The sequence below is a fragment of the Scyliorhinus canicula genome, unplaced genomic scaffold (genome assembly GCF_902713615.1).
Source record: "Scyliorhinus canicula unplaced genomic scaffold, sScyCan1.1, whole genome shotgun sequence".
Lineage (NCBI taxonomy): Eukaryota > Metazoa > Chordata > Chondrichthyes > Carcharhiniformes > Scyliorhinidae > Scyliorhinus > Scyliorhinus canicula.
Genome location: NW_024055490.1, coordinates 351543 through 415788, shown reverse-complemented (window position 1 = coordinate 415788; position 64246 = coordinate 351543). Strand labels below are relative to the sequence as shown.

The window sequence follows — 64246 nt, the reverse complement described above, 5'->3', positions numbered from 1 at the left end:
TTTTCATCGTAGAGGAATTCTCTGATGCGGATGCATTGTGATTATGTCTCCGTTTTCATGGCTGAAAGGTTGTAGAGGTTGCAGCCTGACCGAGTGTGCTAGTGGATTTGATCCATATCTTCAGCAAAGGTCAGCAGCTTGAAGCGGAAGGTCCCGAATAGAGTTGGGTCAATGACACGGTCCTCTTTCACTCAATTATTCACTTAGAATCTGTCGGAAGTGGAATCATCAATCTGGACAATGCAGTGCATTTTGCCATGGAAGAAGTGAATGAGACAGGGGAGCTTTGACAGACAGCCAATTATCCCCAAATCTTATAGTCCCTGCTCTGCTGATGGTGTTGAATGTTTGTTGAGATTGATGAAAGCAAGTTGAAGGGGTAGACTAGTGGTAAAGGGAGCAGATCACGCCCAGAGTAAATCTTGCGACACAAACACCACACCGTGCTTCCAGCTACATTCAGCCTGCAAGCAGATGAAGTGTTTGAAGTGTGAAGCTAGCAAAGGCCTTCCCAGTGCTGCTATGAGTGAGATATGTCAATAGTTGCTGCAGTTTCCTCTGTCCACTTTGTTTTCAGATATTGGTTATGATTTTGCATCTTCAATCTCCTGTGGGATGGTTTATATCTTCCATCAGAGAAGGAGCAGGCCACGAATGTTCAGAAACATAGTAATTATATTCATCAATCTTCATTCAATTATGAATATAAATAATTGAATTCACCAATTATCGTCGTTTCACAAAAATTAGTACAGTTTTAAATTAAGTTATATGGTGCGGGTGTCGCTAGCTAGGCCATGATTTATTGTCCATCCCTAATTGTCTTTCACAAAGTGGTGGTGTGCTACCTATTTGAACCTCCGCAGTCACGCTGGTGTCGGTACACCGACGGTGCTGTTAGGGAGGGAGTTCTAGTCATTTGAACCAGCGACACCGAAGATTCTGCGATATATTTCCAAGTCAGGATAGTGAGTGATTTGGAGGGGAATTTCCAGGTGGTGACCTTCCCATGTGTCAGCTGCCCTTTCCTTCTAGAAGGTAATGGGCCTGGGTTTAGAAGGCGTTTCAAAGGAGACTTGATGGGTTTCTGCGGTTGGATGGTACATTATTGTCATTGTTCTTCGGTTGTGGATGGAACTTTGCCTCGCACATCTCCTCTAAACTTTGCCCCACGGACCTTAAACCTATGCTGCCTGATGACAGACCTCTCCACTCTGGAAATGCATTCCTGCCCATCCATTCTATCCATGTCCCTCATAAGAGTGTTTGCACATAGGATGACAATCAAGCGGGCTGCTTTGGCCTGGGTGGTGTCAAACTTCTTCAATGTTGTCGGAGCTGCACCCAGCCAGGCAACTGGAGAGTATTCAATTACACTCCTGACTGGTGCCTTGTAGATGGTGAACAGGCTTTGGGAGTCAGGAGTGAGTTACTCGCCGCAGGCTTCTTAGGCCCTGACCAGATCATGTCGCCTCAGTATTTATATGGTCAGTCCAGAACAGCTTCTGGTCAATGGTAACCCCAGGGTGCTGATAGTTGGGGATTGAGCGATAGCAATATCATTGAATGTCAAGTAGAGTTTGTTAGATTCTATTTTGCTGGAGATGGTAATTCTTTAGGACTTCCGTGGCGAATGTCACCAATTGTCACAATTCACAAAGTTAAATAATTATATTAATCAATTATGATCAACTCACAACATGCATAGTTCCATTCACCAATTATTTTCGGCATTTGGTTTTACAAAATGTAAATGCAATTCATTTAAGGGAGGTGGTTTTGAGACCAGGAAGAGATCAGCCATGATGATTGAATGGCGGATCAGGCTCGAAGTTCTGAATTTCCGACTTCTGCTCCTAATTCCTATGTTCCTATAATTTATTGAGATTAAACTTCATTCAGATAGCATTGACCATTCTGTCACCAACAAGTAACATCTGCATCAGAATTCAATGTGAAATGGAATTAAACCGCACCGAGGTTAATATGCAGCTACCCAGCAGCCTCTGCGCTGTATTGGTCAGTAATCACCTCATCGTCAAACAGAATCGCCGGACTGGAGTGTGAGATAATTTTTGAAGTGTCGGTAAAAATTAAAATACCTGTACCTTATGTGACGTTAATGAATCCTTAAATCCCGATTTGTTATTACACTGTTTTGGAAAGTAATTCAACGTTTAGGGGCAGCAGGGTCGCATGGTGGTTAGCATAAATGCTTCGCAGCTCCAGGGTCCCAGGGTCCCAGGTTCGATTCCCGGCTGGGTCACTGTCTGTGTGGAGTCTGCACGTCCTCCCCGTGTGTGCGTGGGTTTCCTCCGGGTGCTCCGGTTTCCTCCCACAGTCCAAAGATGTGCGGGTTAGGTGGATTGGCCATGCTAAATTGCCCGTAGTGTCCTAATAAAAGTAAAGTTAAGGGGGGGGGGGGTTATGGGTATAGGGTGGATACGTGGGTTTGAGTAGGGTGATCATGGCTCGGCACAACATTGAGGGCCAAAGGGCCTGTTCTGTGCTGTACTGTTCTATGTTCTATGTCTGCAGCTGTCCACTGAGTTTTACAGGATTTCTGTTTTCAGTCTGGTGTCTTCATTAATTTGGGTTGGGACATCTGGAGTGAATTATTGTACATGAAATGACCACATGCACACAATATTCCATCCGTCCATCCCCACTGTAATCATGTTCCCGCTTTCTGTCTTTGAGGTGAAGATTCACCATCAGCGGAGAAGAATTACCAGGACCGCAGGAATATCTCCAGTTTCCTCTTAGTGACATCCAGCTCGTCAGTTCCCGATAGTCTGGGGATGGAACTCACCCAGAAGAGCTGGAACCACCGAATTTATTAGACTGACACAAATTATGAAGGACCTGCTTTAATTTATCAAGCGCAAAATTAAGAATGTAGAACAACATCTTTCAGACCATCTATCCATGCATCCATCAACCACATTCATTACTTCCTTAATAAAAAATATTCAGGCAGCCAAGCAACATCCATCCCTCCATAAACATAGTCATCCCTTTATCTTTTGGCAGGTGGTGGTGTAGTATTAATGTTATTGTACCAGTAATCCAAAGGCCCAGGCTAATTCTGTGGGGACTCAGGTACAAATCCCACTATGGTCAGTGGTGGAGTTTGAATTCAATTAATAAATCTGGAATACATACTAATGGTGACCATGAAATCCCCTCTGCATCATTAATGAAGGAAATCTGACATCCCTCCCTGGTCTCACCTACATGTGGCTCCAGTCAGACAGCAACATGTCTGACTCTTCAGTTCCTTCTGAGCTGGCCCACTCAGTTCAACAGCAATTAGGGACAGGGAACACATGGTGGTCTTGCCAGTGAGTCCCACATTCCATGGAAGAATAAAGGGAAAAAAACATGAATGCACATGTTTATCTATTACAAAATGTATCCCCTGTCTGACAGTCTGATTGTATTTCTATCCATCATCACAATGTTATGAGGTGTGGGAGAGATCCTCCAGCCGGTTAGTGTTGTTAAGAGAGGCTAGAAAATCTGGATAACTCTCCTTTCCTTAGAGATGGGAACAGTTCAAATAAGTTCGCAATTTTAAACATAAAAAGATCTCCAGTACTGTTGCTGGGTAGATTTGTTTATAAATAGTCCTCATTGATAATGTTAAGAGTTTGAAGTTGGCTTGCAGCCAAGCGGTCAGTACTGAGCCAACAGATCTCTGAAAAAAAATACAGATGCTTCCTGTAAACAACATTGAACATTCGAGCCTCCCTGACTGCAGGCGGCTGGATTGCTGCCAAATACTGTGTGGGGCAGATTAACCTGAATATGAATGGACACAATGGGATTTATTCATTCAAACAATAAATGTTTAGTCGCACATGAACTAAACGTTTTAAATGGTGATGCATGCAAAGAAATATATTCACTGAATGTTTTGTTCACTCTGAGATTAAACATGATCGGAAAATAGTAGCCTGACCAGATGCTATATAATTTATATTAGTTCTGAGTAAAGGTCACTCTAGCTATTAAAGTCCGTTTGTTAAGAACCTAATGAAGTGAGAGTGAGTGGTATTGATGGACCCAACCCATAAGTTCAATAAGATGACTCCAATTACAAAAAATAAAATAAAATAAATTAAAAGTAAATAAACTGCATTGAACTCGCGGGGAATCCAGGAATATTCTCCGAGTTGTTGATCTCCTTTAAACGGAGTCGTCTCTTATACCCGATTAACACCGTGTTCTGTACAGTTTAATTTGTCTGGATTTCAATAATTTAACAGTCCCTCTTATTGCTGCCAACGAGTGGAGAAATGACCAGTTCATGGCCTGCTTTAGTGGAGAATAAAACATTTATTCTTCTGATATTGCTTAATCTGCCGCAAAGTCCTGATGTCCTGTGTTCCCAACACCAGTGAATGTTAGACAGCCGGTGGTCAGTAAAATTAGCGGCAATGATTTGGATGCTGAAGGATAACTTTGCTGATCACCGTGTCTGTTCTGATTCATTAACTTCTCTGTCAAAAGCTGGTATGAATTATATGTTTCTCTGTCAGCTCACTGCTGAATTATCAGGCAAGCGGCTTCTTTACCGTTAATGTTCACAGGACTGTCTGAGGCTCAGGGGCAGTTCGAGAAATACCAGGAGAAACATTGTGTAATGTGAGGAGTTTCTATTTATCTACAGATCCACATTGTACAGTGATAGCCATCCGCACTGGAAATTGAATCACTTTGTTCATCCCCGCATTTAGTTACATTTCCTCTGATAAATGATACTTTATTGCTCTAATGGGATAGAGACCGAGAGTGTTGCAAATCAGACTGACAGACGATTTATTCCCTGACAATATAATTTAAACTGTTTAGGTTCAGCCCCTGATATTGGAGTGTGGAAATAAAGAGACTGAATTTACAATGGATTAGGTTTTTATTACCAGGTGGGCAAATATAATTTCGCCATTAGGATTAGGAGAGACATTACAAATAATCCATTCAGACAAACAAATATCCCGATACAGATAAATGTTTATTTTAATAATAACCTATAGTAAATCTCTGTGTCCATTCTGTTGGGGGTGTGGAAGGTGGGACGTGGATCCAGGCGCCGCCTCCACCAGGGAATCAACAGGCGGCGCCTGGAAAGCCGCCCCCTTCTGCCGGGTATTTAAATGCCGCTCACTGGGACCCGAATCCAACAGTCCGGGAGCTGGTTTGTTCACTGAGTTCCTGACACAACCACTTCCCCCAAATGACCAGAAGGATGAGGTGGGCCATTTCTCTCAGTTTGTTGCTGACTTTCTTATCCCGTGAGTAGTTTTTATTGTCCAAGTCTCTCACTGTTACTGTCTCAGTGTTAGTCTCTCTCTGGAATGTTCCAGAGTCACCAATCATTTCACCAGCATTAATCCTCGGGCTTTTTGATATATTTTTACAGGTGTCCAGTCGGATGTTGTGTTGACTCAGCCAGAGGCAGAGACCGGGCGTCCCGGAGGCTCCCTGACACTGACCTGTAAAACCAGCGGCTTCGATCTTGGCAGCTACTACATACACTGGGTCCGCCAGGTTCCCGGACAGGGGCTGGAGTGGTTGGCTGCCTACTATAGTTCATCCTATAAGTACTACGCCTCAGCGATTCAGGGCCGATTCACTGCGTCCAAAGACCTTTCAAACAGCATCGTCTCTTTGGCCATGACGAACCTGAAGACCGAAGACACCGCCATCTATTACTGTGCAGGATACCACAGCGAGAGGAACCAGGGCTGGACCCGCACAAGAACAGCTCGAGACGAAATTCAACAAAGTCCATCATAACCTGAAGGTCAGTGCTTGTTTTAAATGTAATATTAATATCAGTGAACCAGAGCCAAGCTGTTCCCTACAAAATTAGTCTGGAGAAAATGTAATCGTAAAATTTAAGAAACTAACGTACTTAATATAGAACATAGAACATAGAACAGTACAGCACAGAACAGGCCCTTCGGCCCTCGATGTTGTGCCGAGCAATGATCTCCCTACTCAAACCCTATACCCTATCCACCCTATACCCGTAACCCTTAACCTTACTTTTAGGACACTACGGGCAATTTAGCATGGCCAATCCACCTAACCCGCACATCTTTGGACTGTGAGACTTTATTTGTGTTTATCTTCTCTGATAACAGTTTTAGCAATTACAGGTCTGGATATAATGTTATTTTCAATATGTCTCGAACACGGAGGAGACCTTTGTCCATTGTGTTTTGTGAAATGTTGCATGAATTCTAAACGTGATCAGAATTACGCATCTATTTGAAGTGAATATTGATCAGCAGGATTGAACAGAGTGAGTGCAGTTTTTGTGCGGGTGTCTGTCACTGTGACTACAGTGGGTCACAGTGCTGTGCACAGCGACATCCTCATACAAAAACCTCAGTGATAGAGTTTGTTCAAATTGGTGATCAGCACCACAGCAGATTGTGAAAGAAAACGCAACTTAAATCAAATAATAGGTGAAAGTACCATTGCTGTAAAAAAAACATTAAAATCTTCATTTCATTAGTATTATTGATCATATTATATCAGGGGTATTAAAAGTATCCCAACTCCTTTTACGATTAGAACAACCAGTCTAGGTTGAAATATCTCACTTGTTCACTGCTGGGCGATTCGGAATCACGTTTTTGAGTGAACACTGAAATTAAACCTCTGTATTTTACAGTTAACAGTCTGCCGCAGTATTTGACACGCGGTGTCTCACTGTGATAACTGTGGCACAGCAGTTACTGTCAATACAAAAAGCCCCTCAGCACTAATTAACTGAAGCTGGGTCAGTGCTCGCGTTTATAATCCAACTTTATTCACAGTGAAGCATTATTTATGTTCAAATCTGTCGAATGACATATTTCGATATTGATAATTATGCGATAATCATCCAATAATCAGTAGAAATTTTGAATGACATGCGCATGTGTTACTCTGTGATATATGAAACATTCGGGTCATTTGTGAAGTGTGAGCGATATCCACAATATAATTATAATCACAGGAAGATCCATCGTGACTTTACTTTGCCTCTGGTTTGAGTAATAGTGGATTTCTGTCTATTTTGTGCAGGTGCGGTTATTGTATGGAGCTGCCCAGGGAATGTAACATTGTGGCGCCTTCGGCTACTGGGGACAAGGCACCATGGTGACGGTGACTGCAGGTAAGAACCATTCAATTATTTACTAACTGTTTTACTTTAGTCGTTGTTTCATATTTTGTCAGTTTTAAAAATTAATTCGTTCACTGAAATGTGGTTTGGTGGATTCTGTATTGAGATGTTTTGCAATGTTTCATATGATTCTACTGAAAAATGTTATAGAACTAAGCGATTTTTTGACAAAAAGATGCTGCTGAGGGATACAGTCCCTGGTTGTTGTAGTGTGGTGTTTATTTTCTGAGGATACAGTGTGTTGGGTTACTTTAAATACCTAAAAGTTGTTATTAAACAGTTTGGCGTTTCTGCAGTGTCTAATCCAGGTTGCATCTGATGGCTTTAGATTTTATCACCTGATACAACATCTACTGATACTGTTTGAAATATTACACAATATTAATTAAATGTGGCAAAGTTCCAATCTTGATTTATTGAACATAATCTACGTGCTCAAAATGCCGGTGGCAATGTTACATATTTCTGTTTAATTTAATATTGTAATGAATTCGTTTGGTGATGAGCTGATTGGCTGTATATTTTATCGAGGTTTTGCTGCAATGTTGCAATTGGTTCTGTTGAATGTTTTTGTCGAAGTGACTTGCTTCTCCATAAAATGAGTTCCAGCCGCTAAATGATGTGATTTGATGTTTTCCTGCTGTGGAGATTGTGTGTCTGGGTGACATTGAATCTTTAAAAATTGTGAAAAGATTTGGCGTTTCTGCATTGTTCCTGCATTGTTCCTGCATTGTCCCTGCATTGTTTCTGCATTGTTTTTGCATTGTTTAAACTCGGTGACATTGAGCTAGCGTTTTCTCGTTGAATGCCAACAGTCTAAGCGTTTGAATGTTTTGAAGTAAGACTGTAGACAGACAATCGGCTGGTTTTGGGAATTAAGAAAAAAATTAAGATATAAAGATAGAACAAGTTTTGAATTTTAGTTGATAATTACAGAATAACCCACGGTTTACAACAATCATTCAGAACATATTTCAGAAACTGTTGATTAACAATTTTGAAAATTGGAGGGTCAATTGGTGCAATTTAAACAAATCAAATGCGGTCATATAACATATCAACCAAAGATGTTTTTATATTAATATCATTAATCATCAATAACCTTTCACAATTCAGCTGCAATTTGCGCACTATTAACATGGCCGGAAAAGTTTATAGGTTGGGAACATTTCTTGATTCACTTAAATCGGAATTTTACATTGCAGTTGGGCAATATATGGATCCAGTTATAATATTCTTACAGTGCGACGCAACTATATAATTCATTCAATTCTATGTGTAGTTGGATAGCAAGATAATTGGCATTAATCTGATCATGTGGAAGTGGCTGACGTTCAAGGAATTGTTCATATGGTTCGACTTGAATTGTCGGATGGTTAACTGCATTTGGCGAGTGATTGAAAAGTAACGGCTTGAAATTCAAATAGATAAATTTAATCACAGAAGATAAAAATTAGCTGGACAATAAGTAATAACATCTTGTCTCAATTTCTGTGCTGTACATAGGATAGAATTATAGGAAACAGAAATGGCAAAATAGAAGAATAGATTTGATCTGAGCCTTGGTTAATCCTTCTTAAATATTAAATTTAACAGAAAATCTCGACTTAACTTGCACATTATATTTGAGTGCTGCAGAGGATCTGGATGAATTGTTTTCACTGTGGTTTACGCTGATTATTTCGGATCTCCTTTAATGAAGCATTATTTTAATAATTAAATTGCTTGGATTGTCTGAATCATTCAATCTAGGAAACATCTTTATTGATCCCAAACTGCCAGGGGCATTATTTATTTATCTATGTAGTTTCGCGCGGGAGTCCTGCTTTAACAAGCAGATGATGTTACATGTCCCGATCGCAGTTACTGCGATGTCAACCTGATTAAAAATATTTAAAATACTCCACTCATAAGTTGATCATGTGAATTACACTCTGAGAATAAATGGAATTTAAGATTTATAAACATGCTCTGAAATGTGCATATTGAACATTTTTGTAGGTTAAAAGAGTGTAGTTGGAGTAAAGGTAAAATATTCAATTAAAAGTAATAATATTCTTTATTATTGTCACAAGTAGGCTTGAATTAACACTGCAATGAAGTTACTGTGAAAATCCCCTAGACGCCACACTCCAGCGTCTGTTCGGGCACACAGAGTGTTCACCTAACATGTCTGAATACTTCCACCCAGAAATTCAACATTGTTTTCTTTAACACTGCTTAAGATTGAATTAAATTATTTAGCAAAGTTCCAGGCAGAAACAAGTTTGAATTATTTATTGTTTTAATATTGAGTACACATCACCTCATGGAAGAACTAACTGACAATTAACAATAAATTACAATATAATACTACTGCTAATTAATTAAATATTAATGACCTCCGACAATTGATTTTCAGACTGTTGCGCAAAATATCAAAGCTGTCAAAGAATTTGAAATTGTATCAAAAATGTTTTTTGCAAAGAATACGTTTCTTTACTCGGATGTTTCACCTCGATTATGTTGTTGATCAAGTTTAATTAAGAAATTAGATACATCCGGCAATCGGTTTTCAATGTGAATGTTTCCCAGTTTTTTAAAAATTCTCACCATGTCCCTGAAACTCTGTTACTCCTCTCAATCTGTAATATTTGATGCGCTCATTTTCAGCAAAATTCTGTTTTGCCCAAATTTCGAAATTTGAGAAAGAAAGGGACAAATAGTTGAGGGAGTTTTCAGATGATGATCAATTAATTTCGAAGAAGTTAGAGAATTATTGTTGTGGTCAATTCTGCTACTGATCAATCGGAATCAAACAATTTGAATGCATTTCGCAGATTGAACAGATCTATCTGCTGGGAACCCGATTGTTGCACCGTTTGTGTTTGTTCAGTTTCTGTGCGCGGGGTCATTGTGTTGGGACCAGGAATCTTCCTGACTGGTTGTAAACCTTCTGCTTCGTTCTCCTGTATTTCCCAGTGAAATTTGATTTCTTTAAAAGGCTTATATCTGTGAGAAATGTGAATCTTTAACTTGATGTTTGATATGGTGCCACAGATATTGCTCTCTCACACCCACACACAAACACATTGTCAAACACACACAGGTTCTTTCCCCCTCCTCCTCCCCCCCCCCCCCCCCCCCCCACCCTCATCTGTCTGCCTCTCTCTCTCTTACTCACACACAAACAATGTCAAAAATCTTTCTCTCCCCCACACACAGGCTCTTTCTCTCGCTCCCACACACACACTCTCTCTCAAACACGCAATGTCTTTCACAAAACCGTTCTCTCCCACACACAAACACACAGACACGTTGCTAAACACATATGGGCTCTCTTTCTCTTTCTCTGTCTGTCACACATACACACTCAAACACATGCTGTCTTTCACAAGATATTTCTCTCCCAAACACGCACTTACACACACATTATCAAACACACACAGTCTCTCTCTCCCTCTCTCTGTCTCTTCCCCCGCCCTCTCTCTCTTTCTCCCTTTCTCTCTCTCCCTCCCCCTCTGTCTGGCACACTCAACCACAGTTTTTCACAAAATCGTTATATCCCCACACGGAGACACCGACACACAAACACATTGTTAAACGCACGTTGTCTTTCTTTCTCTCTCTCTCACTCCCTCCCTCTCTCTCTCTCTTTCACTCTCTAAACCCCCTCTTTCTCTATCTGTTTATCTCTCTCTGACACACTCAAACATACAGTTTTTCACAAAATCCTTCTCTGCACACACCCACACACAAATACACTGCAAAAAACACAGTCTCTTTCTCTCTCTGTCTCCCTCTCTCTCTCCCTCACTCCCACACACACACAGTCTCACTCTCTCTCTCCCTCATACCCCCCCCCCACACACACAGTCTCTTTCTCTGTCTCTCTTTCTCTGTCTCTCTTTCTCTGTCTCTCTCTCTCTCCCTCATCCCCACACACATGCACACAGTCTCTCTCTCTCTCTCTCTCTCCCTCATACCCCCCCCCCCCCCCCCCCACACACACACAGTCTCTTTCTCTCTCTCTCTTTCTCTGTCTCTCTCTCTCCCTCATATCCCCCCCCCCCCCACACACACACACAGACTCTCTCTCTCTATCTCTGTCTCTGTCTCTCTCCCTCTCCCTCATACCCACATGCACACAGTCTCTCTCTCTGAATCTCTCTCCCCCTCATACCCCCCGCCACACACACACACAGTCTCTCTCTCTCTCTTTCTCTCTCTTCCTGTCTCTCTCCCTCTCCCTCATACCCACACACACGCGCGCACAGTCTCTCTCTCTGTCTCTCTCTCTCCCTCACCCCCCCCCACACACACACACAGTCTCTCTCTCTTTCTCTGTCTCTCTCTCTCCCTCATACCCCCCCCCCCCCCCCACACACAGACACACAGTCTCTCTCTCTCTCTTTCTCTGTCTCTCTCTCTCTCCCTCATAACCCCCCCCCCCCCCCCACGCACACACAATGTCTATCTCTTTCTCTGCCTCTCTCTCCCTCATATCCACACACACACCGTCTCTCTCTCGCTCCCTTTCTCTCTCTCACACACACACACGCCATTCACTCAAACACACATTGCTTTTCACAAAGTCATTCTCTCACACACACCTACACACACATCCATTCTCAAACACTCACAGGCTCTTTCTCTCGCACAAACACATCCACACTGTCTTCCAAAAAATCTTTCCCTCTCTCACATTCGCACAAAGACAAACATACTCTCTGACACACACCAACACACACAGGAACAAGAGCCCTCTCACACACATTCTCTCTAGCAGACAGAACCAACCCTCACCCAGCCTCACTCACCCACCCTCACCCAGCCTCACTCACCCACCCTCACTCACCCACCCTCACTAACCAACCCTCACCCAGCCACACTCACCCACCCTCACTAACCAACCCTCACCCAGCCTCACTCACCCACCCTCACTAACCAACCCTCACCCAGCCTCACTCACCCACCCTCACTAACCAACCCTCACTAACCAACCCTCACCCAGCCTCACTCACCCACCCTCACTAACCAACCCTCACCCACCCTCACTAACCAACCCTCACCCAGCCTCACTCACCCAGCCGCACTCACCCACCCTCACTAACCAACCCTCACTAACCAACCCTCACCCAGCCTCACTCACCCACCCTCACTAACCAACCCTCACCCACCCTCACTAACCGACCCTCACCCAGCCTCACTCACCCAACCGCACTCACCCACCCTCACCCAGCCTCACTCACCCACCCTCACCCGGCCTCACTCACCCACCCTCACTCACCCACCCTCACCCAGCCTCACTCACCCACCCTCACTAACCAACCCCGACCCAGCCTCACTCACCCACCCTCACTAACCAACCCTCACCCAGCCTCACTCACCCACCCTCACTAACCAACCCTCACCCAGCCTCACTCACCCACCCTCACTAACCAACCCTCACCCAGCCTCACTCACCCACCCTCACTAACCAACCCTCACCCAGCCTCACTCACCCTCCCTCACTAACCAACCCCTACCCAGCCTCACACACCCACCCTCACTAACCAACCCTCACCCAGCCTCACTCACCCACCCTCACTAACCAACCCTCACCCAGCCTCACTCACCCACCCTCACTAACCAACCCTCACCCAGCCTCACTCACCCACCCTCACTAACCAACCCTCACCCAGCCTCACTCACCCTCCCTCACTAACCAACCCCTACCCAGCCTCACTCACCCACCCTCACTAACCAACCCTCACGCAGTCTCACACACCCACCCTCACTAACCAACCCTCACCCAGCCTCACTCACCCACCCTCACTAACCAACCCTCACCCAGCTTCACTCACCCACCCTCACCCAGCCTCACTCACCCACCCTCACTAACCAACCCTCACCCACCCTCACACACCAACCCTCACCCAGCCTCACTCACCCACCCTCACTAACCAACCCTCACCCAGTCTCACTCACCCACCCTCACTAACCAACCCTCGCCCAGCCACACTCACCCACCCTCACTAACCAGCCCTCACCCACCCTCACACACCAACCCTCACCCAGTCTCACTCACCCACCCTCACTAACCAACCCTCACCCAGCCTCACTCACCCACCCTCGCTAACCAACCCTCACCCAGCCTCACTCACCCACCCTCACTAACCAACCTTCACCCAGCCTCACTCACCCACCCTCACTCACCAACCCTCACCCATCCTCACTCACCCACCCTCACTAACCAACCCTCACCCATCCTCACTAACCAACCCTCACCCAGCCTCACTCACCCACCCTCACTAACCAACCCTCACCCAGCCTCACTCACCCACCCTCACTAACCAACCCTCACCCAGCCTCACTCACCCACCATCACTAACCAACCCTCACCCAGCCTCACTCACCCACCCTCACACAGCCTCACCCACCCACCCTCACTAACCAACCCTCACCCAGTCTCACTCACCCACCCGCACTAACTAACCCTCACCCAGCCTCACTCACCCACCCTCACTAACCAACCCTCACCCAGCCTCACACACCCACCCTCACTAACCAACCCTCACCCAGCCTCGCTCACCCACCCTCACCCAGCTTCACACACCCACCCTCACTAACCAACCCTCACCCACCCTCACTAACCAACCCTCACCCACCCTCACACACCAACCCTCACCCAGCCTCACTCACCCACCCTCACTAACCAACCCTCACCCAGCCTCACTCACCCACCCTCACTAACCAACCCTCACCCAGCCTCACTCACCCACCCTCACTAACCAACCCTCACCCACCCTCACTCACCCAACCTCACTAACCAACCCTCACCCAGCCTCACTCACCCACCCTCACTAACTAACCCTCACCCAGCCTCACTCACCCACCCTCACTAACCAACGCTCACCCACCCTCACTAACCAACCCTCACCCAGCCTCACTCACCCACCCTCACTAACCAACGCTCACCCAGCCTCACTCACCCACCCTCACTAACCAACCCTCACTCAGCCTCACTCACCCACCCTCAACCAGCCCTCACCCACCCTCACTCACCAACCCTCACCCAGCCTCACTCACCCACGCTCACTGGCCAACCCTCACCCACCCTCACTCACCCACCCTCACCCAGCCTCACTCACCCACCCTCACTAACCAACCCCGACCCAGCCTCACTCACCCACCCTCACTAACCAACCCTCACCCAGCCTCACTCACCCACCCTCACTAACCAACCCTCACCCAGCCTCACTCACCCACCCTCACTAACCAACCCTCACCCAGCCTCACTCACCCACCCTCTCTAACCAACCCTCACCCAGCCTCACTCACCCTCCCTCACTAACCAACCCCTACCCAGCCTCACTCACCCACCCTCACTAACCAACCCTCACCCAGTCTCACATACCCACCCTCACTAACCAACCCTCACCCAGCCTCACTCACCCACCCTCACTTACCAACCCTCACCCAGTCTCACACACCCACCCTCACTAACCAACACTCACCCAGCCTCACTCACCCACACTCAATCACCACACTCACTCACCAACTCTCACTCACACTCACTCACACTTACTCACCAACCCTCACCCACCCTCATTCACTCTCACTCACTCGCCCACCCTCACCCACACTCACATTCACTCACCCACACTCAACCACCCCACTCACTCACGCTCACTCACCAGCCCTCACCCACCATCACTCATTCATCCCCACTCACCCTCACTCACCCTCATTGACTCTCACTCACTCACCCACCCTACCCACACTCACACTCACTCACTGACACTCACTCACCCACACTCAACTACCCCACTCACACTCACTCACCCTCACTCACCAACCCTCACTCACCCTCACTCACCAACCCTCTCCCACCCTCACTCACTCACACTCATTCACCCACACTGAATCACCCACTCACACTCATTCACCCCCACTCACCCTCACTCACCAACCTTCACGCACCCTCATTCACTCTCACTCACTCACCCACCCTACCCACACTCACTCACACTCACTGACCCTCACTCACCAACCTCACTGACACTCACTCACACACACTCAACTACCCCACTCACCCTCACTCACCAACCCTCACTCACCCTCACTCACCAACCATCTCCCACCCTCACTCACTCGCACTCATTCACCCACACTGAATCACCCACTCACACTCATTTACCCCCACTCACCCTCACTCACCAACCCTCACGCACCCCCATTCACTCTCACTCACTCACCCACCCTACCCACACTCACTCATACTCACTGACCCTTACTCACCAACCCTCACTGACACTCGCTCACCCATACTCAACTACCCCACTCACACTCACTCACCCTCACTCACCAACCCTCACTCACACTCACTCACCAGTCCTCACTTACTCACACTCACTTATTCACTCTCTCCACACAACTTAATTCACTCCCCTCACTCAACCAGTCTCACACACCCACCCTCGCTCACTTTTCATAACTCACCCACCCTCACTCACCCACACTCATTCACCCTCACTCATCCACCCTCATTTACTCAACCCCATTTCCCCGCCCTCACTGAGCCTCACCTTCATTCACCTACCTTCACTCACTCAGTAGGCCTCATTCACACATGCTCACTCACACACTGTCACTCACTCTCCATCACTCATCCACCCTCCATTACTCACGCAGCCACATTCATGAAGCTCAGCTCACCCAAACTCTCACTCAACACCAAACCGCCCACCCATGTATTTACATGATGTGGAGATGCCGGCGTTGGACTGGGGGAGCTCAGTAAGAAGTCTGACAACACTAGATTAAAGTCCAACAGGTTTGTTTCAAACACGAGCTTTCAGAGCGCAGCTCCTTCCTCAGGTGAGTGAAAAGGTAGGTTCCAGAAATATATACAGACAGAAATCTATATGCATGTTTCTGGAACATACCTCTTCATTCGGGCAGCACGGTAGAATGGTGGTTAGCATAAATGCTTCACAGCTCCAGGGTCCCAGGTTCGATTCCCGGCTGGGTCACTGTCTGTGCGGAGTCTGCACGTCCTCCCCGTGTGTGCGTGGGTTTCCTCCGGGTGCTCCGGTTTCCTCCCACAGTCCAAAGATGTGTGGGTTAGGTGGATTGGCCATGCCCGTAGTGACCTAAAAAGTAATGTTAAGGGGGGGTTGTTGGGTTACAGGTATAGGGTGGATACGTGGGTTTGAGTAGGGTGATCATTGCTCGGCACAACATCGAGGGCCGAAGGGCCTGTTCTGTGCTGTACTGTTCTATGTTCTATTCATCTGAGGAAGGAGCTGTGCTCCGAAAGCTAGTGTTTGAAACAAACCTGATATACTTTAACCTGGTGTTGTGAGACTTCTCACTGAGCTCATTTATTTTCAAGCACCACCGTCGCCCATACATCCTCCCTCACTCACCAATGCATCCTCACTCATTTTTAATCACACACCCCTCCTCATGCTCCACACTCATACGCGCCCACCATTGTTAATGCACGCACATTGACATACCCAGCCACCCTCTTCTCACTCCAGCCCTAAATCACACCCCTGCTCGCTCACCCTCATTCACTTGTCCCCTTGCTTACTAAATGGGCGGGAGTTAGTCTGCAACAAGAGAGGAACAGAGAATTGGAGCGAGGAGCGAGAGCGAGTGGTGGCCGAACGTCGGGGCCTGGCAAGGGAGCAGTAAGACCTAGGAGAAAGAGAAGACAGCTGGAGGAAAGCGTCAGGGTCGGGGGCTGGGAGAATTGTAAAGAGGACGTGGGAAAATATAGAGGGAGAGGAAAAATGACAAAGAGCCATGGAATAGCACAGAGAACCCTGGAAAAAGCAGAGAGCTGGGGAAAACTGCGGGGAGCCAGGGTAAAGGTAGAGAGCTGGGGGAAAGCACAGGGAGCCTGGGAAAGGGCAGAGAGCTGGGGGAAAGCACAGGGAGACTGGGAAAAGGTAGAGAGCTGGGGAAAAGCACAGGGAGCCTGGGAAAAGGTAGAAAATTGGGGAAAAGCACAGGAAGCCTGGGAAATGACAGAGAGCTGGGGAAAAGCACAGGGATCCTGGGGAAAGGTAGAGAGCTGGGGGGAAGTGCGGGGAGCCTGGGAAACGTTAGAGAGCTGGGGAAAAACACAGGGAGCCTGGGAAAAGGTTGAGAGTTGGGGAAAAGCACAGGGAGACTGGGAAAAGGTTGAGAGTTGGGGAAAAGCACAGGGAGCCTGGGAAAAATTTGAGAACTGAAGGAAAGCAAAAGGAGTCCGGAAAAGGCAGGAAGCGGGGGTGGGAAATTACAGGGATCCTGGGAAACGTTAGAGAGGTGGGGGGAAAGCACAGTGTCTGGGAAAAGGTAGAGAGCTGGGGAAAAGCACAGGAAGACTGGGAAAGGGCAGAGAGTTGGGGGAAAGCACAGGGATCCTGGGAAACGTTAGAGAGCTGGGGGAAAGCACAGTGTCTGGGAAAAGGTAGAGAGCTGGGGAAAAGCACGTGGAGACTGGGAAAAGGCAGAGAGCCTGGGGAAAGCACAGGGAGGCTGGGAAAAGGCAGGAAGCCGGGGGGAAGCATAGGTAGGCTGGGAAAAGGCAGAGAGCCGGGGGGAAACACCAGGAGACTGGGAAATGGCAGAGAGCTGGGGAATAGGACAGAGAGCCTGGGAAAAGTTTGAGAGCCGGATGAAAGCAAAAGAATTCCGGAAAAGGCAGGAAGCGGGGCGAAAGCACAGAGCGCCTGGGAAAAGGTAGTGAGATTGGGGAAAAGCGCTGGGAGCCTGGGAAAAGGTAGTGAACTTGGGAAAAGTGCAGGGAGCCTGGGAAAAGGTAGACAGCTTGGGGAAAGCACAGGGAGCCTGGGAAAAGGTAGAAAATTGGGGAAAAGCACAGGAAGCGTGGGAAAAGGTAGAGAGCTGGGGATAGGCACAAGGATCCTGGGAAAAGGCAGAGAGTTGGGGGAAAGCACAGGGAGCCTGGGAAAAGGTAGAAAATTGGGGGAAAGCACAGGAAGCGTGGGAAAAGGTAGAGAGCTGGGGAAAGGCACAAGGATCCCTGGGAAAAGGCAGAGAGCCGGGGGAAAGCACAGGGAGACTGGGAAAAGGTAGAGAAGTGGGGAAAAGTGCAGGGAGCCTGGGAAAAGGTAGCGAGCTTGGGGGAAAGCGCAGGGAGCCTGGGAAAGGTAGAGAAATGGGGAAAGGTGCAGGGAGCCTGGGAAACGGTAGAGACGGGGAAGGGGGTGGGGGGCGGGAGGGGGAAGCGCAGGGAGCCTGGGAAAGAATAGAGAGTTGGGGGAAAGCACAGGAAGCTTGGGAAAAGGTAGAGAGCTGGGGAAAGGCACGAAGGATCCTGGGAAAAGGAAGAGAGTTGGGGGAAAGCACATGGAGCCTGGGAAAAGGCAGAGAGCCGGGGGAAAGCACAAGGAGACTGGGAAAAGGCAGAGAGCCGGGGGAAAGCATAGGGAGAATGGGAAAAGGTAGAGAAGTGGGGAAAAGCACAGGGACCTTGGGCAAAGGCCGAGAGCTGGGGAAAAGTGCAGGGAGCCTGGGAAAAGGTAGAGACCGTGGGGGTGGGGGGGGGGGGAAGCGCAGGGAGCCTGGGAAAGAATAGAGAGTTGGGGGAAAACACAGGAAGCTTGGGAAAATGTAGAGAGCTGGGTGGAAGCACCGGGAGCCTGGGAAAAGGTAGAGAGCTGGGGGAAATCACCGGGAGCCTGGGAAAAGGTAGAGAGCTGGGGAATAGGACAGAGAGCCTGGGAAAAGTTCGAGAGCTGGGGAATAGGACAGGGAGCCTGGGAAAAGTTTGAGAGTTGGAAGAAAGCAAAAGATGCCCGGAAAAGGCAGGAAGCGGGGCGGCAGCACAGGGAGCCTGGGAAAAGGTAGATGGGGGTGGGGGGGGGGGGGGGGGGGGGGGGGGGGGGGGGGGAGCGCAGGGAGCCTGGGAAAGAATAGAGAGATGGGGGAAAGCACAGGAAGCTTGGGAAAAGGTAGAGAGCTGGGGAAAAGCACATGGATCCTGGGAAAAGGTAGTGAGCTGGGGGAAATCACAGGGAGACCTGGAAAAGGTAGAGAGCTGGGGAAAAGCACAGGGAGCCTGGGAAAAGGTAGAGAGTTGGGGAAAAGCACAGGGAGACTGGGAAAAGGCAGAGAGCCGGGGGAAAGCATAGAGAGACTGGGAAAAGGTAGAGAAGTGGTGAAAAGTGCAGGAAGCCTGGGAAAATGTAGAGACCGGGGGGGGGGGGGGTGGGGGGAGCGCAGGGAGCCTGGGAAAGGTAGAGAAGTGGGGAAAAGCACAGGGACCCTGGGCAAAGGCCGAGAGCTGGGGAAAAGTGCAGGGAGCCTGGGGAAAGGTAGAGACGGTGGGGGGGGGGGGGGGGGGTGGGGGGGGGGGAGCGCAGGGAGCCTGGGAAAGAATAGAGAGTTGGGGGAAAACACAGGAAGCTTGGGAAAATGTAGAGAGCTGGGTGGAAGCACATGGAGCCTGGGAAAAGGTAGAGAGCTGGGGGAAATCACCGGGAGCCTGGGAAAAGGTAGAGAGCTGGGGAATAGGACAGAGAGCCTGGGAAAAGTTCGAGAGCAGGGGAATAGGACAGGGAGCCTGGGAAAAGTTTGAGAGTTGGAAGAAAGCCAAAGATGTCCGGAAAAGGCAGGAAGCGGGGCGGCAGCACAGGGAGCCTGGGAAAAGGTAGAGGGGGGGGGGGGGAGCGCAGGGAGCCTGGGAAAGAATAAAGAGATGGGGGAAAGCACAGGAAGCTTGGGAAAAGGTAGAGAGCTGGGGGAAAGTGCGGGGAGCCTGGGAAAAGGTAGCGAGCGGGGGAAAAGCACATGGATCCTGGGAAAAGGTAGTGAGCTGGTGGAAATCACAGGGAGACTGGGAAAAGGTAGAGAGCTGGGGAAAAGCACAGGGAGCCTGGGAAAAGGTAGAGAGTTGGGGAAAAGCGCAGGGAGACTGGGAAAAGGCAGAGAGTCGGGGGAAAGCATAGGGAGACTGGGAAAAGGCAGAGAGTTGGGGAAAAGCGTAGGGAGACTGGGAAAAGGTAGAGAAGTGGTGAAAAGTGCAGGAAGCCTGGGAAAAGGTAGAGCCGGGGGGGGGGGGGGAAGCGCAGGGAGCCTGGGAAAGAATAGAGAGCTGGGGAAAAGTGCAGGGAGCCTGGGAAACGGTAGAGACGGGGAAGGGGGTGGGGGGCGGGAGGGGAAAGCGCAGGGAGCCTGGGAAAGAATAGAGAGCTGGGGGAAAGCACAGGAAGCCTGGGAAAAGGTAGGGAGCTGGGGAAAGGCACAAGGATCCTGGGAAAAGGAAGAGAGTTGGGGGAAAGCACAGGGAGCCTGGGAAAAGGCAGAGAGCCGGGGGAAAGCACAGGGAGACTGGGAAAAGGCAGAGAGCCGGGGGAAAGCATAGGGAGACTGGGAAAAGGTAGAGAAGTGGGGAATAGCACAGGGAGCCTGGGCAAAAGCCGAGAGCTGGGGAAAAGTGCAGGGAGCCTGGGAAAAGGTAGAGACGGTGTGGGGGGGGGGGGGGGGGCGGGGGGGGAGCGCAGGGAGCCTGGGAAAGAATAGAGAGATGGGGGAAAGCACAGGAAGCTTGGGAAAATGTAGAGAGCTGGGTGGAAGCACCGGGAGCCTGGGAAAAGGTAGAGAGCTGGGGGAAATCACCGGGAGCCTGGGAAAATGTAGAGAGCTGGGGAATAGGACAGAGAGCCTGGGAAAAGTTCGAGAGCTAGGGAATAGGACAGGGAGCCTGGGAAAAGTTTGAGAGCTGGAAGAAAGCAAAAGATGTCCGGAAATGGCAGGAAGCGGGGCGGCAGCACAGGGAGCCTGGGAAAAGGAAGAGGGGGGGGGGGGAGCGCACGGAGCTTGGGAAATAATAGAGAGATGGGGGAAAGCACAGGAAGCTTGGGAAAAGATAGAGAGTTGGGGGAAAGCACATGGATCCTGGGAAAAGGTAGTGAGCTGGGGGAAATCACAGGGAGACTGGGAAAAGGTAGAGAGCTGGGGAAAAGCACAGGGAGCCTGGGAAAAGGCAGAGAGCCGGGGGAAAGCATAGGGAGACTGGGAAAAGGAAGAGAGTTGGGGAAAAGGGCAGGGAGACTGGGAAAAGGTAGAGAAGTGGTGAAATGTGCAGGAAGCCTGGGAAAAGGTAGAGACGGGGGCGGGGGGGGGGGGTGGGGGGAAGCGCAGGGAGCCTGGGAAAGAATAGAGAGCTGAGGAAAAGCACAGGGAGCCTGGGAAAAGGTAGTGAGCTGGGGAAATCACAGGGAGCCTGGGAAAAGGTAGTGAGCTGGGGGAAATCACAGGGAGACTGGGAAAAGGTGGAGAGCTGGGGGAAATCACAGAGAGACTGGGAAAAGTTTGAGAGCTGGAAGAATGCAAAAGATGTCCGGAAAAGGCAGGAAGCGGGGAGGCAGCACAGGGAGCCTGGGAAAAGGTAGAGAGGGGGGGGGGCGCAGGGAGCCTGGGAAAGAATAGAGAGATGGGGGGAAGCACAGGAAGCTTGGGAAAAGGTTGAGAGCTGGGGGAAAGCACATGGATCCTGGGAAAAGGTAGTGAGCTGGGGGAAATCACAGGGAGACTGGGAAAAGGTAGAGAGCTGGGGAAAAGCACAGGGAGCCTGGGAAAAGGTAGAGAGTTGGGGAAAAGCGCAGGGAGACTGGGAAAAGGCAGAGAGCCGGGGGAAAGCATGGGGAGACTGGGAAAAGGCAGAGAGTTGGGGAAAAGTGCAGGGAGACTGGGAAAAGGTAGAGAAGTGGTGAAAAGTGCAGGAAGCCTGGGAAAAGGTAGAGACCGGGGGAGGGGGGGGGAGCGCAGGGAGCCTGGGAAAGAATAGAGAGCTGGGGAAAAGCACAGGGAGCCTGGGAAAAGGTAGTGAGCTGGGGGAAATCACAGGGAGCCTGGGAAACGGTAGTGAGCTGGGGGAAATCACAGGGAGACTGGGAAAAGGTGGAGAGCTGGGGGAAATCACAGGGAGACTGGGGAAAGGTGGAGAGCTGGGGGAAAGCACAGGGAGACTGGGAAAAGGTGGAGAGCTGGGGGAAAGCACAGGGAGACTGGGAAAAGGTGGAGAGCTGAGGGAAAGCACAGGGAGCCTGCGAAAAGGTGGAGAGCTGGGGGAAAGCACAGGGAACCTTGGAACGTTAGAGAGCTGGGAGAAAGTACAGTGAGCCTGGGACAAGGCAGAGAGCTGGGGCAAATCACAGGGAGACTGGGAAAAGTTTGAGAGCTGGAGGAAAGCAAAAGGAGTCCGGAAAAGGCAGGAAGCGGGGCGAAAGCTCAGACCTGAAGAGAAGTGCCGGGAGTCTGGGAAAATGTAGAGAGCTGGGGGGAAGCACAGGGAGACTGGGAAAAGGTAGAGAACTGGGGAATAGCTCAGCGAACCTGGGAAAATGCAGAGAGCTGGGGGAAATTGCGGGGAGTATTAGAAACGGTAGAGATCTGGGGGACGCACAGCGAACCTGGGAAAAGGCAGAGAGCTGGGGAAAAGCACAGGGAGCCTGGGAAAAGGTAGAGAGCTGGGGAAAGCGCAGGGAGCCTGGGAAAAGGTAGAGAGTTGGGGAAAGCACAGGGAGCCTGGGAAAAGGTAGAGAGCTGGGGAAAGCGCAGGGAGCCTGGGAAAAGGTAGAGAGTTGGGGAAAGCACAGGGAGCCTGGGAAAAGGTAGAGAGCTGGGGAAAAGTGTGGGGAGCCTGCGAAAAGGTAGAGAGCTGGGGGGGGGAAGTACAAGGAGCCTGGGAAAAGGTAGAGAGCTGGGGAAATCACAGGGAGCCTCGGAAACGGCAGGGGAGGTGGGGGTCGGGGGGGGGGGGGGGTCGGGAACACATGGAGCCTGGGAAATGGTATAAAGCTGGGTTAAAGTATAGGGAGCCTGGGAAAGACGAGAGCTGAGTAGTGAGCAGGTGAGATGACCAGAGAGCTGAGCGCAGACCGGGGAGAGAAGCTGCAGGAACAAGTGGAAAAGTAATCATTGCTGGGGTAAAAGCCAATAATCAGGGGGCAAAGTGCCATGTTCTGGGGAAAAGCACAAAGAGCAAGTGGAAAGTTCCAGAAGCTGAGGCAAAGAGCAAACAACCTGGAAAGGTGCAGCTGGGCAAATTATAGAAGTGGAGGAAAGATCAGAGAGCTGGGAAAAGGACAGGAAGCTGATTATCGCGGATACATGGAATGCGGAGTTCATCCCACAATCTGCTCCACCATAATCATATTGAATGGTGCAGGAGACCTGAGGGACCGAATGGCCGCATCCCGCTTTTAATATCCAGGGTCCTCTAATTGGGGAATTTTGGAGTTACTTGCACATGTGCTCAAATGTAGAATGTTATCGTCATTATGTAAGTACCTGGAAGATTTTTCTGAAGCAAAGTAACGACTCCTTGTTTTGGGGAGTGGGGGTAGTGAGGTGGAGAGAGGAGGGACATCAGTCAGTTTGAACAAAGGGAATTTCCAAAATAGCAATGACAGAAATGGAGAGACAACTTCTTTATCACAAAGTGCAGTTGTTGTAAAAAAACATTGGTGGCATAAATAATTGGGAAAACCCTCCGCTCTGCTCATTGAAAGTAATGAATGGTACGTTTTCAGATGACATCAAAATGCTACATTTCTGCAAGGTGTTAGAAATGGAGAAAGAGGTGTGAGTTTCTACAGAAGGAATAAACAAATGGTGATTCTCAAATGTTAGAAGTAACAGAAACCCAAGTATTGATGCAGTTTTAATGCGAACATGTGAGGATAAATTTGTAACTGTATCCAAATTCTAAGTTGTATGATATCTTAATGACAAATCCCAGAGTCTAACTTGTTCAATTGGCCATTCTCTCCCAGCGACACCGTCTCCGCCCACTCTCTACAGCCTGGTCTCCTCCTGTCAGCAACACAACACCGACGGCTCTGTGACCTTCGGCTGTTTGGCGATGGACTACTCCCCAGAAATCACCAGTCTTACCTGGAAGAAAGATGGGCAGCAGATCACCACTGGAGTTAAGAAATACCCGTCAGTGAGAAACAAGAAGGGAACCTACACTCTGAGCAGCCAGTTAACCATCACCGAGTCAGAGGGGGGATGCAGCAAAATCAGCTGTGAGGTTCGACACAGCGGCTCAGACAAGAGCATTGGAATGAAATGTAAGTGCTGTGGAAACTGTGAGAAACAGACGCTTTGATTACTTTATTTAAATCTTTGGTCATAACACATTGATGGTTCTCTGCACAGTTCTGATTCCTGAGAGAAATAGTGACCACCGAGAAACTGAAAATATAATTAGTCATTTTATTCCTTACAACATCTTCTTCAAGAAATGTCTAACTTGTGTTTCTTGAAGGTCCACCTGACATCCATCCAAATGTTCTCCTCACCGTGAGTTCCAATGAAGAAATCACAAGACAGAAATTTGCAACCATGGTCTGTTCAATCAACGATTTCCGTCCAAAGTCAATGACGGTGAAGTGGCTGAAGAATGGACAAGCCATGGGTTCAGGAATTGTCACCTCTCCCGCCTGTGAAGTGAACGGGAACTTCTCGGCGAGCAGTCGACTGACAGTCTCTGCTGGGGAATGGTTCAGCAAAGCGGTCTATACCTGCCAGGTCACTCATCAAGAGGTCATCCAAAGTCTCAACATCACCGCATCTGGTAAGAGACACAGACAGAGGAAACAGTAAATCATCCTGCACTCTGATGTTAATCCAAATCAGGAATTTACTGAAGTTAGTGCAAAGCGCAGAATAACTTCTAATTTATTGCCATGTGGTTTGTGTTTCATTCTGATGAAGAGCTGCATTTGGATTGATCACCATTCAGGATTTGATCAGTATAGAAATAAATGTTTCCCTCTAACCTGAAGTAATTTAGGGAGTGAGATGGATTTGATATCAGCTTTATCCTGAGACAGCTGATTAAATTGCTGAGGCAATGGCTGTCTGGAACCCTTTACTGAAACCAGCTCGGGACGAAGATTTTGGAAAGTTCATTCAAGATATTTATCAAGCAGCCTTCCATATTAGGGTTCTGAGATCAGGACTGGAATATTTGTATTGGGAATGCTGTAATACTGATTCATTAGAATGGTTTCGAGGCTGACTGTATTTCACAATGAGAATAGTTTTCACAAACCAAACTGGTTTTCCATTGTGTATAGAAGATTTAAAGGCGATCATTAGAGGTTGTAATTTCGAAGTTGATTTATTCCCATTGAGTGAGTGAACGCTGAATCCTGCTGTCCTGATTCTGAAGATGAAACTTGGGTTGATTTCCACTTTTTTCATTCACAGATCCTTCCATTTGCACTGATGCCTCAGTAACAATAGTGCCACCACCAATAGAACAGGTCTTACTGGAGGCGACTGTAACCTTAACCTGTGTCATTTCGAATGCACCTTATGGAGTCAACGTGTCCTGGAGTGAAGCGAAGAAGCTGCTGAAATCAGAGATCGCCGACGAGCCTGGGGCAGATTCTGAGAGCGTGCTCAGCAAATTAAACATCTCGACACAAGCCTGGCTGAGTGGGGCTGTGTTTGACTGTGTGGCGAGCCATCAGGACCTGCCAACTCCTTTAAGAATTTCAATTCACAAAAAAATAGGTGAGCGGTGAGACTGAAGCAATAATTGAGCCATTGTGTCTATTTCTAGTGTCAGTGCAGCGGTCAGTATTTAGCATTCAGTGTATTTATGGTCCATTCTGATTGGTAATTCCACTAACTAAATACTCTGGGCGTTTAGAGTTTCAGGGGGAAATTGATATGTAGATGAATGAACAATGAATTAAACCCAGTGATATTGGGTGTAGATCAAGCGAGACCATAGACCACAAGACTTAGGAGCAGATGTAACCCATTGGGCCCATCAACACCGGTCCAGCCTTCAGTGAGTTCAAGCCTGATCTGATGTGATAACCTTCAACTCCTCTTTCCCACCTTATCCCCATATCTCTTGACGGTTTTACTGATTTAAAATATGTGTCCCTCAACATTGAACGTACTGACCGACCCAGAATCTGAGGTCGCCTTCATTCTTCTAAACTCCAATAAGTACAGCCCAGCCTACTTAACCTCTCCCTGTAAGAAAATCCCTCCATACTCGGGATCAACCTCGTGATCCATCTCTGGACTGCCTTCAAAACCAATCTGTCTTCCTTCGATAAGGGCACCAAAGCTATTCAAAGTATATCAGGTGTTGTCTAACTAATTCCCCAGTTTTAGCTAGGCTTCCCCATTGTTATATTCTACTCCTTTTAAAATAAAGATCAGCATTCAATTTGTCTCCATATTACCTGCAGAACTTACTTTTTGTGGTTTCTGCACGAGGGGCCCCAATTCCCCCGTTACTTCAGCTTTCTTCAGTCTTTCTCCATCTAAATAATAATTCTTTATGTTCTTCCTCCTACCAAAGTGTCTAACCTCACATTCTCTGTCCCTCTGTGGATTTCCTGTAATCCTCACCACTTGCCTTTCTACCTATTTTTTGTCATCTGCAAACATGGGAATAGTACATTCATTTATCAAACACCGTTTTGAAATTCATGTATTTTACATCTATTGCCCCACCCCCTCCCCCTCCCTCTCTCGCCTTCTCGTCATCACCTCAAGTAAGGGCACTAAATTTGTCAGGCATGATTTACCCTTCCCGAAGCCGTGCTGACTCTGATTATATTGAGTATTTCTAAATGCTCAGCTATTGGATCCATTATAATGGGCTCGAACCGTTTTCCACTGACAGATGTTAAGGTCACTGGCCTATAGTTACCTGTTTTTGACTCCCTCCCCTTTTGAATAAGGGTGTTACATTGGCAGTTGTCCAATCTTCTTGGGGTAAGGTGGGAGGAGCCTGGTGTGGAGTTTATACACCAGCACAGAACAGTTGGGCCGAATGGCCTGTTTCCCTGCTGTACACTTTCTGAAACTTTCGAATCCATAATCCGTAAATCCTCAGGGAAAAGGATTGTGCCCACCTCTGCTCCGAGCTGGGAAACCGGACAGATCCCAAAGTGGAAAATGGAAACCTTTAAAATCCAACACAAAACACATTTCTCCCACATCTAACCCGCGGTTCCATTGTCTCCGGAATTCCCCATTTTATTGACATTTATTGTACATTTTCTGCAGATCCCAACCCGCGGGAACCGTCCGTCTCTGTCCTCCTGCCCTCGGCTGAAGACGTCTCCGCTCAGAGATTCGTCTCCCTCAGCTGCTTAGTGAGAGGTTTCTCCCCCCGAGAGATCTTCGTCAAGTGGACCGTCAATGACAAGCCGGTGAATCCCGGGAACTACAAGAACACCGAGGTGATGGCGGAGAACGGCAATAGCTCCTTCTTCATGTACAGCCTGTTATCCATTGCAGCGGAGGAGTGGGCCAGCGGCGCTTCTTACTCCTGTGTGGTGGGACATGAAGCCATCCCCTTGAAGATCATCAACAGAACGGTTGATAAATCCAGCGGTAAACCCAGTTTTGTGAACATTTCCCTCGCTCTGATGGACACCGTTAATTCATGTCAATGAGAATCTATTTGTTATATTTCGAACTAAAATAAAAATAATAAAAACGTTTCCTCTAATTGTGATTTAAACATACAGCCACTTGATTAATGGTGTTTCCACTTTACTGATGTTAGATCTGAAAATGAAATGAAAATCACTTATTGTCACAAGTCGGCTTCAGTCAAGTTATTGTGAAAAGCCCCTCAGCGCCACATTCCGGCACCTGTTCGGGGAGGCTGGTACGGGAATTGAACCGTGCTGCTGGCCTGTCTTGGTCTGCTTTAAAATCCAGCGATTTTAAACCAGTCTCTGGTCAATGAGACCCGGATTTCTACAGGTCTCAGCCCCAAGTCTGATACAACCAGAGCTCTCAGCTCAGAAACACCCTGGGTTAGAGACAGAGTAAAACTCATTCATTCCAGGATTCAGCAAAATATCTTCATTGACTTTCCTCCAGATGAGGAGAAATCGGACAATTTCCCATTTCAGACAAACAAACCCATCACATTTAGATCTCGGTGTTCCTGCTTCTCTCATTGTCCATCCCTTTAAAATTAATGTCAGCTTTAAGTTGCTGCATGAGACCCACTGGGAACTGATTTGAGGGTCACACAGAAACATGGACCAACAATCTCCAGTCAAAGAGAGGGGAAAGTGAAATTGTTAATCCACTGTACCCCCACCTCCCCAACAAAGAGAGCGGGCGGGGTATTAGTTATTCCACTGTCTCCCCACCCACCCACCCACCTCCCACACAGAGAGAGGGGGAAGGGCATTAGTTAATCCACTGTACCCCCACTTCCCCAATAGAGGGAGGGGGAGGGGTATTAGTTAATCCACTGTACCCCCACTTCCCCAATAGAGAGAGGGTCTTTAGTTAATTCACTGTACCCCCAATTCGCCAACAAAGAGAGGAGAGGGGGGCATTAGTTAATCCACTGTACCCCAACTCACCAACAGAGAGAGTGGGAGGGGCCTTAGTTAATACACTGTACCCCCACTTCACCAACAAAGAGAGGGGCATTAGTTAATCCATTGTCTCCCCACGTCCCCAACAAAGAGAGGGGTTGGGGCATTACTTAACACACTGTACCCCCACTTCCCCAGCAAAGCGAGGGGAGGAGCATTAGTTAACACACTGTGCCCCCACTTTCCCAGCAAAGCGAGGGGAGGAGCATTAGTTAACACATTGTGCCCCCACTTCCCCAACAAAGAGACGGTGGTGGGCTGAGTTAATCCACTGTACATCCGCTTCCAACAATGAGGGGGGGGGGTGTACATTAGTTAATCCACTGTACATCCGCTTCCAACAATGAGGGGGTGTACATTAGTTAATCCACTGTACATCCGCTTCCAACAATGAGGGGGGTGTACATTAGTTAATCCACAATACATCCGCTTCCAACAATGAGGGGGGTGTACATTAGTTAATCCACTGGACACCCACTTCCAACAATGAGTGGAAGGACATTATTTAATCCACTGCCTCCCCACTTCCCCAACAAAGAGAGCAAAGGGGCAATACTAACACATTTTACCTCCACTTTCCCAACCAAAAGAGAAGGAAGGTGATGAGTGAACTCTCTGTATCTCCACCTCCAACAGGGAGAACCCAAAGGCAATTTGCTGACCTGACCAGAGAGAGGAAGATTATTAACTCAATATCTTCCCAGTCCCAAGCAGGGAGTTTGGAAGTAAACGGTTGTCTGGACTAAGAACTCAGTTACTGACATTACAAGGCGCCATGTAGTTTACAGGCTGAAACATTATAAAGATGTTCTTAAAATATCTATTTATGCAACATAATTTTTTTTAGCACCCTTGTTCCTCTTATCCGTATGCTGAGACCGATTCCCCATAATCCAAATCCAGACTGGTGATTGAATTCTCCCTGGGTTTTCATTGTTCTCTCCTGAGGCACCTCCTTGTATTTTTGCATTAGGTCACCTGATGTCAGCTTGCAACTCACGGAAAACACATTTATATGCAGAAAGTTCAACATATTCTACATCGGTATCAATAATACCCACAACTGGCAAAGCTACAGGCAGCTGATACAAATACACAGACAGATAAACAGACACAGACACTACACACACATGCACACAGACCCAGAAACACACACACGCTCACAAGTAGACACAAACACACACATGGACACACACATAGAAACACATGCACAAACATACACCCAGGCACAACGGACCACACATATTTTGACACAAAAACACACGCAAATGTGCACAAAAATTCACAAGCATGCACATAAACACAAAAAGCACATGTTTAGAAACACACAGACTCACGTGCACATCCACACATACAAACATAATTCCACACACACAAGTGGGTACACGCATGTACACAGACATATACAACCACATGTCCACACAGATACACAGACATATACAACCAGACAAGCAGGCTGACAGAAGAATATGAAACAGAAATGTAACCAATAACATGTAAATTAGCAGAATTTCACGATGACAGAAATATTTCCATTCAAACAGAGACAATAATTCACACTAACGGACACACGTAGATACATATTAGCTGACTCGTACACACGCTAACACGAACACATATGAATACACATAGAGTCATCAACACACATCAATAGATAGTTATAATCAAACATCAACGCATAAATAGCACCTCTGCCTCACAGCGCCATAATCCCGGGTTCAATTCCAGCCTTGGGTGATTGTCGGTTTGGAGTTCCCACGTTCTGCCGGGTCTGTTTCTGTTTCCTCCGCCTGCTCTAGTTTCCTCCCACAGTCCAAAGATGTGCATGTTCGGTGGATTGGCCAGGCTATATCACCCCTTAGTACGGGCCTCACGGTAGCATGGTGGTTAGCATCAATGCTTCACAGCTCCAGGGTCCCAGGTTCGATTCCCGGCTGGGTCACTGTCTGTGTGGAGTCTGCACGTCCTCCCCTTGTGTGCGTGGGTTTCCTCCGGGTTCTCCGGTTTCCTCCCACAGTCCAAAGATGTGCGGGTTAGGTGGATTGGCCATGCTAAATTGCCCGTAGTGTAGGGTTAGGGGGGGTTGTTGGGTTGCGGGTATAGGGTGGATATGTGGGTTTGAGTAGGGTGATCATGGCTCGGCACAACATCGAGGGCTGAAGGGCCTGTTCTGTGCTGTACTGCTCTATGTTCTATGTTCTATAGTGCCCACAACGTTAGTTGGGATTACGAGGTTCCGGGGACAGGGCAGAGGCATGCGTCCAGGTAGGGTGCTCTTTCGGAGGGTCGGTGCAGACACAATGGGCCGAATGGCCTCGTTTGGCACAGTAGGGATTATATTTAATGATGATTCTATGAAGAAATACACGCATCAACAAACACACACACACACAAACGCACTTATCCAGACACAAACATTAAGACACTGACATGCATGTTGAACGTACAAAGACACATTAACACTTTCATTACTGGACAGGGAAGTATGAACTTATATTGACAGAGGCATTAATATATAAACATAGACTTCAACACACAAACACACACAATAAAACACTCATATGTACACATTAACAGAAGATAAACAAAGTTCACACAGGCGCTGACACACAAATACACAGATCAATACTCATTGACACATGAACACACACAATAACACTTATAAAGACATCGGGACACACAAATGAAGAGTAAAGAAATACGAATTTCGCATCCACACAGACACAAAAGCTAAAGAACAAACACAAACGTCAGGCAAGGGCGGCACGGTGGCATAGTGGTTAGCACTGCTGCCTCACGCCACCATGGACCTGGGGTTGATCCCGCTCCTGGGTCTCTGTCCCAGTGGACTTTCCCAGTGACCCGCGGGTCTCATGTCGACAACCCAAAGATGTGCAGGGTAGGTGGATTGGCCATGTTAAATTGCCCCTTAATTGGAAGAAAAAAGTTACAGAGATCGATTTCCGAGTGTCATGAACTCAACAGTAGATATGCAATGACAAATATGTTAAATTAGCAGCGGGAGAAAATGGAACGAGAATATTAAAAAACATATCCTGGATTAATAAACAAACTAATTATATTTGGCTCGATCCTCGTAGATACCACAGACAACACCTGGACTGAAGAAAATGAGGATGATAACGGGAACATCTGGACAACCGCTTCCACATTCATCACCCTGTTCTTCCTGAGCATTTCCTACAGCGCTGCAGTCACTCTGGTGAAGGTGAGAAGATTCAATCCACTCACACTTCAAACTGACAGAGGCCGTTTAAAACATCTCTAAATGTTTGATTGATTAAAAACTCTAACATCAATGTCCCAGATCATAAACATCTGCTTCATCATTTCTCTCTCTTTTACAGATCAAGTAATGGGTTGACGTTCGGACGCTGTAGATTTCCCTCAGCTGTTTATTATGATCTGTGTGTGACAGAAATACAATATCTCCTCTTGGTGTCTCTAACAGTAAAATTCTCTCAGTTTATTATTCTGCATCTGTAACTGAGACAATCATGGACAGTATTTCTGCTTTTCAGTTTAAAATGTACGCGATAATTTTGGCTGTAATGTAATTGTAGTTAATAATTTCTCTCAATGTCATGTCTAAATAAGTAACTTACCTCGTACCTTATTTACAACAGTTGCCTTCTCTTTATGTTGAGCTCCTGTTCTCTCTTGTGTCTGTTACAGTTGTACATACATTTGGCAGCTCAGAGGGCGTGTGTTCTGTTCTCACTGTGACCCTCAATCGTTATGTTCCCTTTTGTAAACATCAAAATAAACTTTTGTGCTATATTTTCTCTGAAATTTTAATAAATATTGAATGAAAAATGAAGAAAACAAGTCTAATCTGAACTCCTTTCTCTCAGGTCCATCGGCACCGCTCCATTTCCCGGATTACACAGTTGTCTCCCGTTTCCCAGACAGATATTTCGCACCAGTCCTGTCTGGGATGTGTCTGAACTCAAGGCCCCTCAGTGAAAGAGCCGCTGCGCCACCAAGCGGCCCATCCGGGTTAAGTCACCTTCACCTTTGTCTTTTTATGGTAAACTCCAGAGACAGAATGATTGCACAGCTGAAGAATTCCACAGATTCACTCCCCTCTGATGGAAGAAATGTCTCCTCACCTCTGTCCTAAATTTGAGACCTCTTACTTCTGAGATTATGCCCTCTGGTCCCAGACTCTCCCACAAGAGGAAACAAGATGATTTTTTAGGCTGTGTAACTGGTTAAAGCTCTTTCCACAGTCAGTTCACTGGAACACTCCCACTCAGGTTTGTGTGGGTCTCGGGGCTTTTCCAGTCACACTGATGTTTGAAATCTCTTCCCACTGTCAGAACAGACAAACACATTGACAGTTTGTGACATGTAGGTCCTAATGAATTGAGTCAGATCTTGATGTTATATTTGGTTCGAGTTGCCCAGCTGCCAAACCTCCCGTTCTAATGCCTGAAAAAGAAGTTTTGAACCAGAATATTGTTCCCAGTGTCTCTGAAACACTCTGTCCGCTGAGGTATCCACTGGTTGTGGAAGGTGTCACGCATTCCGGTGGATACCACATGCTCCCTCTGCAAGACCACTGGGAATAGACAAGACCACAGAACAGAAGTCGGCAGCCAGAGTAACCGCCCACCCCCTCCATAATAATAATAATAATCTTTATTGTCACAAGTAGGCTTACATTAACAATGCAATGAAGTTACTGTGAAAAGCCCCTCGTCACCACACTCCGGCGCATGGTTGGGTCACAGAGGGAGCATTCAGAATGTTCAATTCACAGCACGTCTTTCGGGACTTGTGGGAGCAAACCGGAGCACCCGGAGGGAACCCACGGGGAGAACGTGCAGACTCCACACAGACAGTGACCCAAGCTGGGCATCGAATCTGGGACCCTGAAACTGTGAAGCAACAGTGCTATCCTACACCACCCAGCTACAATGCACTGTTTTAACCAGACTCAAAGTAGATTCACGCTCAGCACAAGAATATTAGATAGTATACTGTCAGATCCACAAACTCTGCCAAAGTGGCTGCAACTTAACAGGTTACTGTGGACATTAAACTGTGGGCAATATTCGATGCTGTGACCAATATTTAGTTAAACACAGACCTGAATAAGGAAACTTTGCAGCCACCTGTGAAGTTTAAATGTGTCGTTGTGTCAGGATGAACCAGCATTTGAGGAATATGAAATCTCGGGACTGTTGGTCTCCAAGTGCCGTATTGAACACAGGAGAATGACCTTGAATTGGGACAGAGATAAGCGTGAGTGAGCATCGTAAACTGCTATTGTATCGGGGTGTTCTGGGCCCCAGAGTTTTAACCCTGCAGTTAATTGTCAGGGATGCAGTATAATAAGCTCTGAACAAAGCAAATGTGTGTGTGAGAAGCACCAGGAACCAGCTGAACCAGCAGAGCTGAATGTCTCCCAGTGCAGCCACAGGACTGAACTTATTCCAGCTTCCAAGCCCACCTCAGACCCAACCTCCTGGCTCTTCATCTACAAGAACGTTTGAGGACTTTGGGTCTGTACTCGTTGGGGTTTAGAAGGATGAGAGGGGATCTTATTGAAACTTACAAGATACTACGAGGCCTGGATAGAGTGGACATGAAGAGGATGTTTCCACTTGCAGCAAAAACTAGAACCAGAGGACACCATCTCAGAATAAAGGGATGATCCTTTAAAACAGATGAGGAGGAATTTCTTCAGCCAGAGGGTGGTGAATCTGTGGAACACTTTGCCGCAGAAGGCTGTGGCGTCCAATTCACTGAGTGTCTTTAAGACAGAGATAGGTGGGTTCTTTATTAATAAGGGGATCACGGGTTATGGGGAGAAGGCAGGGGAGTGGGGATGAAAAAATATCAACCACGATTGAATGGCGGAGCAGACTCGATGGGCCAAATGGCCTCATTCTGCTCCTATGTCTTATGGTCTTATAAGAAGCTTCAGAGACTCATGATCATTATTTGTTTTTAAAAACGCTTCACTCCAACTAAAGGATCGGCTCAATAAGAAGACATCAGACCTGCAGCGATATAAAGATTGCAGTCTACATTCCATTTTCATCATCATAGCTTCAACTTGATCTGTATCTAATTTTTGTCTATGCCAGTGAGTGAAAGAGCCGAGAGACTTAGATGCTCAAACATCCAGGGGAAGATTGTAAAAAATAAATAACCTTTATTCCTTTAAAAATCACCAGTAAGCCTGCTGCTGAACTGTATTTTAAATAAAGAAATATCACGCTGAGGGTCAGGAAATATCACACAAACATCCTGATAATGGACGGGAAAGGTCCACGAAATGTAATCAACCGTTGTGTAACCCCCTTCAGGTAGCTATATAGAGGCTGCAGCCTCTCACACTAAATGTATACGTGATCCACAGACACCTCCAGGCTACAAACAGCAGCTTCAGCCTGGGAGTGGGTGAAACATTTTAAAAATCTGTTACAATATAAGCGACCTTGGGGCACTAGGACCCGGCTGGGAACAGAAACCTTCAGGTTCCGCCCACCAGCTCTTGCAGCCCAAGACGCCAGCGCATGCGCTCTGCTTCCCCAAGATGGCGGCTGTGAACCAGGGCCTGGTCCTGGGAGAGAGAGAGATGACCGGCAGTGAGGTGACCTGAGGATCACCACACCTCAGGCAAGGCGCCAGGTTGGGAAGGCGGTGCTTTCAGGAATAACTGGGAAGGTGATGTTTGGTCAGTTGCTGCAGTCTGTGTAGTGAAGGTGCTGTCACAGTGGTGTGAGGTAAGGAAGTACAGGATTATCACCCAGCAATGATGAATTCAGGGGAATGTAAATCCAGCTCAGGCTGCTTTCAGATTGGAAAGGGAGCTAAGGTGAGTCCTTAGAGCTGGTGAATTTTGTGGCTTTGGCAGTTTCTCTGTAAAGTCCTTCTCATTCATTCCCCCTCTTTACAGCACGGATAGAGGCCCTTTGGCCCATTCATAATAATCTTTATTAGTATCACAAGTAGGCTTACATTAACACTGCAATGAAGTTACGATGAAAATCCTCCAGTCGTCACACTCCGGCGCCTGTTCGGGTACACAGTGAGAATTCAGAATGTCCAATTCACCTAACAAGCTCATCTTTCGGGACTTGTGGGTGGAAACCGGAGCACCCGGAAAAACCCCACGCAGACACAGAGAGAACATACAGACTCCCCACAGACAGTGAACCAAGCGCAAAATCGAACCCAGGTCCCTGGTGCTGTGAAGCAACAGTGCTAACCGCTGTGCTACCATGCCACCCATAAGATTATTAGATTACTAGCTCTGGACGAATTGTGTCCCAGGATGCTGTGGGACGTGAGGGAGAGATTGCAGTGGCTCTGACCCAAAGTTTTAACCACAAATTAGGCCTGTATTTGCTAGAATTTGGACATTTAAGGTGTGATCTAATTGAAGTATTTAAGATATTAACAGGGAAAGACAGGGTCGATAAAGATCACCAATTTCCACTGGTTGGAGATGCTAAAACTAGGGATCATTGTCTAAAAACCAGGGCTGGACCGTTCAGGAGAGATGTTAGGAAGACCTTCTTCACACACAGGGTGGGAGAGGGTTGGAACTCTCTCCCACAAACAGCAGGTGAAGCTGGAACAGTTGTTAAGTTTAAATCTGAGTTTTGTTGAGCAAAGGTATTAATGGATATGGGGTTAGGTCACAGATCAGTCTGATCCCACTAAATGGCAGGACAGACTCGAGGGGCTGAATGGCTTATTCCTGTCCCTATGTGTATTTCTGTGATTCTGAAATTCAGACAACACCATGACAGGGAAAGAGTCTGGATTAGAACCTGAGTTAGTCAGAGCTGTAAACCATCCCTCCAGATCCTGGCCCTTCATGGATTTAATGACGGTCAAGGCAATAGTTGGATTATTGAAAGACTTGACGGAGTTGTTGGATACCATTTTTCGGGTCTCAGGATAAAGCCTGACGTAATTCACTCCCCACAGCCTTGAGCTGCCTTTGAACTTCATCGAAGCCTCGATGTTTTGTTTGTGTTGCTGCCGAAAAGTCCTTGAAGAAGTAAATCCTCACTTCTTCCTGGAGCTAGGTGCTACCTCGCCGTTCCCTCTCCAGGACATACTTTCAAGTTGTGGAAGCGAATTATTACAGGCCTGGGATGAAAACTATCCCTCGGACTCAAAGACCGATGCACGTTTCTAATTTGAAACGCCCAGGCTTTACATCCAGCTTGAGAAAATGTGGCAGTCGGTCCTTGAAGAACCTAACGGGAGTCTTACCCTCCACACTAAATGGACAGAAAATAACATCATTTATGGGCAGCACGGTAGCACAGTGGTTAGCACAGTTGCTTCAATGCTCCAGGGTCCCAGGTTTGATTCCTGGCTTGGGTCACTGTCTCTCTGGAATCTGCACGTTCTCCCCTTGTCTGCATAGGTTTATTCCGGTTTCCTCCCAGAGATCAAAGATGTGCAGGTTAGGTAGATTGGCCATGATAAGTTTCCCTTAGTGCCCAAATAAAAGGTTAGGTGGGGTCACTGTGATACGGGGATGGGTTATGGGCTTGGGTGGTGTGCTGTTTCCAAGGCGTAGACTCAATGGGCCGAGTGATCTCCTGCACTGTAAATTCTATGATGACCATCCGACAGGCCAACGGCTCGGATGTTCTTTCTCCGACCCTCGGTCTTCCAAGTCCTCCAGCACCTCCTTGGCTGGTTTTCAAAGGATTGAATACGGAGGCACCTTGCTGAATGTTCAGGATTCTCTCCACCGGATCATCGAGCCTCTTCATGGTGTTTTGCAACTGGGCCGCATGAGTTCACAGATATTGAGTCAGCACACTCAGCCTCTGGTCAAAACCACGGATAATGTCGGCAGACATCATTTTCGCCACCTCCCAGAGAGCCCCGGAGAGCGGGGGGTCGAGAGACCTGCTGAGGGTCAGGCAGCCATGTTGAAAAGGCGGCTCCATCCCCGCTGAATCCACCTGCGCTGTTTATCGATGATTTCTTCACTTTTTCCAGCATAATCCTACCAGACCAAACCCCGAGTCTTCCAGGGACACGATAACAAATATTAATGCAAGGATTAGGTAGATGAGTGCCAGGCAATCAGGATGACTGTCAGATTATAGTTTAGTGGCACCAGAACCTGTGGTAAGGCAGCTACTCCCCCACCCATATCACATGCCTGACACCCCCCCCCCCCCCCCCCCCCCCCCCACCCCCCACCCCGCAGCCACAGACAGATTTCTGATTGAGGTTGTGGAGGGTTATGGGGAACTGGCAGGTAAATGGAGAGAAAGCTGAGATGAGATGGGATTTCTTTATTCGAGGATGTGGTGAAGGTTTTGGAATTCTCTACCTCCAAGGATTCTAGAGCTTCAGTCATCGAGTATTTTCAAGCCACAGACTGATAGGTTTCTAGATATTCAAGAGGTCAAGGGACATGAAGCTAGCGTGGGAAAATGGTGATGAGGAAGATCGGCCAATGATCTCATTGAATGGTTCAGGTTTGATGGGCCGAATGGCTGACTGCAGCTCATATTTGTTCTGATCTCCTGGACAGGAAGCTGTGAGTTTGGATCTGTCAATCAACATTAATCAGCACCTTCAGGAGAATTGGGAGGGTGAATATTAGATACAGCAGAGTGAGAATGGAGGGAGTGTGTGTGGGATGGAAATTTGCAGCTTTCGGGGAATAAGAGAGAGAAAAAAATGTGACATAGAAACTAGAATTGTCTGTTTCTACCCTGTACTGACAGTGTTGAATTTTGTAAATTGTTTTTACAGGTTATTAGACAAGGAGGAATTACAGACAGAAATCTCAAAAGACACGTCTCGACCTGATAGTCACTCGATTCCTTAGAACCTGAATATCATCGGCCTTTGAATCAAGAAATGAAATGTTTACCGGAACTGTCAGCTGAAGATTTCAAACATCAGTGTGACTGGAAAAGCACCGAGACCCACACAACACATATCCGAGTGAGAGTGTTCCAATGAACTGACTGTGGAAAGAACTTTAACCAGTTACACAGCCTAAAAAAACATCACACCATTCACAGCGTGGAAAGACCGTACTCGTGTTGTGTGTGTGGATGAGGCTTCAACTGATCATCCAGCCTAGAGAGACACGAGGAGACCCAAAACATGAAGAAACCGTGGAAATGTGAGGACTGTGGGAAGGGATTCCAAGCCCCATCTCAGGTGGAGATTCATATACGCAGTCACACTGGCGAGAGGCCGTTCACCTGCTCTCGGTGTGGGAAGGGATTCACTCAGTTATCCAGCCTGCAGACACACCAGCGAGTTCACACTGGGGAGAGGCCATTCACCTGCTCTCAATGTGGGAAGGGATTCAGTGATTCATCAGGCCTGTGGAAGCATCAGCGAGTTCACACTGGGGAGAGGGTGTTCACCTGCTCTCAGTGTGGGAAGGGATTCACTCAGTTATCCAACCTGCAGTCACACCAGCGAGTTCACACTGGGGAGAGACCGTTCACCTGCTCTCAGTGTGGGAAGGGATTCAGTAATTTATTCAACCTGCAGACACATCAGCGAGTTCACACTGGGGAGAGACCGTTCACCTGCTCTCAATGTGGGAAGGGATTCAGTAATTTATTCAACCTGCAGACACATCAGCGAGTTCACACTGGGGAGAGGCCATTCACCTGCTCTCAGTGTGGGAAAGGATTTACTCAGTTATCCACCCTGCGGAGACATCAGCGAGTTCACACTGGGGAGAGACCATTCACCTCTCAATGTGAGACGGGATTGCATGTTGCACCACACCTGCTGTGACACCAACAATTTCACAATTGATTACAGGGGTTGGATTCTGCTGTTATTGTTTCTGCTCTACAGCCAGGACTGCATTTTGTTCATTCTGACAGGTGGTCAATGGGGATGGTCGGAGGGTTTCTTTCAGCTGGACTGGCCGGTCTCACCACTTTGCCTCCAGTGGGCTGATGCTCTTTGAGCCTTGTTGCTAAAAGCTGGCTTCAAATTGCACAAGGATCTCAGAGTGAAAGGGTGTTTGGAATTGTGGAAATATTTTGTTTCCATTTCTGTTTGGAACCCCCCCCCCCCCCCCCCCCCCCCCGGCACAGCCACGTTGCCATGGAGATGGACCCTGGTGGTTACATGGTTCCTTTGTTTAATTTATCTGGATGTCCTCACAGAAGAAAACTATCAGTGTATGAGGGGGAACTAATTGGTGCATGGAATACCTAATATTTAAGGAATTATTACATATTTATCAGGGGGTCGGTTAGCTCAGTTGGCTGGAAGACTGGTTTGTGATGCAGAGCGAGGCCAACAGTGAGGATTCAACTCCCGTACTGGCTGAGTTTATTCACGAAGGCCCCCCCCCTCTCAACCAGGCCCCTCGCCTGAGGTGTGCTGACCCTCGGGTTAAATTACCCCCAGTCAGCTCTCTCTCTGTCAAAGGGGAGAGCAGCCTATTGTCCTCTGGGATTTTTGCAACTTTTATTTCACACATATACAACAAATATAGATTCCTTTAAGGAACAAGAATCTAACAGGAAAAATAATGTAACCATGGCTAACAAGAAAAGTTAAAAGATTCCGTGACATCCATTAAAATTCAGCAAAGGAGGACCAAGAAACTGATGAGAGCAAACTGGGGAGAAACATAAAAACCGACTGGAAAAGCTTTGACAGGAATGTGAAATGGAAAAGATTAGCAAAGACCAATGTGGGTCCATTCCAGGCAGAGACAGGAGAGTTTATAATGGGGAGTAAGGAAATGGCAGAGAAACTAAACAATGTGTGTCTGTCTTCACAGAGGAAGATACAGAAATTGTCCCCAAAACACCACAGAACCAAGGAACTGGCAGAGATTAGTATTGGTGAAAAAGTAGTACTGGAGAAATTAATGGGGCTGGAAGTGAATAAATCCCCAAAAGCTGATGATCTGCATCCCAGAGTGTTGAACGAGGTGGCTGTAGAGATCTCTATTCCTCATTCTAAATTCTCCTGACTCCATCTGTAACAGACAAAACTTTTGTCTGAGCCAAACGTTTCCTTTTTACGTAGCCATAGAAACTTTTGCAGTCCATTTTTATGTATTTTGCTCGTTCACATTCTATTCTATTCTCCCTTTTTTTCCTCGGTGTCTTGGTCGAAGAACGGACATAAATCCTCGGGAATGAATCATCACTTTGGACAGGTTCTGAGACAATTACGTTTCGACTTATAGGGCAGAGTAACTCTAATCGTGGAGTGTGACTTTAGATTGTGCAAAAGGGCAAAGTTCTAGTTTATAGTTTAATATGTAGGTTTCCGAGTTAAAGTAGCTTCTCGTTTGTTTGTTGCATTAAAATCATAAGATTTGAAGTCCCGCTGTGTGATCCTTTAATTTGTTGACTGGGAATTTGATTTTTTTGAAGACATTGCTGACCTTTATGGGGGTCCAAATCCACAAGTTTTGACATCCTATTTGAGCCTCGGGCACCTTTCTGTCTCTATTGCTCATGTCACTGACAGCCAGGTGATGGAGCTGAGGGCTGAATTTAGCTGAGAATAACGGCCTGTCCCCAGTTGGGAAACTGCCATGGGCGTCGCTAATAGAGACAGGAAGGTGCTGGAGGACTGACTGGGAACTGGACATCCAACCAATCAGGGTTCGGGGCGAGGGGGGGCGACCAGGGCTGATGGTGATGTGACCCCCAGGGTTCAGCGCCCCCCCGTGTCCAAGGTGGGCAGTCACGGGAACAGGGTACAGAGGAGCCGAGGGGAAACCATTTGGGACCCAGAACATTGTGAACATCCTGTTACTCTGGTTGTCTTTGATCCTCAAGTAATTATCTGTTAGTTTTTTTAAACCATGTTCTATTTCATCAATAAACTTGTGACAGGAAAATATTTGACTTTGTTGGACTTTTCCTGATTAATTTGTTCACTTTCAGGAAAGTGGGTGAGAGGTTGACAGGCTCTTTAACAGAAAGTGAGTCGCTCTCAGGTAATTGGCAAAGGAGCCAGAGGGGTAGAGGAGATTTGATTTTTCTTTTAACACAGTGTTTGAAAATGGGGTTCAGGGAGTCAATCGTGATTGGCTAATTTATCAAGGTTCTCTGAGGAGGTAACAAGGGATGTCAATAAAGGGGAACCTGTAGATGTGCGTTATCTGGATTTCCAGAAAGGATTTCCCAAGTTGCCACATCAAAGGTTAATACACAAAATATGAGCTCATGGTGTGGAAACAACATATCAGCATGGATAGAGGACTGGTTAGCGAACAGGAAGCAGCCAGTCGGAATAAATGGGTCATTTCGGGGTGGGTAAGATGTGACAAGTGGAATGTCACCCAGATCAGTGCTAGGCTCGGAACCATTTACAATCTGTATGTGTTGGATGATGGGATTGAATGTCTGGCGGCTAAGTTTTCTGATGCCTCAAGACGGGTAGGACAGTAATTTCTGAAGTGGAATTAAGGATTCTGCAAAGGACTACAAATAGGTTAAATGATTGGGCAAAAAAACCTGATCTACTTGCCACTTAGTAGCTTCGATCCTGGGTCCCGCGTTGCTAAGTAAGTAAAGTAGACTTTGTAATATTCACTGTTTCAAGTTACAACTTTTGAGTTATTTTATTATTTTTTCTTTTAAAAGATAAAATCACTGTTTTTACATAAAGGTAAAAAAGATATTTTCTTTGGATCCTCCTGGTCAGTTGTTAGACCTTCAGGTCTGCCTTGACAATCTTTCTTCTTTAACTTTTGGTTTTCTCCTGATGGATTCGCTGTTCTGCTTGGTTTCTGTGTTCTATCCGTCCCATGTACCGAGGGCAGCTATGAGAGCTGACTCTACTGGTTGCTGAATTATTAGGGTTTGTATAGCCCTTTGCTCAGCCTTAGTTTCTATATGACCGTTATTGAAATGTGACTGTCCCTTGCCGACTGTAGCTAATGCGAGCTCCCAGTCTTTGAAACATCTTATTCTGCTTGACAGGTAATACATTTGTTTTTTGGTTTTTACAAATATGTTATTAAGGTATTTGAAAATGTTTAAAACAGTAATATAAACAATGACATTAACATGGCAAAATAAACAATCCCCCCCCCCCCAGCCCAATCTTCACGCACCTCAACCATACAACAACAATCCTCCGTCCGTCCGTCCCGTCCCCGCCCCCCCCTTGGAATACTGCATCTGCTGACATTTAAATTTTCCCCGAGAAAGTCAATGAACGGCTGCCACTGCCGGGAGAACCCCAACATTGACCCTGTTAAGGTAAACTTTATTTTCTCGAGACTGAGAAACCCAGCCATGTCACTAACCCAGGTCTCTACATGTGGGGGCTTCGAGTCCCTCCACATTAACAAGATCCGTCACCGGGCTACCAGGGAGGCAAAGGCCGAGACGTCGGCCTCTTATGCCCCCTGAACTCCCGGATCTTCCGACACTCCAAAGATTGCTACCTCCGGACTGGGCACCACCTGTCTTTTTAGTACCGTGGACATTGCCTCAGCAAAATCCTGCCAAAACCCTCTAAGCTTCGGGCATGCCCAAAACATGTGGACATGATTGGCTGGGCTTCCTGCGCACCTCACACACCTATCCTCTACCTCGAAAAACATACTCATCTTAGCTGCTGTCATGTGTTCCCGGTGGACTACCTTAAATTGTATCAGGCGAAGCCTGGCGCACGATGAGGAGGTATTAACCCTGCTTGGGGCAGCCGCCCATATCCCCGCCTCTATCTCTTCTCCTACCTCGTCCTCCCACTTGCCCTTGCGTTCCTCCACCGGAGTTTCCTCCGCCTCTGAAAGCTCCTGGTAAATATCCGATACCTTTCCCTCTCCCACCCAGGTACTGGAAACTACTCTATCCTGTATCCCCTGTGGTGGCCGCAGCGGAAAGGCCAGCACCTGTTTTCTCAGGAAGTCCCGCACCTGCAAATACCTAAAACCGTTCCCTGCTGGCAATTTAAATTTATCCTCCAAAGCTTTCAAGCTGGGAAAGCTCCCGTCTATAAATAGATCTCCCATCCTTCCAATTGCTGCCCTCTGCCAACTCCGGAACCCGCCATCGAGCCGAACCAGTACAAACCTCTGCCAACTCCGGAACCCGCCATCGAGCCGAACCAGTACAAACCTCTGCCAACTCCGGAACCCGCCATCGAGCCGAACCGGTACAAACCTGTGGTTATTACAAATCGGGGTCCAAATCGATGCTCCCTCCACTCTTATATCTCCTCCATTGTCACCAGATCCTCAGAACTGCCACTACCACAGGACTTGTGGAGTATCGGGCCGGCAAAAACGGCAGAGATGCCCTTACCAATGCTCCCAAACTGATGTCTTTACATGACGCCGCCTCCATCCTCTCCCATGCCGACCCCTCCCCCACTACCCATTTCCAAATTGTGGGTAAATTAGCTGCCCAGGAGTAATTGCAGAGGCTCGGCAGCGCCAACCCACCCTCCCCCCGACTGCGTTCCAGCAACACTTTCTTCACTCACGGGGTTTTACCTGCCCACACAAAGCCCAAAATAATCTTACTCACTCGCTTGAAAAAGGCCTTAGGGATGAAGATGGGGAGGCACTGAAAGACAACAGAAATCTGGGGAGGACCGTCATTTTCATGGTCTGTACCCACCCGATGATAGCGGGAGCATGTCCCATCTCTTAAAGTCCCCTTCTGTTTGTTCTACCAACCGGGATAGGTTTAACCTGTGTTGGACCTCTCATTTCCAGGCCACCTGGATTCCCAGATATCAAAAGCACTTCCCTACCATTCTAAGCAGCAGGTCTCTCAGTCCCCTATCCTCTTGCCTGGATTACAAACAACTCGCTTTTCCAAATGTTCAATTTTATGCTCCGACAAATTGCTAAATTCCCCCAAAATTTGCATTATTTCCCCCCCCCATCCCCTCCAACGGGTCCAAAATATACAAGAGCTGGTCATCTGTACAGAGCAAGACTCTATGCTCCACCCCCCCCCCTCCCCCGAACCAGCCCTTTCCAGTTCCTCGAGGCTCTTAACGCCATGGCCAATGGCTCTGTGGCCAGAGCAAACAGTAACGGGGAGAGGGGGCAGCCTTGCCTCGTCCCTCAGTGTCGTTCAAAATATCCCGACCTCAGCCGGTTCATACGCACTCTCGCTACTGGTGCCTGATAGAGCAGCTGCACCCAGTCAATAAAGCCCTCACCGACCCCAAACCTTCCCAGCGCCTCCCACAGGTAATTCCACTCCACCCGATCAAAAGCCTTCTCCGCATTCATCGCTACCACCACCTCCGCCTCCTCTCCTTCTGAGGGCATCATAATAACATTTAGAAGCCTGTGAACATTGGCCTTGCGTTGCCTGCCCTTAACAAATCCCGTCTGGTCTTCCCCTATCATCCCCGGGACACATTCCTCTATCCTTGTGGCCAGTATCTTAGTCAGCAGTTTGGCATCCACATTCAGTAGAGAAATCAGCCTGTATGATCCGCATTGGTCCGGCTCCTTCTCCCATTTCAGGATCAGGGAAATCATGGCCTGCGACATTGTTGGGGGGGGAGGACACCCTTCTCTCTTGCTTTGTTAAATGTCCTCACCAGCAGTGGACTCAATATCTCTGAAAATATCTTATAGAATTCCACCGGGTAGCCGTCCGGCCCCGGGGTCGTGCCCGACTGCATGCCCTCCAGCCCCTTGATTATTTCCTCAATCTCAATTGGGGCTCCCAGCCCCTCCATCAGGTCCTCCTTCACCCTCGGGAACCTCAACTGATCCAGAAATTGCCACATCCCCTCCACCCCAGCCGGGGGCTCCGACTCATATAATTGACTGTAAAAGTCCTGGAACACCTCGTTCGTCCCCGCTGGGTCAAGGACAGTATTATAGTCTCTCCTCTTTACGTTACCTATCTCCTTAGCCGCCTCTCTTTTCCTGAGCTGGTACGCCACATTCTGCTTGCCTTTTCCCCGTACTCATAAATCGTCTCCCTTGCCTTCCTCAACTGTTCCACTGCTTTCCCTGTGGTCAACAGCCCAAACGCCACCTGTAACCTCCGCCGCTCCCTCCGTCCGGGGCCACCGAGAATCCCCTGTATACCTGGAGTATCTCCTCCACTAATCTATCCCTCTCAGCCCATCCTGCCTTTTCTCTGTGGGCCCGTATCGAGATTAATTTCCCTCTGACTACTGCCTTCAAAGCTTCCCAGACCATCGCTGCAGAGACCTCCCCCATGTCATTTGTTTCCAGGTAGTTCTGGATGGACTTGTTAAGCCGCCCACAGATCGCTTTGTCCGCTAGCAACCCCACGTCCAGTCTCAATAGCGGGTGTTGCCCTCTCTCCACACTAACCCATAGATCCACCTAGTGTGGGGCCTGATCCGACACTGCAATTGCCGAATACTCAATATCTTTCGGTATTAGCGCCCTGCTCAGAACAGAAAAAATCGATGTGAGAGTATACCTTGTGGACATGTGAAAAAAAGGAAAACTCCTTGATCCTCGGCCGTGCAAACCTCCATGGGTCTACTCTCTCCATCTGTTCCATGAAATCCTTCAATTTATTTGCCGCAGCCGACCTCCTCCCTGTCCTGGATTTTGACTGTCCCAATTCCGGATCAATGACTGTGTTGAAGTCCCCTTCCATGATCAGGTTATGTGACTAACTCTGGGATCTTACCTAACACCACCCTCATAAATTCCACGTCGTCCCAATTCGGAGCATATATGTTCACAAGTACCACTCGCATCCCCCCCCCCCCCCCCAGCTTCCCATTTACCATTATGTACCTACCCCTCTTGTCTGACGATTCTTCCTGCCTCGAATGCCATTCGTTTGCTGATCTAGATCGCTACCCCCCTGGTCTTTGAGTCCACTCCTGAGTGGAACAATTGGCTAACCCACTCCTTCCTCAATCTCGTCTAGTCTGTAACCTTCAGGTGTGTTCCTTGTAGCATTGTCACGTCCACATTCAGTTCCCCCCCCCCCAAATGCGTGAACACATGAGCCCTCTTCACCTGCCCATTCAGTCCTCTCACGTTCCATGTAATCAGCCTGGATGGGGGGGGGGGGGTCTTCCAACCCCCCCCCCCCCCCCCAACCCTGCCGACTAGCCATCACCCTTTTTAGGCCAGCCTCGAGCTCACGCCCTCCGCTTCCACAAGTCCCCACTCGGGCTGTCGGCGTTCCCAACCTCCCATTTGCCTTCTAGTAACAGTTCCTCCCGTCAGCAAAGCAGCTCCCCGCCTCCCTCCCACCCCCCCCCCCTCCCCAGCAACAACACTAGAAACCCAATCCCCCAAGTCAAGCTTCTGCTTAACACCTGCTCACCCCCCCACTGCGCTTCCAAGAGTCAGCTGACTCATGCTGACTCGATAGCTCCCGCCCCTGGCACCAAGCAGTCTGTTTCCCTATTGTACTCTGCTCTCTCCCCCACATATGAATAAACATTTTAAAAGCATCACGTTCCCCAGTAAACAAGCAACAGAGAAATCAGTGAAGAAAACGGTCACTTTAGAAAAATAGTCACCCAAAAAGCAGAACTAAATTGAAAGCCCATCACCCCCACTCCAACAGGGTCCCTGCAAGACAGATCAACCTTTAACCATCCACACAGCCCATTATTTCACATGGAGATACTTAAATTTATACAATCCAGCACCACAAATTGCTGCCACAGTTCTTCTCCAAGGCTTAAGTGTCTTTTAATTCGCCTCCAGCTTCATTTCTTTAATAAAGGTCCATGCTTCGTCTGTGTTTCAAAGTAGAAGTCCTGTTCCTCATATGTGACCCACAGACGGGCTGGGTACAGCATCCCTAACTTCACCCCGTTCTTAAAGAGGGTCGTTTTTGCCCAATTGAACCCAGCTCGCCTCTTGGCCAAATCTGCTCCCAGGTCCTGACAGATGCGCAACTCACAGTTCTGCCAGTTGCTGCTCCGTTCTTTCTTGGCCCATCACAAAACGTGTTCCTGGACCATGAAACAGTGAAAACGTACCACCATGGCCCTCGACGGTTCGTTTGCTCTGGGCTTCCTCGCGAGGGCTCTGTGTGCTTTGTCCAGTTCCAGGGGCCAAGGGAACACCCCAGCCCCTATCAACTTCTCCAACGTGTCCGTCACATAGACCCTCGCACCCGATCCCTCACTGCCTTCAGGGAGGCCAACAATTCTGAGATTCTGCCTCCTGGACCTATTCTCCAGGTCCTCCAGCTTCTCCTTCATTCTTTTCTGGCAGTCGTTCATCATCCCCACCTTGCTTTCCAGCACGGTTATATACTCATCGTGCTCAGACAACGTTTCTTCGACCTCCTGGATCGCTCCCCATGGGTTTCCTGATTCTGAACCACTTGATCAATCGAAGCCTTAATCGGGTCCAGCATGTCCTTCTTTAACTTCGAGCAATCGGGAGCAATCTTCGAAAAACTTCACCAGCTGCTCCGTCGACCACTGTGCCGTCTCCCACGGCCCTTGCTCTCCGCCATGCTGTCCCGTGTTACCAGCTCTGCTTGCTTCTCCCTTATGGGTCCTTGTCGTCTCACACGGCCACTTCTGGTCCAATTCTCCATACACCGGAGGGGGTTTCTCCTGACTGCCTCACTCTTCACTGATTTATCCCATAAAATCCGAAAATAATGGGAGAAAATGTCCAAACGTCCACTACAGGCAGGAGCTATCAAATGTGCGACCTACTCCTCCATGGCCGCCCCCGGAAGAGTAATGCATTTGTTTGGCAGGTGCTAAATTTGTCTGTCTCGAGTGATGTTTTTTCAGTCTCAATACTGGGTAAGAACTCGTGTTCATCGAAGCAGTTCGCCTCTGCACTTTTAAGGGTCAGCTGGTGTCAGCGGCAGGTTGCTCCCTGTAACTCTAACCTTATCCGGCTTGGCTATTTGCTTAAAAAGTTTTAACGTCAAAAATGTGAAAGTTATGGTATAAACGTACCACCTTGTGCGTTTCTTTATCTGGAAAGCAGTTGTCTCATTTTTAACTGGGGTCAGCAAGGTTTCATGCCTCACATTTATTCCCTAATTTAAACTTAAGATCCTGGCTGTTCCTTTTTTAACTGTTCAGTAAAATAATGCACTTCTAAGGAATTGTGAATTACTGTTCCTTTTTATATAACTTAAGAATTTAAATTGATCGAATGGCTTTTTAACTTGGAAAAACAGGATGTGTTGACCCTAGCTGTGATCTTTAATGCCTGTGAAGTTCTCTGTATTTCAGACAAGCTGCTGCTGTTATCCCATTGTGGGTCTTATCCCTTACTTTTTTTAAAATCTCAAGTTATTCTAGATTTCCATAGTTCAAATTACATATTTTGCCAATTTAATTTACAGGGTACTTTATAAAGGATGTGACACAACCCCCCCCCCCCCCCCCCCCCCCCCCTCTCCCACCCTCCCAGGCAGTGCATTCCAGACCGTCACCATCCTCTGGGTAAAAAAGCTTTTCCTCAAATACACCCTAAACCTCCTGCCCCTCATCTTGAACGTATGACTTCTCGTAACTGACCCTTCAACTGAGGGGAACAGCTATTCCCTATCCACTCTGTCCATGCCCCTCATAAACTTGTGCACTCGATCAGGTTGCCTCTCAGTCGTCTCTGCTCCAGCGAAAACAATCCAAGCCGATCCAACCTCTCTTCCTAACTCACATGTTCCATCCCAGGCAACATCTTGTGAATTACCTCTGCACCCCCTCCAATGCAATCACATCCTTCCTATAATGTGGCGACCAGAATTGCACACAGTACTCCAGCTGTGGCCTCACCAAAGTTCTATACAACTCCAACATGGCCTCTCTGCTTTTGTAATCTACGCCTCGACTGATAAAAGCAAGTGTCCCATCTGCCATTATCACCAGCCTATTAACCTGCCCTTCAGCCTTCGGTGATATCTAAACAAACACGTCAAAGTCCCTTTGTATCTCGGAACTTCCCAGTGTCAGGCCATTCACTGAATACTTCCTTGTCATATTACTCCTTCCAATGTGTATTCCAGGTTAAATTCCATCTGCCAATTTTTACCATTTTGACCATCCCATCTATATCTTCCTATAACCCAACACACTCAACCTCACTGTTAACCACCTGGCTAATCTTTGTGTCATCCAAACGTACGGATCCTAAACTCTCCCACCACATAGTCACCTCTGTCATTTATATACATGACAGACCCATCACAGATTCCTGTGGTACACCACTGGACACCGGCCAGAGGGGAAACATCCTCTCTTCACCTGTCAAGATGACACCGAATCTATATAATAATTTTTATTAGTGTCACATGTAGACTTGCATTAACACTGCAATGAAGTCACTGTGAAAATCCCCTAGTCGCCACATTCCGGCACCTGTTCAGGTACACTGAGGGAGAATTCAGAATGTCCAATTCACCAAACAAGCACATCTTTCAGGATTTGTGGGAGGAAACTAGAGGAGCCGGAGGAAACCCACGCAGACACGGGGAGAACGTGCAGACTCCACACAGACAGTGACCCAAGCCGGGAATCGAACCCAAGTCCCTGGAGCAACAGTGCTAACTACTGTGTCACCGTGCTGCCCCACGGGTTTCCTCCCACAGTCCAAAGATGGGCAAATTACGTGGATCGATCAAGCTAAATTGCCCCTTAGCAGGTTTGGGGGGGGTTCAGGGCTAGAGTGGGCCTAAGTATGCTGCTGTTTCAGAGTCGGTGCAGACTCAATGGGCCAAATGGCCTCCTTCTGCACTGCAGGTATTATATGACTTCGAAGGTAAAATAAAAGTGGGATGATTTTTGTAACTGTTGATAAAACCAGATCTACTGTAATGTGTACAGATTTGGCCTCCATATTGAAGAAAAGATAGAAATGCGTTAGAAAGGTGGGACAGGCTGGGCCTGAAGCCACCAGAGTTTAGAGGTTCGAGAGGTAAACTGACAGAATATGTAACGGTCCTGAGAGGACTTGACGGAGTGGATGTTGAAGGATGTTTTCCCTGTGGGAGAGACCAGAACTAAAGGACAGAGTTTAATAATAAGGGGCCTCCCATTTGGAATGGAGGTGAGGAGAATGTTTTTGTCTCAGAAGGTCATGAATTTATGGAACTCTCTTCCCAGAGAGCAGAGATATTGAATATATTTAAGGAAGAGGTGGATGGATTCTTGATGAGCAAGAGGGTGAAATGTAATTGGGGTAGGTGGGAATGCGGTATTGTGGCCACAATCAGATCAGCCATGGTCTTACTGAATGGTGCAGCAAGCTCGAGGGGTCGAATAACCAATTCCCTTTCCCTGATCCGCCCGACTGCCACTTGCAAGATGATGGCCAGTGAGCCCGCTCCCCCTGGGCCTGTCACAGCGGTAAACACGGTGCCTGCGGCCTCTTATTCAGGGCCTCAGGCCTATCCCAGAAGTTGATAAAGTTCCCAGTGCAGCCACGGTTTCCATTCCTACCCTGTGCTCACAATCTCTTCCCGAACCGTCCGCTCCTCCTCACTGTCTCACCATGACTGACACTGAGCACGCTCAGAGCACACACCCACACTGCACCTGTGCACTGGCCTCCTACACTCACTGATAGGGGACTTTCCGCAGAGCGGGGGGTCTGGGTAAGTGTCTCGCCATTGAGAGCTTCAATCATTGTCTGAGCATCCTAGGAGAGATCGTGTCCAAAGGCGAATACCTGGGTCCTCCCCCAATGCAAATTTTGTGTCATTCACCCCCCTCTCCCTCACCAATTTCAGGTTGGAAAAGGGTAAACAAATTCTGATAAACAAGGATCAGTGCAATTGTTGCCAGAAGCAAAACTATCAAATTTGTAAGGATAATAGCAAAGCTGAGGTTTGAAGTTATTGTGGAAGATTGAACAGGTTTGGGATTCCTTCTTCGGAAAAGAGGCTTTGAGGGAATCTGATAGAGGTTATTAAAATTATTAATGGGATTGGGTAGCTGTGAAGCCAATATTTCCACTTGGGGGTAAATCAAAAACTAGTGCCAGATAGACAAATTAGCAAGTAATAAATCCAAGATGGAAAGAAGGAAAAATGCCTTTGCTCAAGAGAGCTGTTAGAATGTGAAATTCAACACCACAGTAAGTGGTTTAGGTGAAATCATTTAAATGTTTTCAAAAGGAAATTAGATGATTACATGAGAGAAAAGAAAATAGAAAGGTAAGTTGAAAGGCTGAGATGAGGGAGATGGATTGGAAAGAGATTTAAGAACTATAATCACCAGTCCAGATTAGTGAAACCAAATGGTCTATTTCTAGACTCAATATTCTCTGTTTAGCTCAGTTGGTTAGACGGCTGGTTCATGATAGAGCAAGGACAACAGCATGGGTTCAATTCCCATATCAGCTGAGGATATTCACAAAGGCCTTCTCAACCTTACTCCTTGCCTGAGATGTGGCAATCCTCAGGTTAAATCTCCACCAGTCAGCTCTCCTCCTCAAAGGGGAATTCTATTTAATTCAATGCAATCTCTTCCCAGCTCCTGATCAGCATGTTCCCCATCCACCACTCTGGTGCGGCCGCACCTGGAGTGCTGCGTGCAGTTCTGGTCACCACATTATAGGAAGGATGTGGAAGCTTTGGAGAGGGTTCAAAGGAGATTTACTAGGATGTTGCCTGGTATGGAGGGAAGGCCTTACGAGGAAAGGCTCAGGGAATTGAGGTTGTTTTCGTTAGAGAGGAGAAGGCTGAGAGGTGACTTAATAGAGACATATAAGATAGTCAGAGGGTTAGATAGGGTGGACAGTGAGAGTCTTTTTCCTCGGATGGTGATGACCAACACGAGGGGACATAGCTTTAAATTGAGGGGTGATAGATATAGGACAGGTGTCAGAGGCAGTTTCTTTACTCAGAGAGTAGCAGGGGTGTGGAACGCCCTGCCTGCAATAGTAGTAGACTTGCCAACTTTAAGGGCATTTAAGTGGTCACTGGATACACATATGGATGAAAATGGAATAGTGTAGGTCAGATAGGCTTCAGATGGTTTCACAGGTCGGCGCAACATTGAGGGCCGAAGGGCCCGTACTGCGCTGTAGTGTTCTATGTTCTATTGTACTGAACATGCCAAGGAATCACACTGGGCTCCTCTGGTCATTAATGGGACACAGTCTATCCATGTGGAAAATTATGGATTGTAACATTGTCATTGAAAGCTTGATTAGCGAGCAAGAATTTTGTCAATACACTGAGATTGGTTTGAATGTTTCTGTGATCTAATCCTAATCTCAGAACACTAGCTATGCAGGTACAGCAGGTAATAAGGAAGGCCAATGGAATTTTGTCCTTTATAGCTAAAGAGTATAAAAGTAGGGACGTGTTGCTGCAACTGTACAAGGCATTGGTGAGACACACGTGAAGTCCTGTGTACAGGTTGGTGCCCTTATTTGAGGAGGGATGGTAGTTGCATTAGAGGAAGTTCAGAGGAGGTTCACTAGATTGATTCCCGATATGAGTTTGTTTTATGACCAGAGATTGAGCAGCTCAGGTCTATACTCTGTCCAGTTTGGAAGAATGAGTGGATATCTAATTGAGGTATACAAGATGAAAAATGTATTGACAAAGTAGAATCTTGTGGGGCAATCTAGAACTAGAGGTCATAGTTTGAGGATAAGGGGGAGCAGATTTAAAACAAAGATGAGGAGATATTATTTCTCTCAAAGGGCCGTGAATCTGCAGAATTCACTACCCAGGAGTGAAGTGGATCCGGGACTTTGAGTAAATTTAAAGAGAAAATAGACAGGATTTTAAATACGTAATGAAATGAAATGAAAATCACTTATTGTCACGAGTAGGCTTCAATGAAGTTACTGTGAAAAGCCCCTAGTTGCCACATTCCGGCGCCTGTCCGGGGAGGCTGGTACGGGAATCGAACCGGGCTGCTGGCCTGCTTTAAAAGCCAGCGATTTAGCCTTGTGAGCTAAACCAGCCCCTATGGGTCAAAGGGTTGTGGAGAATGGGCAGGAAAGATGAGTGGAGTCCGAGAGGAGATCAGCCATGATCATATCGAATGGCGTAGTCGGCTCGAGGGGCTGAATTGCCTACTCCTGCTCTTACTTCTTATGTGGTGATGCAGAGATGGATTAATTCTGTGTTCTGTAAAGTGTGGCCCAGGAGGTGGATTAATACTCAGACCCATGAACTCCACCCCTGTGCTCCACCCAGCACCTCCCCACTCCATAAACATCTGTTCGTCTCACTGACACCATTCTCCTCCCTGCCCGCAGTCTGAACCAGACCAATTGCAAACTTCATTTCTTCTTTAACCTTGAGCTGAGCTACTGACTCCATATCCTCTCCATCACTGAGATGACCTCTTTTCACCTCTGTAAGACAATTAGCTCCATCCTGCATCAGCCGATTTACTGCTGAAATTCCCGTCTCTTTGTTACTTCCAGGTTCAGCTATTCCAATGCCCTCCTGACTGATTCCCATCTTCCATTCTCCATTAAGTTGCGCTCCGCCAGAACTCTCTGGGTGATTGTCAATTTAGTGGGAAAGAGTTAATCGAATGGACGGTGGGTCTCAGAGACACGATGAGGTCTGGGGGGGGACATGGAGAGAAACAAAAGAAAGACGACAGTTTAGGGCCAGGGCTGAGCAGATCTTCAGAGCAATTTTGAACTGCTGGGCTAGTGGAAGGGAGGGAAGCAGCAGAGACAGCTGATCAGATTGTCTCAATCTTAGTCACAAAGAAGCTCCATCAGCTCCTCACACCTGCTGAGGATGAAGGAGAGGATAAAGGAACTAACTTGTATTAGAGATATTAAAATGATTGACACTGGCTATTCAAGACAAAGCTGATTTATTTGATTTTTATCCAGAATATTAACACAATGATTGGGATCGAGTTTATTAACATCAATAGAAACAGATTCCAAAGGTACGTTTTGAGACAAATGACAGAGAAATATCGGGAACGGCAATGTAACAAAACAAGTGTATTTAATAAAAGCAAAATACTGCGGATGCTGGAAATCGGAAATGAAAACAGAAAACCAGCAGGTTTGGCAGCATCTGTGGAGAGAGAAATGGTTGAACAGACCAGATAAGGATGACAGATTTAGAATCACAGAATGACTACAGTGCAAAAAGAGGCCATTCAGCCCATCGAGTCTGCAAGCACCCTCTGAAAGAGCAAACTACTGAGGTCCACTCACCCACCCTATCCCCATAACCCCACACGCCGATCGTGGCCAATCCACCTAACCTGCACGTGGTTTGACTGTTGGAGGGAACCAGTGCACCCGGAGGAAACCCACGCAGACATAGGGAGAACGTGCAAACTACCCACAGACATTTATCCAAGAATTATTGAATCAGGTCCTGGCACTGTGAGGCAGCAGAGCTAACTACTGTGCCACCATGCAACCCTCCTCAAAGTCAGCAATGAACCAAAGACCCAATTTATGGGCTGACACTGGGAAGGGGATCAGAGTGAAGGTGTAGCTGACACTGGGATTAGGGAAGGGGATCGGAGTGAAGGTGTAAAGATTATGGGTGAAGATTTGGAGAAAGTGAGTAGCTTCTAGTATGTGAGAAAAGATGGAAGTTTGGAAATGAAGAATCAGATCAGTTCTGGTTGGAGCAATTGGAAGAAGTGCGACGGAATGTTATGTGACAGAAAATTGTCATTGAAACTGAAAAGGAAGAATCAATAAGACAACTGTGAGACTGGCCTTGTTATATCATGCAGGAACTTGGATTACATCAAGAAGAGAGGAACAATAACTGGTTGAAGACTGTAGCCGAGAAGGGATTGAAATGGTCTGGATATCTACTGTGGAGAGAGAAGGAGGAAATGTGAGGCAAATGATGGACATGGGACTGTCAGGAGGAAGAAGAGAAATGTTGAAGATCAGATGGAAAGGTGCGGCGTACTCAGAAATACAGGGGGATTGGGAGAGGAATGTGTGATTGACAGGAGAGGGGGAAAGAGGAAGAAGAACAAAAACAGATCCCAGTAAACATGGTTCAGTCCTGGATCTGTGTAACAGCAAAATCAAATCACAGTAGTTACTTGTGAACCTGCTGGTGTCTCAGCAGATTGGGTAACTCAATGAATCCTTTCCCACAATCAGAGCAGGTGAATGACCTCTCTCCAGTGTGAATCTGCTGGTGCCTCAGCAGGTTGGCTGACTGAGTGAATCCCTTCCCACATTCAGGGCAGGTGAATGGCCTCTCTCCAGTGTGCAAGCGCTTGTGTTTCAAAAGGGTGGATAAATCAATGAATCCCTTCCCACACACGGAGCAGGTGAATGGTCTCTCCCCAGTGTGAACACGTTGGTGTACAGTCAGGTTTGTTGATCGTCTGAACCCAGTCCCACAGCGAGAGCACCTGAATGGTCTCTCATCACTGTGAACACGTTGATGGGACATCAATTGTCCAGAACTTTTATAGCACTTCCCGCAGTCTGAGCATTTAAAAGGCCTCTCGTCAGTGTGACCCTGCTGGTGTACTCGCAAGTTTGATGATCGAGTGAATCCCTTCCCACACTCTGAGCAGATGAAAGGTCTCTCCCCAGTGTGAGTGAGTTTGTGTAAACGCAGGCTGCTGGACTGAGTGAATGCCTTTCCACACTTGGAGCAGATGAACGGTCTTTCCCCAGTGTGAACTCGCTGGTGATTCTGTAGGGCGGATGAATGAGTGAATCCTTTCCCACAGTCCCCACATTTCAACAACTTCTCCTTGTTGTGACTGCACTTGTGTCTCGAGAGGCTTGATGATTGGCTGAAGCCTCGCCCACACACAGAACACTTGTACGGTTTCTCTTCACTGTGAACGGTGCTCTTTTCTTCCATGTTTAAAATCCGATCATATTCAGGTTATAATAAAATAGGCAACTCCGTCTGATCCTGATGTGATGTTTGGTTTTCGTTTTCTGACTGCAAACTCTCCCCTTGTAACAGCCTGTGAAATTGATTTAAAACATTAAATAGGGAGTGAGAGAGAACCCACAAGAACACAAAGGCAGGTTGTGAAATTGAGCTGAATCAATCTGGTCATTTGTGGGTCCGGCACTGGGAAAAAGTGACCATGAAAACTGCTGGATTGTCATAAAAACCCAACTGGTTCAGTGATGTCCTCAGCGAAGGGAACCTGCCACCCGGGCAGAGACTGTACAAGAGTTTGGACACTAGGGGTGAAGAGAGATAGAGAGTGATATATAGAGAGAGATTCATACATGAAGATACACATAATATATAGTGATCCTGATACCAATTCCACTCTCTAAACCACTGACTCCATCCCTCTCTCCAGCAACTGTCTGAAGCTGAACCAGCTTCACAACACGGTTGCCATCTTTGACCCCAAACTGGGCTTCCGACCATGTATCTCTGGGAGTGACCATCCCTCTCTCTGAAATCTCCTCCAGTCACACAACTCTGCGAGATATCTGTGCACATCTCATTGCAGCATCATGAGCATTCCACATTTCAATCACACCAGCACTGCTGGCTGTTGTTTCAGTTCCCTGGGCCTCAGGAATTTCCTCCTTAAATCTCTCCATTTCGGAACCTCATTGAAAATCCTGAAAATCTTCTTTGACCAAGCTTTCGGTCACCGGCTCTAATATCCCGTCATGTGGCTCAGTGTCAAATGCTGCTTTCTGCCATTTCTGTGAAATGTCTTTGAAAATGTTAATATGTTAAACGTATATAGCTACAAATCATTGACACTGACTTGGGCATTTTTGGCATTGCTGCATTATGGCTGGGTGTAAATCCTCTAACTCCTTATCTAATAACATTGTTTGAGTCCTTTCACAACACGGACTGCAGTGGTTGAAGAAAGCAAAACATCATCTTCTCCACAGATAACTGGGGATTGGCAATATTTGCTGCTGGTCTTGTTGGTGACACCCAAATCCCAAGAATAAATTTGACAAAATATGTACATAAAAATAGATCAAAATCACCTCCAGAAAAACTTGTTTCTAAATGTCAGTTTAGCAACCCAATCTCCCTTGGAATCTACTCCCTTGACAATTTTAAATCTGAAATCATTGCTCCAAACTGGGGTCAAATTCCTCAGGGTAAAACCCAGAAGCTTCTCCTCCATCTCCACTCTAGCCAAACTGAAACAACAAAACAAATGCACGGTAGCATTGTGGATAGCACAATCGCTTCACAGCTCCAGGGTCCCAGGTTTGATTCCCGGCTTGGGTCACTGTCTGTGCGGAGTCTGCACGTCCTCCCCGTGTGTGCGTGGGTTTCCTCCGGGTGCTCTGGGTTCCTCCCACAGTCCAAAGATGTGCGGGTTAGGTGGATTGGCCATGCTAAATTGCCCGTAGTGTCCTAAAAAGTAAGGTTAGGGGGGGTTGTTGGGTTACGGGTATAAGGTGGATATATGGGTTGGAGTAGGGTGATCATGGCTCGGCACAACATCGAGGGCCGAAGGGCCTGTTCTGTGCTGTACTGTTCTATGTTCTATGTACAAGACCCTGGAAAGAAAACACGCTGCAGGGATAGGAGGAAAGAGCAGAGGAGCGGGAGGGGCTGATTAGTTCTTGCAAAAAGCATGGGCATGATGGGCTGAATGGCCTTCACCTGTACTGTAATGTTTAAATGATTCTGTGGAAAAAGGAGCTCTCCTGGAGCCTAGAGACCAACGTTCACAAGCAATATCCACCCACATCACAGTAAAATACCAAACATGGTTCAAATAAACCCACTATTAGAGGAAGAAGTTAAACAATGGCAGAGATGTGTTCAGGGAGAGCAAAGCTGAAACAGAGCAATGGGTGAACATGGATTCAGATCCACAGTAAAGGAGCCAAACCTGCCCCAGAGCCCTGGAACCTGAGCACAGATAACAAAGCACAACACTGAAAACTCTAAATTATGAATGCTCAATAATACTCACCTCTGGAACAATTTCACCATTTTCAAATTTAAAACCTCCTGCTGGACCTGCAGCTGGAAAGATATCAGAAGCACTGGAATTTGAGGAAATCACAATCTTCAAAGCTCCTAACTATAAAAAGAGATTATAATTGTCATTTGTGGTTAGAAATTAAGAGATACACATTTTTTCTGACTTCAGATTGCTATGTGAAAATCCTCCTCTTCTAACCCCCTGTAAAACAAGTTTCCAAAATCCATCATTCAATCCAGTATATAAATTCATAACATTCCCTCCTCCTGTATCCTAGCATTGGATTACGTAAACTGGGATCTGCTGACGTTGGAAGCAGGTTGGGCAAGATTCGCTGAGTTGATTCCTCACATGAAGGGATTTGTTTTATGAGGAAAAGTTGAGCAGGTTACACATATACTCATTGCCATTTAGTTAAATGAGACATTATCTTACTGAAGCATATATAAGATTCTGAGGGAGGTTGGCAGGGTAAGTCCTGAAAAGATGTTTCCTCTCAATAGTGAATCAAGAATTGCAGGGACAGTTTGATGAGGAGCAATTAATTATTTCAGAGGACCAGTAGCCGGTGGAAATCTCTCCCCCAGCGAGCAGAGGAGGCTGGGCCATTGAGTATATTAAAGGTTGTGTTCTGTACATTTTTACCTATAAGGCAGACAAAATGTTAGGGAGGATGGGGGCAGGGGAAAATGGAGTTAAGACAATGATCAGATGAGCCATGAGTTTGCTGAATGGCAGAGCAGCCTTGATTGTCCAAGTGGCCTCTTTCTGCTTCAAATTCTGATCTTATCCTTCTGTTATTGGGATGGCCGCACATGTGCCCTACAGAACCTCCCTCCTCTAAAGATAGCGGCCTTTAACCTGTACCTTTCTCAATGAGACAAACATTTCTCTCCTGGTCACTGGAACCCTAAAGCTCTGCCAGACCAAAGATGTGCAGTTTAACAGGGTTGGCCATGCTAAATTTGCTCTTAGTGTCCAAATGATTAAGTGGGGTTATGGGTATAGGGTGTGGGGGTAGGTAGGCTGTTCTTTCCCAGGTAGGGTGCAGACTGGATGGGCCGAATGGCTCCTTTTGCTGGGATTCTGATTCTCTCCATTGGCAGCAGGATGTCCGCGCATGCGCTCTGCTACCCGCTGGATGACGATGGCGGCGGCGGCGGAACTGGGCCTGATCCCCGATAAAAGCTCCACAGCTGCAAACATGCGACCTGCCGGATCCTATTCCGGTCTTGGGACCTGCACCCGGTGTTTATAAAACCTCCGCTTCCGCCCCACCCGCGGTACCCGGCTCCATTCCTCTCTCCGCCCCGACTCACACCTGCAGAAAAATAAACCGTTCCCGCACTGGCAGGGCTCCCAGAAAAGTGATACTGCGCATGCTCCAGGTACAGCAATGCGCCTGCGCACTGGCTCCTGTTGCGGGACGAGGGCACATTCAGAGTCGCGGGAAATGTTGGGTACTCATAGAGTCATAGAATTTACAGTGCAGACTCGGCCCATCGAGTCTACTAACCGCACCATTGAAAGCTCAAACATTTAATACAACAAAAACTTTGTTACCAATTGAGAGAAATTAGTTTAAAAATCTCAAATTGTGAATTGGTGATCTGCTATGTTCCATATGGGGCTAAATTTCCCCTTGGTGTCCAAAAGATTAGGTGGTGCTGCGGAGATAGGGTGGAGTCGTCAGCTTTGACAAAGAGTCATCGGACTCTAAATGTTAGCTCTTTTCTCTCCCTACAGATGCTGCCAGACGTGCTGAGATTTTCCAGCAGTTTCCCTTTCCCGTGAGCTTAAGTTGGGCGTGTGGAAAGAGTACAACGGCCAGTGCAGACTCCCTGGGATGAATAGTCTCCATCTGAACTGTAAATTCTATGATTTCTGAAAGTTCTCTTTTGCATCCAAGAAGAGCAGAGGTTTTAAGGCTTTTATGTGTTTCCCTCTCTCTCTCCTCTACTGATGGTGCTGACTCTGGCTAGCTCCAATCACACAGTCAGTGATTCCTCTCTCTGTCTATGATACTGAATATTCACTTGTAGAATGATATCGTACAGATGGAAACTATTTGGCCCATCATGTCTGTTCTAGATCTTTGAAAGGTCACAAGTATAAGAGTAGGCCATTCATCCCCTCACGCCTGTCCCCCCATTTAATGAGATCACGGTTGATCTGTGGCCTAATTCCATACACCTGCCTTTTGTCAATATCCCTGAATATCTTTGCTTAACAAAAATCTATCTATCTCAGATTTAAAATTAACAACTGTTCTAGCTTCAACTGCTTTTTGTGCGACAGAGTTCCAAACCTCTACCAACCTAACTTAATTTAATAATCTTTATTGTCACAAGTAGGCTTACATTAACACTATCATGAAGTTATTGTGAAAAGCCCCGAGTCGTCACATTCCGGCGCCTGTTTGGGTAAACAGAGGGAGAATTCAGAATGTCCAAATGACCTAACAGCACGTCTTTTGGGACTTGTGGGAGGAAACCGGAGCACCAGGAAGAAACCCATGCGTACAGAGGGAGAATGTGCAGACTCCACATAGACAGTAACCCAAGCCCGGGAATCGAACCCAAGACCCTGGAGCTGTGAAGCAACAGTGCTACCCACTGTGCTACCATGAACCTTTGAGTGAAGAGGTGTTTCCAAACACCTCTCCTGAACTGTCTCACCTGAATCGTTAGACTCTGCCCCCTAGTTTTCTAATTGCCCAGCAGTATAATTATTTTATTTTTATCTACTCGGTCTTTCCCTATTAGTATCTTGAATACTTCGATCAGATCACCCCTTAACTTTCTAAATTCATGTAAAATAGGCCTAATTTGTGTAATCTCTCCTGTAACTTAACCTCTGTAGTCCAGTTATCATTATTGTAAACATATGTTGCAATCCCTTCAACGCTAATATATCCTTCCTGAGGTGTGGTGCCCAGAACTGCTCACAGTATTCCAAGTGGGGTCTAAACAGGGTGTTGTATAGTTGCATCATAAGCTATGTGTCTCTGTACTGATATCCTCTAGATATAAAGGCTAGCATTCCATTAGCCTTTTGATCATTTTCTACATTTGTTCATAGCATTTTAAGGATCTGTGCACCTTAACCCCAAGTCTATTTGGACACAAATTGTATGTAATCTCTATCCATTTAGAAAGTACTCTGCTCTATCCTTTTCGGTCCAAAATGGGTAACCTGAAACTTGCTGACATTAAATTCAATCTGCCACACTTTTGCACATTTCCCAAGTCTGTCACTATCTCCTTGCAATTTTATGCAATCATCTGGACTGTCGACAATGTCACCTAACTTTGTACCACCAGTAAATTTGGATTCATCTTTCTATGTCATCATTCAAGTCATTAATGAATAGTGTGAATAATTGAGGCCCCTCACAGATCCCTGTGATACACCACGAGTCACATCATACCAATTAGAATACTTACCAATTATCCTCACCCTCGTTCGCCTGTCAGCTAAACAATTTCCTAACCATGTCAATAATTTGCCCTCAACTTCATGGACTTCCACGTTTTTTAAATGTATTTTATTACAAACATGTATCAAAACAGTTTACAGCGAACAAACACTCCTTAAACATACTTCCCAACAATCAACTGTACAGTCTGTACAGATTTTTCCGCTTTTTCACCCCCACTCCCCTGCAACAAACAGCCCCTCAAACACGGTCACAAACATTCCTCAGCTGTCTTTTAACCCCCCCTAAAGAGCCCCTTAACTCATTCTTTATCTTCTCTTCTCTAATCACAGGAAGTCGTACAGGTCACCCAACCAAGACACTACCCCCGGGCCTTCCACTTTAGTTGACAGTCTCTCATGTGGAACTTTGTCAAATGCCTTCTGGAAGTTCATATAGATAAAATCCATAGACATTACCTTCATAGTCCATACTCCATAGTCCACTACCTTCGTCACATCTTCAAAAAATTCAATAACATTTCTTAAAAATTAACTTACAGGATGTGATAGTGACCACAATTCGATTACGTTTACTTTAGTGATGGAAAGGGATAGGTATATACCACAGGGCAAGAGTTATATCTGGGGGACAGGCAATTATGATGCGATGAGGTAAGTCTTAGGATGCATCGGATGAGGAGGGAAACGGCAGGGGATGGGCACAATTGAAATGTGGAGCTTGTTCAAGGAACAGGTAGTGCATGTCTTTGATAAGTATGTGCCTGTCAGGCAGGGAGGAAGTGGTCGAGCGAGGGAACCATGGTTTACAAAAGTAGTTGAAACACTTGTCAAGAGGAAGAAGGAAGCTTATGTAAAGATGAGACATGAAGGTTCAGTTAGGGCGCTCGAGAGTTACAAGTTAGCTAGGAAGGCTCTAAAGAGAGAGCTTAGAAGAGCCAGATGGGGACATGAAAAGTCTTTGGCAGGTAGGATCAAGGATAACCCTAAAGTTTTCTATTGATATTTCAGGAATAAAAGGACAATTAGGGTAAGAGTAGGGCCAGTCAAGGACAGTAGTGGGAAGTTGGGCGTGGAGTCCGAGGAGATAGGACAGGTGCTAAATGAATATTTTTCGTCAGTATTCAGACAGGAAAAAGTCAATGTTGTCGAGGAGAATACTGAGATACAGGCTACTAGACTAGAAGGGCTTGAGGTTCATAAGGAGGAGGTGTTAGCAATTCTGGAAAGTGTGAAAATAGATAAGTCCCCTGAGCCGGATGGGATTTATCCTAGGATTCTCTGGGAATCTAGGGAGGAGATTGCTGAGCCTTTGGCTTTGATCTTTAAGTCATCTTTGTCTACAGGAATAGTGCCAGAAGACTAAAGGATAGCAAATGTTGTGTCCTTGTTCAAGAAGAGGAGTAGAGACAACCCCGGTAACTATAGACCAGGGAGCCTTACTTCTGTTGTGGGAAAAGTCTTGGAAAGGTTTATAAGAGATAGGATGTATAATCATCTGGAAAGGAATCATTTGATTAGAGATACTCAACACGGTTTTGTGAAGTTAGGTCGTGCCTCACAAACCTCATGGAATTCTTCGAGAAGGTGACAAACAGGTGGATGAGGGTAAAGCAGTTGATGTGGTGTACATGGATTTCAGTAAAGCTTTTGATAAGGTTCCCCACGGTAGGCTATTGCAGAAAATACAGAGGCAAGAGATTCAGGGTGATTTAGCAGTTTGGATCAGAAATTGGCTAGCTGGAAGAAGACAAAGGGTGGTGGTTGATGGGAAATGTTCACACTGGATTCCAGTTACTAGTGGTGTACCACAAGGATCTGTTTTGGGGCCACTGCTGTTTGTCATTTTTATAAATGACCTGGAGGAGGGCGTAGAAGGATGGGTGAGTAAATTTGCAGATGACACTAAAGTCGGTGGAGTTGTGGACAGTGCAGAAGGATGTTACAAGTTACAGAGGGATGTAGATAAGTTACAGAGCTGGGCTGAGAGGTGGCAAATGGAGTTTAATGCAGAAAAGTGAGAGGTGGTTCATTTTGGAAGGAATAACAGGAAGACAGAGTACTGGGCTAATGGTAAGATTCTTGGTAGTGTGGATGAGCAGAGATCTCGGTGTCCATGTACAAAGATCCCTGAAAGTTGCCACCCAGGTTGAGGGGGTTGTTAAGAAGGCGTACAGTGTGTTAGCTTTTATTGGTAGAGGGATTGAGTTTCGGAGCCATGAGGTCATGTTGCAGCTGCACAAAACTCTGGTGCGGCCGTATTTGGATATTGCGTGCAATTCTGGTTGCCACTTATACGTGGGTTTGAGTAGGGTGATCATTGCTCGGCACAACATCGAGGGCCGAAGGGCCTGTTCTGTGCTGTACTGTTCTATGTTCTATCTCCGACTGTCACACCTATCAAATCTCAGCCCTTCAGCTGATTTTTGATTCA

The 64246-nt window shown here is 47.1% G+C and overlaps 1 protein-coding gene, 2 long non-coding RNA genes and 1 gene segment (V, D, J or C); 2 read left to right on the top strand and 2 right to left on the bottom strand.

Annotated features, from left to right (window-relative positions):
- Positions 1-5245: 5245 nt before the first annotated feature.
- Positions 5246-27648, top strand: LOC119960161. The segment is given in 7 exon segments: positions 5246-5297; positions 5426-5739; positions 7132-7174; positions 23947-24246; positions 24444-24752; positions 25391-25699; positions 27221-27648. Coding segments are annotated over 7 exon segments (1713 nt in total).
- Positions 24275-32400, bottom strand: LOC119960162. Its single transcript, XR_005459325.1, has 2 exons — positions 32194-32400; positions 24275-24749 (listed from the first exon to the last, which is right to left on the bottom strand). It is a non-coding gene; the product is annotated as an uncharacterized LOC119960162 (long non-coding RNA).
- LOC119960163 lies at positions 31658-32406 on the top strand. The gene is made up of 2 exons (XR_005459326.1): positions 31658-31789; positions 31929-32406. It is a non-coding gene; the product is annotated as an uncharacterized LOC119960163 (long non-coding RNA).
- A 22229-nt stretch (positions 32407-54635) lies between these two features.
- Positions 54636-64246, bottom strand: part of LOC119960157 (zinc finger protein 239-like) — a 10978-nt gene continuing 1367 nt past the window's right edge. The window contains exons 1-3 of one of the 9 annotated variants that reach the window (XM_038787975.1): positions 59696-59773; positions 58363-58473; positions 54636-56406 (exon numbers count right to left, since the gene is read on the bottom strand). In XM_038787975.1, the coding sequence (XP_038643903.1) occupies positions 56317-56406; positions 58363-58473; positions 59696-59755 (261 nt within the window). In that variant the 5' untranslated portion in view covers positions 59756-59773 and the 3' untranslated portion in view covers positions 54636-56316. Of the gene's footprint in view, positions 56633-58362; positions 58474-59695; positions 59780-64246 lie in introns of those variants that run through there. The other 8 variants (XM_038787967.1, XM_038787966.1, XM_038787970.1 and 5 more) reach the window with 8 other exon arrangements.